This window comes from Bubalus bubalis, chromosome 1, assembly GCF_019923935.1.
Source record: "Bubalus bubalis isolate 160015118507 breed Murrah chromosome 1, NDDB_SH_1, whole genome shotgun sequence".
Lineage (NCBI taxonomy): Eukaryota > Metazoa > Chordata > Mammalia > Artiodactyla > Bovidae > Bubalus > Bubalus bubalis.
The window spans coordinates 94,673,188-94,745,276 of NC_059157.1; positions in this window are offsets into that span (position 1 = coordinate 94,673,188).

Here is a 72,089-nt window from a genome sequence, read left to right on the forward strand (position 1 = left end):
AAGCAGAGACATTACTTTGCCAACAAAGTCCGTCTAGTCAAGGCTGTGGTTTTTTTAGTAGTCATTTATGGATGTGAGAGTTGAACTATAGAAAGCTGAGTGCCGAAGAATGGATGCTTTTGGTGGTGTTGGAGAAGACTCTTGAGAGTCCCTTGGAGGACTCTCAGGGAGATCCAATCTGTCCATCCTAAAGGAGATCAATCCTGAATGTTCATTGGAAGGACTGATGTTAAAGCTGAAACTCCAATACTTTGACCACCTGATGTGAAGAACTGACTGATTTGAAAAGACCCTGATGCTGAGAAAGTTTGAAGTCAGGAGAAGGGGACAATAGAGGATGAGATGGTTGGATGGCATCACCGATGCAATGGACATGAGTTTGAGTAGGCTCCGGGAGTTGGTGATGGGCAGGGAGGCCTGGAGTGTTGCAGTCCATGGGGTCGCAAAGATGAGCGACTGAACTGAATATATCACTCACAGACCCAAAAATGTACTTAGAGTTGAGGCAAATGTTACAGCGGAGAGTAAAGAAGACAGAAATATTCTGGAATGGTACCTTTTGCTATTATTGATAATCTGGTTTAATCATGAATTTTTAAAATGAAAAACATACTTCCTCAAAGTTACAATTTTCATCCATCAAGAACACAGTTCTTTCTGTGTGAAGGTCCATGAAGTTCAGGTATTAGAGCATCTGCAATACAATTTCCAATTTCCATCCTGATCGCAATTGTAAACAATGAAAACCAACAGCTAAATAAATATTTCCCTGCATTAGTTCTATCTGGATTCTGTTTATTAATCTTTTGAAACCCCTGACTTTCTTCTTTCTCCTCTTAGCTTCTGAGAACATTATACTTCAGGGCTTTCTAATGAGGGGAAATACCTGCTTTTAAAGAAGGAAGCATTCGATCAGATGTTTAAAATGCCTTAGGGGCTTTCCTTTGCCTTTGGTCCTTGACTGAAGCCACAGGTTGAAGCTGGAAGAAATGAGTGAAATTATTCATTCTGGATTCAGACGTAGAGACCTATCTGCTATATTCAGTTTTTAATTTTTTTTCTATAAAGTAATTTTATTTTGTTTTACTTATTTACTGGCCACACCCCATGACATGTGGGAGCTCAGTTCCCTGACCAAGGATCGAACTCTCTCTCCCTGCATTGGAAGCATGGAGTTTTACCCACTGAACTGCCAGAGAAGTCCCAGAATCTTGAAGTTAAGTACCAATTTTCGCCACTGGTAAGGTGATCAAGGGCTTCCCTTGTGGCTCAGCTGGTAAAGAATCTGCCTGCAATATGGGAGACCTGGCTTTGATCCCTAGGTTGGGAAGATCCCCTGGAGAAGGGAAAGGCTACCCACTCCAGTATTCTGGCTTAGAGAATTCCATGGACTATACAGTCCATGGGGTCACAAAGAGTCGGACACCACTGAGTGACTTTCGCTTCGCAAGGTGATCAAAGATTATTGAAACCATAAACAAGCCAATATTGTTCTTTTAGCCATAAGTGATGTGCTGACCCTTTTGTTGTTGTTGTTCTAAGTTCATTTCCTTATTACTGATTTGTAGTACTAACTAACAGTCTGGAAAGTCATCTAAAGTCTTACTATTAACCAAAATAGAGCCTGTGTGTGTGTGTATATATATATATATATATATATATATATATATATATATATCTGAAATCTTTCCTATTTATTGCCACCTCCCCTTACCTGAATGCTTGCCCCCACCCCATTGCTTTACATAACAAGACAAGCGTCACATAAATGGCTTCTGTTATCATGAACCCTTCAACACAATGCCACTGTTGATTAAAAGAGTCCCAGGCCAGTGACTCTGGTATCATTCTCACTAATAGGCAGGGATGGGCAAGTAAAGTTTCCATACTGGGATCAGACACTCTACCTAAAAAAGCTTACTTCAATTTTTTTTCATTTTGGTAAATTATGTTTTTCTGTCCATATCTGACCATCTCTCCCAGTCCTTCTAAATCCATTCTTAGTATGACATTCAGTGAAGTTCATTGCAATTATGAGATTTTCAGCATTAATAATATACAAAATGTGACATGCTAGCCCTTACATTTACAGATGGAAAAACTGAGATACAGAAAGTAAATCTAGGTAATGCATAAAATAATCATTAACTCTGAAGACAAAAAAAAATAAAGACAGGAAAGGAAGAAAGAGAGAGATATACCATAGAGAACTGACTCCTGAGACACCTAATTGAAAGCTTAATTAAGTGTGGGAGTTTGCTAGAAAACAGTCTAAAAAATAGTTCATTGATTTTTTGAAAGAATCTCTGACTTATTCCAACATTTTTTCCTCATGTTTGTCTTTGGACCTTGAGTATACTTCATTCCAAAACTGAACGCATTAAAATCCAACAAAGAGAAAGAAAAGATCAGGAAAAAAAAAAAAAAAAGAAGAGTAGGTGATGGAAGTATCTGGGAAGCTTATAAAATGGGACAAACATAGAATTGTGCAGGTATTCAAGTCTCAGTCATCCCAGTTACTGATTGTGTAATAAATAACTACAAAGACATTTGCTTTCCTGAGTCTCAACGTTTATCTGTAAAATTAGTATAAAAATGACATATACCCAGTCTTTCATAAACATTTTTTGAATGTTTACCCTGTGCAAGGCTCAGTGTTTTGCCCCCGGGATACAATGGCAGGCAAAAATGGTCAAATTTTCAGCAGTAAAGAAATTTACAAAAGAGTAAGGGAGTAAATGGTTTCCTTGGTGGCTTGGGATAAAGAATTCACCTGCTAATGCAGGAGATATGGGTTTGATCCCAAGTTGGGGAAGATCCCCTGGAGAAGGAAATGGCAACCCACTCCAGTATTCTTGCCAGGGAAATCCCATGGACAAAGGAGCCCGGTGAGCTCACAAAGGTCCACGGGGTTGCAGAGTCCAATAAAACTGAGCACTCACGCACACACAGACACATTTATCTGTTTTGAGATAAACGTGCATCCCCAACAGAGGGAACATTGATTTTATCATGAGAAGGATTATGTTTTTTTCAAGAAATAGAAAATTATGAGCATAATGTAGGAAAAGATGGAAGAAGATGAGAACCAGATTATCAAAGGCCATTTACTTCATGCATGCATCATTGCTACAAGGCATGAAAGAATGTTTGCTTAATATTTGGAAACTTAGTTCCTATATATACGTTTGATATTTTTCAAGTGTTAATCAAGGAAGTTTAACTTCACTCCAGCAACATTGAGATTGTAGTGTAGAAAGAGAGAACTTATGAGCCTGTAGACTGAGATACCATTCATTGTGATATATGTCTTTGGTAGATCTAAACCAAATTTCATATTCACATTGAAAAATATAGCTTTGGCTAATTACACAACCGATGTCTTGACCTGAGTTGGTACATTATGTTTAATGGAACTGAGAAGGAAAATAGTAAACTCTGAAAAATATATGCAACAATTATGATAGATCTATGATAAATATAGCTTTAATTTATAAAGAATACTTACAAATCATTTTTCAAAGATGAGGTTTCTAACAGAAAAATATAATAAGGACATATATACATTATTATCCCAAGAATAAATCTGAGTGGCAAATAAGTACAGAAAAGATTTCCCTCTCAATCATTTTATAGATAAGATAATTAAAATAATTTATATGAAGTAACTGTAGCATATTTATTTTATTATAAAATATAATTATATATTTTATATTTAATGTTGATTATAGTACAAAGTATATATTTTATTTTATATATAATTTATGTACATAATATTGTATCAATAATAAATATGTTACACATCACTGCACATAACTGATATAGTATTTTTAAATACATATTATTTAATTATCTTATCTGTGAAGATTGGTGAAATGGAAATATTTTCCATATTTATTTGCTATTCAGATTTATTTTAAGGATAATAACCAATACATGTTCTTAGAAAGCATATATAATCAAATCAAATATATAAAATAATATATACTTTTGTTATTATTAATAAAAATCTTTGTTGATTAAATTAACAAATTACATAAAGTAAAAACTCCACAGAAATAGAATAGGAAGTGGTAATGGATGTGTGAATGCCTGCTCACATTCCCCTAGTAGAAGTGTAAATGGCAATGATCTTTCTTGAAGTCAGTTTTGCAATATATATTAAAACAATTCTTACCTTTTGTCCCAGAAATCCCTTTTAGGAATGTATGCTAAGGAAATTACAGAAAGGTAAAGAAAGATACATTCAAACATAAGAACAATCTCATATACATTCACATGAAAATGTCTATATGCATATAGATATGTCAAATATCAAACCTTGGAAATGAAATAAATATTCTGCAGTAAGAGATTAGCTAAATTATTGTACATTTATACATGAGAAATCATTCATTGACCAAAGTTGATGATGTGAGTATTCTTTGCATTGCATACTAATAAATACTTCTTGGATGGTGTGGGAATTCTCTTACCTAACTTTGAAAAATTCTTTACCCCTGTCTCCCTTCTTCAAGATTCACAATGCACATTAGCACATTTATAGCACCAAGTCTCACCTTTTTAACATTGTTTAATATAGACTTTAAAAAATATTTATCACAAAGCTTCAATTTTTACATGGCATCTGGAAGACACTCTTGGAGCTGCACCAGTCATTTGTCATTTGCCTTGCTTTCTTTTTTAACCAAAATATTTTTTTAAAAGTAGAGTCTTCAGCAGTTAAATTTTTAGGGAGACTATAAGAAAGCTATATAGAATAATATATTATTATATGTATGATTTATGGGCATAGAGAAATAAAGTAAATAAGTACTGGAATAGAATATTTATGGGTAATACTACTTTTCTTTATCCTAACAGTAGCCCAAGGAAAAATAATTTCATCTTTTATGCAGTTGTAGAAACAAGTTTCTTGTAGGTATTTCTGAGAATTAGATGGGTAACCTAAGGAAATCACTGAGTACTGGCATGTGGCAGACACTTAAATATTAGTTGCCTCCTCCTTCACTGACCCTATAGTCACAAAAATCTTGCACTCTCTATCTTTGACCCATGAATAGTCCTTTTTTTTTTTTTTTTTGCTTCTTCAAACAAGTCATTAAACATTTTTTTTTTTTTAAGTTCCTTCCTTATTTAAATAAACACTTCCAGGGTCAAACAGTCTAATGGAAAGAAATCAGTCAATGCTTTATGGCCCATGAATGAACGGTTGTTATTTCAAGACTCAGAAGACTAGAAGGAAGGCAACCCTGAACCAGCACAGTGACCATTTTCTCGTCCTATTTTTGGTTTAAAGGGGTTGTTTATTTCTCATTTATCCTCACAGTTTCAGAAAAGGGCAAAGTTTTGGTGGAAAAAATCTTAAAATTGTTGGATGAATGATAATGTGAGTTGAAGATAGTTTCACATTAACATTGTTAGAGAATTATTTAACTGGTTTAAATGTCTGGTTTTATTAAAAACACCTGAACTGCACGATAAAAAAAATTGACCAATTTCAAGTGTCAGAGAGACTCTTGGAAAAAGAAGATTTAAATTTTAAAATATTAATTTTACATGCTCTTTTTCACAGTGCTTCTGTGAGGGCAAAAAATCCCTCAAAGAGAAATGTATTTTCAGTTTAGTAGAAAAGACTTTAAGAAAGATGTTCAAACAAAGGAAAATATTGACTGTGGACTTGAGAGATAAAGGAAAGTGTATAGATGTTATGATAACAGCTGATGAAGAAAAAACAGAGAACTCAAAATAATGTGGCAATACTTCTAAAAGAAAAACCTATTGCTTAGACTCTCAAGTCATGATTCTATCTGATATCTTTTTCCCTGACATGCAGCCAGACACCAAGAACAAATCATTTTAGCACCTAGTTCCAATCAGGTCTATGCTTGTTTTCCATTTTAAAATCTCAGTCAGCCCTCATACCTGACAATTGCAATTGAGTTGGTTGGGCAGCCTCCAGACTCTCGCCATATGTCAATAGGATCACATATATGGCACAGTGTTGCTGCCCCAGTGTCTTCTGTGCTTAGAAGCCCTCAATAGCTGACCTTTGCCTTCAGGATAATCACAAATTATTTAATGACATCTAAAGCCTTTCTCCATTGAGATATTATTTTCCTTTTATATGCTATAAAGAAGAAAATTTAAACTAACTTCAGGAGAAGAGTGAGTATAAGAAAAAATAAAACCACTGGCAAGTTTCAAAGTAATTGCCTCAGTGCCTTGCAAGTAGTATGCATTTGATAAAATGTTTGCTAATTAAATTTAACTGAGCTTTCTTATTTCTTGCTGCATAAATATTCTTTAGCTGCATACATTTCAGGGTACTCTCTTGCTCACAGCCTTTACTGTGAAACAGGCATATTCTTTACTGTTTCCCCTGCCCCCACTCCAGCTGTGGAACCATCTGTGGAAATTATCCCAAGGGGACTCTGGATACTTTTCTCAGAAGCCTAACCACTGATCCTCTATAAAAGAGGACTGAAAGGGATGGGAATAGGGGAGATCAGTGACTTAGTTGACTTCAGGAAGAAAGAAGAGGAAACAGGAGCTACTTCAAGCTGTGGCTGACTCTTCCTGCTGCTAAGTCACTTTAGTCGTGTCCGATTCTGTGCAACCCCATAGATGGCAGCCCATCAGGTTCCCCTGTCCCTGGGATTCTCCAGGCAAGAATACTGGAATGGGTTGCCATTTCCCTCTCCTAGGATCTTTAAAATCATATCAAATACATCTATTATTGAGATAGGTTTTTTTTTTGTTTTTTTTTTCTGGAAAACCATTTGTGTTACTCTGAATATAAGAAACTATATATCCTTCTGGACTTCTCTGGTGGTACAGTAGATAAGAATCTGTCTGCCAATGCAGGGGACCCCAGTTTGATCCCTGGTCCAGGAAGATTCTACATGCTGTGGAACAGCTAAGCCCATATGCTCACAGCAACTGAAGAAAGCCTGCATGCAGCAATAAAGACCTAGAAATTGTATATCCTTTTATTGGGGCTTCCCTGGTGGTTCAGATGGTAAAGAATCTGCCTGAAATGTGGAAGACCCAAGTTTGATCCCTGGGTAGGGAAGATCCCCTGGAGATGGGTATGGCTATTGACTCCTGTATTTTTGCCTGGAGAATTTTTTGAACAAAGGAACATGGCGGGATCAGTTACAGTTTTTTTATTTTTTAAATATTGTTTTTAGAGTAGTTTTAGGTTTATGACAAAATTAAAAGTACAGTTTTTGCATAGACCCCATATCCCCACACATATACATTTTACCCCAATGTCAACATCAATCACAAGAATGATACATTTTTGAAAAGTATTAATCTATAAAATACCTAGTTTACATTAAAATTCTCTCTTGGTGTCGAACCTTCTATGAGTTTGGGCAAATGTACAATGTATATCTGCCATAATAATGTCATATTGCCCTAAAATCCCTTTGTCTTCTGTCCCTACCCCCGCCCCCACCCAAAGGATCCTTCTATTGTATCCACAGTTATGTCTTTCCCAGAAAAGCATATAGTTGGAGTCATACAGTATGCTTTCTTCTCAGACTGACTTTTTTCACTTAGATGTTTCCTCCATGTATTTTCATAGCTTGCTAACTCATTTATTTTTAGCATTGAGTAATATTCCACTGTCTGGATGTATCAAAATTTATTTATCTATCCACCTACTTAAGGACATCTTGGTTGCTTCCAAAATTTGGCAATTATGAATAAAGCGGCTATAAACACCCACATGCAGGTTTTTGTGTGAACATAAGTTTTCCGTTCCTTTGGGTAAATACAAAGGAGCACAATTTCTGAATCATATGGTAAGAGTACACTTGGTTTTATAAGAAACTGTCAAACTGTCTTCTGAATTGGTTGTACCATTTTGCATTCCCTTCAACAATGTATGAAAGTGTCTGTTACTCCACATACCTGCCAGTATTTGGTATTACCAGTGTTCCAGATTTTGGCCATTTTATTAGGTGTGTAGTATAAGCATCTCATTTTCCTTTCAATTTGCATTTCTTTGATGACATATGATGTGGATTATTTTTATATGCTTATTTGCTACCTGTTTATTGTCAACTGGAAACACATAGACTGCTAGATATTCTTCCAGTAAAGATGGGTTTATTTAAAATCAGCAGAGAATTGCAATTTGGGGGTCTGCAACCATGGCAAGCCATATGCAAGTCCTTTAACCATAAGGGAAAGAAAAAACTTTTAGGAGGAAGTAGGAGGAAGTTGAGAGGACTTCAGCAAACAGAATATACAGCTCTTCATTGGCTAAATCCCTGCCAGGAAAGAAGAGAAGTCTTTCTTCTTGCACTTGTGCTCTGCTATCATTGCAGGGCATGAGAGCTTCCCCTGTGGTCATCTGACTCTATTTAATCGAGGTTTCTGTTTATTAATTTTTTTATAAAATCTTCTTTGGTGAGATATCTTTAAGGCTTTAACCTTTTTTGTTTTCTTATTAATTCTCTTATTGTTGAACCTTATTAAGAACAGAATGCTCTGGCTAATTTCAAAAAGATACTTTTTTCCCATACCCATACTGCTGGAATCATGTGGGAATTTTTTTCAAACATTTACTGTGGGAATCTAGTCAAGTTCCTGGGGGTAAATTTACAGTATTCTGGGTGTTCTCCTATGACTGGGTCTCCCTGGGGTTATTAAGTCTTAGAACTGTCTTCACCGAGCCTCCATTTATCAATTATAGTTCAGGTTTTCTACCCAGGCGCTGGTTCCCACAATGGTTTCCTCTCTGCGAACTTCTTCTCGTCCAATAAGTGTCTTCTCTTAGTATTCGTGCCTGTCTCTCCAATCTCAGATGCAGAGGTTTGCCCTATGTACTTCTCTCTTTCTCTCATGGATCCAAGTTGAAATGTCCCATTTGTTCAGTGTGACTTCCTTGCTCCTTACATGCAGAACGGAAGCCTGGAAGTCCTCATGATCCTTAAGAACTTACCACTGCTATTGTCATACTAACAAAATATGTGCCCTAGTTCTTAGTTAAATTACACATCACACACATACCCAGGCACATACACACACATAGAAAGTCTGAGTTTTCTTGTTCATGAAGAATCTGTGATTTCCTTGTTTGTCAAGAATCTGTGGTGTGGATGGGTGCTCCGTTTCACCCCGCAAATATGCATGATGTGCTATGAGATGGAGACTAAGTTGGCCCTCACGGTAGTGACAGAGAGGAGCAGAAAAGAAACAGCAGTTTTAGGAAAGGCCACTGACAGATGAGGTAATCACTTCTGTCTACACGGTCCCTGAGATAGAGAAAGCAAGTATCTTGGGTGCTGAAGACCTGCAAATTTTGTTTTCCTTTTCTATTTTCAATTGATCTTTGCTCCTTATAACCATAGACCTCTAACAATATTGTTCTGTCTTCCCCTCATCCAAATATTCAATATGCATATCCATCTCTACTCCTTCTTTAGTGCCTTTTCTTGGTCGAGGGTTTCATTTTTCTTTCTATTCCATTGCTATTTCAAAGATGAAATGAAATATCACTACTTTTGAGAAGCCTTCTCCAGCATCTGACATCCTAAGAGACCAATCTCTCCCTAAACTCTTGTGACACTTTCGTATATACTATCCACTTTGCACTTTATATTTACTGCTTCATTTTACACAATTTTGTCTGTGAACATCCATCCATTCACACCTAATTGAAACCTTTCAATGGATTTTCCAGGTATTAAACATGTTTCTAGGACTTCCTCAGGGGCTCAGCAGTAAAGAATCCACCTGCAAAGCACGAGACACAGGAGACATGCGTTTGATCCCTGGGTTGGGAAGATCCCCTGGAGGAGGGCATGGCCACTCACTCCAGTATTCTTTCCTGGAGAGTCCATGAACAGAGGAACCTGAAGGGCTACAGGCCATAAGGTCACAGAGTAGGACACGACTAAAGTGACTGAGCACGCATGCATGTACAGGCATGTTTCTATATCCAATGTCAACTTTAGTGCTCTCAAATTTCTTTAAGTTTCATAAGACTTAGTTACTTATGAACATGATAAGGAGCAATGGAAGACTAAGGAAAAGCCATAAGCATCTCAAGTGACTTTGTGGCAGTGAAATTTTCAGAAAACCTGAATTAATAACTCCTGGAAATATATGAAAATGCAGACATCTTGGCTCTTCCTTTGACCTTTTAAAACAATATCTGAAGGAATAGCACAGGATCTACGTTTTAACAAGCATCTTTATTTGATTCATATGTACCCATTGCTTCATTGATTTGACTACTTAGCCATAGAATTCTACAACAAGAAAAAACCATAAGTGTTGTGTAATTGAATCTCTAAAGAAAGCTAGTAGAGGTGATGGAACTCCAGCTGAGCTACTTCAAATCCTAAAAGATGATGTAGTTAAAGTTCTGAACTCAATAGGCCAACAAATTTGGAAAACTCAGCAGTGGCAACAGGACTGGAAAGGTCAGTTTTCATTCCAATCCCAAAGAAAGTCAATGCCAAAGAATGTTCAATCTACTGCATATTGCACTCATTTTACATGCTAGCAAAGTAATGCTCAAAATTCTCCAAGCTAGTCTTCAACAGAGCAGGAACTGAGAACTTCAAGATGTTCAAGTTGGATTTAGATAAGGCAGAGAAGCCAGAGATCAAACTGCCAATATCCACTGGATCATAGAAAAAGCAAGATAATTCCAGAAAAAACATCTACTTCTGCTTCATTGACTATGCTAAAGCCTTTGTGTGGATCACAACAAACTGTGAAAAATTCTTAAAGAGATATGAATACCAGATCATGTTACCTGCTTCCTGTGAAACTTGTATTTAGGTCAAGAAGCAGCAGTTAGAACTGGACATGGAACAACAGACTGTTTCAAAATTGGGAAAGAAATATGTCAACCTGTATATTTTCAACCTGCTTATTTAACTTATATGCAGAGTACATCATGCAAAATGCCAGACTGGATGAAGCACAAGCTGGAATCAAAATTGCTAGGAGAAATATCAATTACCTCAGATATGCAGATAACACCACCTTTATGGCAGAAAATCAATAGGAATTAAAGAGCCTCTTGATGAAGGGGAAAGAAGAGAGTGAAAAAACTGTCTTAAAACTCAACATTCAAAAAATGAAGATCATGGCATTTGGTCCCATCACCATGGCAAATAGATGGGGAAACAATGGAAACAGTGACAGACTTTATTTTCCTGGACTCCAAAATCACTGCAGATGGTGACTGCAGCCATGAAATTAAAAGACACTTGCTCCTTGGAAGAAAAGCTATGACCAACCTAGACATCATATTAAAAAGCAGAGACATTACTTTGCAACAAAGGTCTGTATAGTGGCAGCTATGATGTTTCCAGTAGTCATATGTGGATATGAGAGTTGGACCATAAAGAAGGCTAAGCGTTAAACAATTGACGCTTTTGAACTGTGGTGTTGGAGGAGATTCTTAAGAGTCCCTTGGACAGCAAGGAGATCAAAGCAGTCATTCCTAAAGGAAATCAGTCCTGAATATTCACTGAAAGGGTTGATGCTGAATATTTTGGCCACCTGTTGTGAAGAGCTGACTCATTGGAAAAGACACTGATGCTGGGAAAGATTGAAGGCAGGAGAAGGGGATGACAGAGGAAGATATGATTGGATGGCATCACTGACTCAATGAACATGAGTCTGAGCCAGCTCCGGGAGATGGTAAGGGACAGGAAAATCTGGCATACTACAGTCCATGGGATGGTGAAGAGACAGACACAACTGAGCTACTGAAAAACAATAATTGAACTTCTCCCAAAAAGCAGGATGAAAATGGTAAGCATACATGTATTACAATAGTGAGACAGAGGAGAACAAATATTTGGTCACATTGGCCTTTCAGATACCTCACATCATACTGTGTTAGTATTTCATTCCCCTTCCACTAAAAAGCTGAAACTTCATACCCCATACATATGTGTGAGACTACTAGTTTCAAGCAACTTCCTAGAAGAATTTTGGACAAAGAGAAATGTATTGATTTTCATTAGCACTGTATTTTGCTATATTTCAAGTATTGGAAACACATGAGATTAATACAATTTTCTAGGAAGTGTAAGTCTTCATAGAAACAACAAGAAATTTCCGATGAACATTTCTGATGTCCTGATGCTCTTTAGCAAACACAGCCAACGGAGCCACATTTTCACCTCAGATACCTCATTTCAATTATTTTGCCCATTGTTACATGGTGTTCTCATTCACACGCTACAAATGAATCAATTTCTACAATTAGTGATGGTGCTGTACATCAACCAGCAAGGAACAAAAAAAGGATAAAACAAACCACCAGCCAGAGAAAGTGGCAGGTGATGGGTACACAGAGAAGCCAGTTACACCTGGCTGTTATTTGGACAATTAACTTATTCTGCTTGAATTTTCCATTTTCACTTGAACTCGAGTAAACAGGCACTGATCTCTCTCTCTCTGAATTGTCAAGGCAGATGTTTGTATAAAGCTAGTTTGACAGGTATAAAAATATGCTGAATTACCCATCAACTAATTGCAGGAATTGGCTGGAGCAAAGGTCACCTCTGAGTGGCCAACCAGCCAGCCACACAGTCTATATCATTCTAGAGAAGAAAACAAAGGAGAATATTGTCAACTGATGAAAAAGAAAGTCCACTGTGGTACATTAAAAAACTATACAAATTAAACAATTTGGATAAAAGAGAAATTTAGAGATTTTGTTTCCAGCACCCATTTAATTTATCAATGTCCCTACTGAAACTGTTGGCAGGATTACATTTGCTGCTATTGTCATTTTATTTTTCCCTACATGTGCTTAATTTGCAAGAAGTTTAGCATCTGTGAAGCTGCTCATCTGACAGCCCTAGAGACTAAAGTCTGTTTATTGGCAGAGGAGAGTGGCCAAGGCAGCCCAAAAGTCTAAGCTAATATTATCACCTTTGCCATGCATGTTTTTCCTCAATCTGGAGACTAGTGAGCTGAGAAAAAGAAGTCTGTGAAAACCATTTGACAATGACTATTCCCATCTTTAAAGGTGCTTTTGGGGCTAGGCATTATAAAATAAAATAAATCAAAATCTGTGTTTATTCCAAGACTTTTTCTCTTAGAAAGGTCTTTTTAAAGACACAATAGTCAGAAATCAAGGGTTTGATATCTGTTACTGGAACATGTTGATTTAGACTCCTGGGTCTCAAAAGCTTCATAATTTTCTGGCCAAAGCTTGCTTGTTTTTGCTAGAGAGGCAAAGAAGAGGATACTGTTACCAATTCTCAGGGTCAAACACTGCTTCCAAGGTTGACCATGGTTTTGCCAAGTTTTTTCACCTTTCTGTGCCTTACTTCTTTTTCCTCTAAATCCATATGTAATAACTGGTACCTACATGATAAGATTTTGTGAGGATTAAATGAGTAAATACATGTACAGCCTTAAAACAATGCTTGGCATAAGGCAGAAGACATTGCTATATTAGCTAATATTGTTATTCTCATGCAACAAAGCAAATTGTTATTCTAAGAGTTGCTTTTCCTTAAAGTGATATAAATGTGTAAATTTTCTGTAGTTATTGTTGAATATTTATGGGGAAGTAAGTGCATTCTGGCTCGCTGTCCATTTCTCTTTCTCTCTCTCTTTCTCATTTAAATCTCAACTACATTAATGTGGAATTCTAAAATTCTGAGTCCCTTTGGCTTATTCCTTTCCACTACTTTGTGAACCCATGGAATGAGTTGTCATTTGTGGCTGAGAATGGTCCCACTTGATTCTACTGCAGTTTTAGTCTCGATTTTACATCCACTGGTGCTGAGTAGACTTTATCTCTAGCTGATTATGCAGGCACCTGCCTAGCATTACTTCCTTAATCTTCCACTTGTTCTTGCTTAAAAGATGTCTGAATAATTGATTTTGGACAAGATCAGCTACATAATTTGTGGGGCCAAGTGAAAAGTAAGAATGTGGGTTCTTTCTTTAAAATTATTAAGAATTTTAATACAATAACAGCAGGGCATTAAACCAAGTACAGTTACTTCTCAGTGCAGGCCAGACCACAGGAATATGAGGCCAACCTTGATTTGAGGTGTTTGGCATTTTTATTCAGAATCAAACTAACGATGTGCTTCCTTGGTGGCTCAGATGGTAAATAATCTGCCTGAAATGTGGGAGACCGAGGTTCAATTCCTGGGTGGGAAAGATCTCCTGGAGAAGAAAATGGCAACCCACTCCAGTATTCTTGCCTGGAAAATTCCGTAGAAAGAAGAGCCTGATGGACTACAGTCCACAGAGTTGCGAATAGTCAGACACAACTGAATGACTAACACTTTCACTTTCAAACAAATAAAAGTTACGTGTAGTACTTGCATTAGGGTCTTAACAAAAAAGTTATATTTTTCTGGTATGTGGACATAGGCTCTTATTTATAGATATTTTCGCAAGCTTGAAATTGCAAAGTAAATATCTTATTTTTAATAAGCTGTGAACTTCTCTGACTTTTCAGGACCTTCCCTGAATATTTTAGAAAAAGAAAATACAAAAAAAAAGCACACACTTCCTACTTAAGACACCTTGATCTCAATTCTGAAAGGGAACTCCTGGTTGCCTGGTTGAGGGAAGGAGAATTCAGCAGCAAAAAAAAGGAAAGAAATAAAAAATGATGTCTGAGGAGCTACAAATTCACTTATTTAACACCTGTTTATATCACATTGATATTTTTTATCAGTTAATCCTATGCTTTTATTACCTAACAACATTTACTAATGTATTGCCTTAATTCTTTTGATTCTTGTGACAGAAAGATCAAAATATGTTTTTGTGGCATATCTTTAATTTTTATTTTTTCTCCTCCTTTCTTTTTATTTGGGGAGGAGCTTTTACATAAAAACAGATTTTTAAAAGATAACATCTTTAACTGTTCATCATTTCAATTTATAATGCTCAGCTTGAAACATTGTAATCATTTCCAGGAAAAATCAGTTGTAATACTGCACAGAAGAACATTGTGAATTAAAGTAGGAAAACCAGGAAAAATTATGATAACCAAAAAAAAAAAAATACTAATGGCCTAGGATCTCTAAGTACCAATTCACAGAACATTAGTAACACAGGAGAGCAGCTATGCTTTAATACAAAGACATAAATGCAGCCTTTCAGATATTCTTCTCTTTATATCATATATCATAGTAGTTAACTTATGGATGTATCACCTTAAGCTTGGTAAAGGACATTATATACATTTTAAATACATACATAAGAGTCCTGTGAAGTATCATTATTTTGCCCCACTTTATAGATTAAGATTGAAGAACTTCACTGATACTGCCCAGTGTCACACAGTTAATAGCAAAATGTCCTTTGAACTCTTATGAGAGAGGGTATTTGAATGAACTTGCACTCCTAAGTGACATCATTGCAGTGATTTACAGTAAGTTACTTGGAGAGTTGGAGAAAATACATGATTGATTCATGAAGCATAAAAGAAAACTGCCACAAGCCTATTCTCTGATTAATTCATGTTTGCATTCATTCATACATTTATTCAAACATTCTTTTCTTTAATAAATGCACATTGATGAAAATCGCAACCAGCGCAGATGGTTGTCTTATTCAATAAAAGTCCTGACTTGAATATATTCTTGACTTTTTTTTGACAGTTTCATCATTGTAAGGCTCTGAAGCAATGAGGAAACTGTTGACCTGAATGGAATTCTGCCAAGGAAGAAGAATATTTGCTGAAGTGGTAGCTATGAAGATCTTGTGAAGAAGGGGAGGAGTGGTATCAGGCTTTACAGAAGGCAAATTGAAAATCTTTAAAATATTTTTTCTTCAGCATTGGTAGCAAATAAGAATAATCTGAGAAGGTTGTGTTTTTAAAAATGTATTCAAGGGCCTTTTTTCCAGAAATTCTGATTTAATCAATCGAGAGTGAGGCTAAAGTGAATGTGTGTATGTGTGTGTGTGTGTGTGTGTGTGTGTGTATTTGTGCGCGTGCACACGCATGGGGTCACAAGCACCCTTTGGTTTGCAAAAAGAAGTTCAAGAAGGATAAACCATAAACTGCTAAAAATGGTATCCAGAAGGGAAAAAGGGGGGGAAGGAATAAGTCTGGAAATAAGGGGACTGAGAAAACACTTTGAGTTTTGACTTGTGAAACATGTAAATGTTTTGTATACTTTAAAAATTAAATTAAAAGTAAAAGAAAAGACAAACTTGAAGGGTAAAATGAAACAGAAACTAGTGAGAAGAGAATTCAAACTGCACATTTAGTATCTATAGTCTAAGAACAAAAAATAGTGCAAAGATATCATACCTAATGTGGTATATGACGTACATTACCTCCTGGAGAGGAAAATGTCTTAAAAAGTATAAAGGAAGTTTGTCCAGTAAATAAACTAATTAGATGTTGAGGTCCTTTAATGGACTGGAACCTGGTGGTCTGGAGTCAACTGATAAGAGCATAAAGGAGAGAGAAAGAGGCTGATATTCCTTGGTTTGTGCAAAAAGCCAATAAAGCCCCTGCACGGGGCTTGCTCTGTTCACAGAGGCCTCAGGCGCCCTCTCGATGGGGTGAAGGCACAGAGCGCCTTCTTGAGAGGGTCTTAGAAGCCCAGGCAAGAAAGTGAACTCAAAGAGCCTCTGTGCGCCAGGGGATCAGCCTGTAAAAGAGAGAGAGGGAGAGAGAGAAAGAGAAAGAAAGACACGGGGACCAGAGCTCTGATGGAGCAAAGGTAAAGTTTTAATCAACATGGTGTGGGCATAGATACTGTCTTACAAGGTAGTTCTTCTCAGCAAAGATAAAAATTAAAATTCCAGACTTACAAAATACAGGTGATCCATATTAAAGAGAGACAGAGTTGTAAACAATCACTTTTACCATATGGTTCACAAGAAGGAAGAGGGTACTTATCACTGTATAGAAAAACTAATGAAGGGAATGCCTGGATTCTTCAGCCCCTAGGAGAGGCTTGCCTCTCCTCTTAATTCCTGAGTATTCAGGAATTAAAAAGGAACAGAGAATTCCTGACAGATCCAAAACATCACACAGGAAGCCTCCTGTTAAATGCTTCCTGACAATCAGAATATAAATAAATGTCATTTATATTCTATTCAGTTCAGTTTAGTACACTTCAGTTGTTCAGTCGTGTCTGACTCTGCGACCACATGAACCACAGCATACGAGGCCTCCCTGTCCATCACCAATTCCCAGAGTCCACCCAAACCCGTGTCCATTGAGTCGATGATGCCATCCAGCCATCTCATCCTCTGTCGTCCCCTTCTCCTCCTATCCTCAATCTTTCCCAGCATCAGGATCTTTTCAAATGAGTCAGCTCTTTGTATGAGGTGGCCAAAGTACTGGAGTTTCAGCTTCAACATCAGTCCTTCCAATGAACACCCAGGGCTGATCTCCTTTAGGATGAACTTGTTGGATCTTCTTGCAGTCCAAGGAACTCTCAAAAGTCTTCTCCAACACCACAGTTCAAAAACAACAATTCTTCAGCGCTCAGCTCTCTTTATGGTCCAACACTCACATCCATACATGACCACTGGAAAAACCATAACCTTGACAAGACGGACCCTTGTTGACAAGCTAATGTCTCTGCTTTTTAATATGCTGCCTAGGTAGCTCAACATTCAGAAAACTAAGATCATGGCAACTTGTCCCATCATGTCATGGGAAATAGATGGGAAAACAGTGGAAACAGTGTCAGACTTTATTTTTGGGGGCTCCAAAATCACTACAGATGGTGATCTTAGCCATGAAATTAAAAGATGCTTACTCCTTGGAAGGAAAGTTATGACCAACCAGGATAGCATATTCAAAAGCAGAGACATTACTTTGCCAACAAAAGTTCGTCTAGACAAGGCTATGGTTTTTCCACTGGTCATGTATGGATGTGAGAGTTGGACTGTAAAGAAAGCTGAGCGCTGAAGAATTGATGCTTTTGAACTGTGGTGTTGGAGAAGACTCTTGAGAGTCCCCTGGACTGCAAGGAGATCCAACCAGTCCATTCTGAAGGAGATCAGCCCTGGGATTTCTTTGGAGGGAATGATGCTGAAGCTGAAACTCCAGTACTTTGGCCACCTCATGCAAAGAGTTGATTCATTGGAAAAGACTCTGATGCTGGGAGGGTTTGGGGGCAGGAGGAGAAGGGAACAACAGAGTATGAGATGGCTGGATGGCATCACCGACTCAATGGACATGAGTTTGAGTGAATTCCGGGAGTTGGTGATGGACAGGGAGGCCTGGTGTGCTGCAATTCATGGGGTCGCAAAGAGTCGGACACAACTGAGTGACTGAACTGAACTGAACTGAACTGAGGTAGGTCAAAACTTTCATTCCAAAGAGCAAGCATCTTTTAACTTCATGGCTGCAATCCCCATCCGCAGTGACTTTGGAGCCCAGAAAAATAAAGACAGCCACTGTTTCCTCTGTTTCCCCATCTATTTGCCATGAAGTGATGGGACCGGATGCCATGATCTTAGTTTTTTGAATGTTGAGCTTTAAGCCAACTTTTTCTCTCTCCTCTTTCTCTTTCATCAAGAGGCTCTTTAGTTCCTCTTCACTTTCTGCCATAAGGGTGGTGTCATCTGCATATCTGAGGTTATTGACATTTCTCCCGGCAATCTTGATTCCAGCTTGTGCTTCTTCCAGCCCAGCGTTTCTCATGATGTACACTGCATATATGTTAAATAAGCAGGGTGACAATATACAGCCTTGATGTACTTCTTTTCCTATTTGGAACCAGTCTGTTATTCCATGTCCAGTTCTAACTATTGCTTCCTGACCTGCATACAGGTTTCTCAAGAGGCAGATCAGGTGGTCTGGTATTCCCATCACTTTCAGAATTTCCCACAGTTTATTGTGATCCACACAATCAAAGGCTTTGGCATAGTCAATAAAACAGAAATAGATGTTTTTCTGGAACTCTCTTGCTTTACGATGATGCAGTGGATGTTGGCAATTTGGTCTGTGTTTTCTCTGACTTTTCTAAATCCAGCTTGAACATCTGGAAGTTCACAGTTCACATATTGCTGAAGCCTGTCTTGGAGAATTTTGAGCATTACTTTTCTAGCATGTGAGACGAGTGCAATTGTGTGGTAGTTTGTGCATTCTTTGGCATTGCCTTTCTTTGGGATTGGAATGAAAATGACCTTTTCCAATCCTGTGGCCACTGCTGAGTTTTCCAAATTCACTGACATATTGAGTGCAGCACTTTCACAGCATCATCTTCCAGGATTTGAACTAGCTCAACTGGAATTCCATCACCTCCACTAGCTTTGTTGGTAGTGATGTTCCTGAGGCCCACTTGACTTCACATTTCAGGATGTCTGGCTCTAGGTGAGTGTGAGTGATCACACAATTGTAATTATCTGGGTCATGAAGATCTTTTTTGTATAGTTCTTCTGTGTATTCTTGCCACCTTTTCTTAATATCTTCTGCTTCTGTTAGGCCTATATCATTTCTGTCCTTTATTGTACCCATGTTTGCATGAAATGTTCCCTTGGTATCTCTAATTTTCTCTAAGAGATCTCTCGTCTTTCCCATTCTGTTGTTTTCCTCTATTTCTTTGCACTGATCACTGAGGAAGGCTTTATTTTTCTCCTTGCTATTCTTTGGAACTCTACATTCAAATGGGTATATCTTTCCTTTTCTCCTTTGCTTTTCACTTCTCTTCTTTTCACAGCTATTTGTAAGGCCTCCTCAGACAGCCTTTTGCTTTTTTGCATGTCTTTTTCTTGGGGATGGTCTTGATTTCTGTCTCCTGTACAATGTCATAAACCTCCATCCATAGTTCCTCAGGGACTCTGTCTATCAGATCTAGTTCCTTAAATCTATTTCTATTTCAGTGTTAAATCTTGGATATGATAATGATATTCTGTTATGTAAAAGAATGCCCTTGTTCTTAGACATATGCTGACATATTTAGAGTTGAAAATACTACAGCTTCTTGTGTGTGTGTGTGTGTGTGTGTGTGTGTGTGTGTGTGTAGAGGCAGGTGAAGACAGAAAGAGAAAGAGAGAAAATAAATGCAGCAAATGTTTAAAATTGATGAGTCTAGGTAAAAGGTATTTATGTTTTCATTGTATTGTTAGTTCACTTTTCTGTGGGTATATAAATATTCAAAAATATTTGGAAGAAAATGACTTCTGAAACCAGTAGAAAAAAAGTAAACAGGTAATCAAAAAGAAAAATTAATATATTTAGTCCACTCAAATTTAAATCATCACACACAAAATTTAAAAACAAAAGAAAAACAAAGGGTGTGACAAAAAGCAACCTAAATATATTTAAAGGCCCTTACTAATCAATGTGAAAGATAAGCATCCCCCTAAAAATAGCCTATAGAAATAAATAGAAATTTAATTTGAAAATCAATATAATTTTTCATTTGACATAGGAAGAAATCAACTCCCTACCAGTAATATAAAAAGCAGTAGTTAATGCATTTATCCTATCCACTAGTAAGGAGCTTTCAGTAAAATTACTACCCCTATAAAATCTTTCTGGAAGAAAACTTGGCAAACACTTGTATAAGGCCTTAAAAATGTACAATTATTTTTTTTCAGTTTATACATGAACATGGAAATCCCATTTTAAGAATAATGAATTAAGGATATCTTTAAGAGGTAAGCACAAAGATATTCATGATATCTTTGCTTAAAATTATGACAAATTGGAAATAGCCTAAGTTCAAAAAGTAAAGACTTGGGTAAGTAATTCATGTTATTTCCAGGAAACTAAATATCATGTGGTCATTTAAATACATGTAGTACAATTATGTTTATTAATATGAAAATGTGATATAAAAGAACAAAAGAAGGTTATAAATCAGTATTTTTTAAAAAGTAAATGTGTGTTTTATATATATAAAACACATTATGAATATATATATGCATATAAACAAATGGAAGGAAATTTAATAATGTGTTTGCATAGCTATCTTCAATGAGATTGAGGAGTTTTTGTCATTTCATGTTTTTGAATTTTGTAAATTTTTATCTAAAAGAAGGGGGCTACAGAGGATGAGATAATTGGATAGCATCACTGAATGAATGGACTTGAGTTTGAGCAAACTCCTGGGAAATAGTGAAGGACAGGCAAGTCTGGCCATACTACAGTCCATGCGGTCCCGAAGAGTCAGATACGACCTAGAGACTTAACAACAACAGTGTATATTCTTTGAAAGATATGAAAAAAGAGAAGTTTAGATGGCTGAAAAATGAGCTCTAAAAATAACTTAAATTTTAAAAAACTACTCAAGTGAAATAGAGTGGGTAGCCTTTACCTTATCCAGGGGATCTTCCCAATCCAGGAATCAAACCCAGATCTTGGGCAGCAGGCAGATTCTTGACCATCTGAGCCTCCAGGCAAGCCCAAGAATACTGGAGAGGGTAGCCTATCCCTTCGCTAGTGGATCTTTCAACCCAGGAATCCAACCAGGGTCTCCTGCATTGCAAGAGAATTCTTTACCAGCTGAAAGACCAAAAAAGTCCTTCAAAATTATCACTAGGTCATATTAAGGGCAGCATCAGAGAATCAAGGTCACGATGAGTTTAGAGTAATAGGAAATAAGAACAATGAAAGGGGATCATGCTTTTCTGTTTAGAGCAGAAAGAGAAAGGAGGAGAAGAGCTAGAGAAGGAGAAGAAAAGGAAAAGGGAAAGGTGAAGAGTAAGATACCCTTATGGTATTTTTACTTTCAGGAAAAGTGATCTTTAGATTATTACAGGCAGAAACAAACTGCTAAGAGGGCATCAGCATCCCCAACTGGTTAAAAAAAAAAAAAAAGATAGTAAGAAATCACATAGACTCTCTAATCATGATGGTTACTTGACCCGGGGGGGGAGGGGGGGAGATTATTCCCCAAGGAACTAAAAAGAGAAAAAAGTATATATAACTTTGAGGAAAATTCTGTAAGGTAAGAAAAGACTGATAGTAATTGAAGATTGATAGTAATTGGAGACCTGTGGTGAATAGAAAAGTTGTTGAGAAACTGAGTCAGGTAACTACACACTCTCAATAAAAAGGGAATTATGTGATTCTTTAGTATGAAAATTTTCAAGGTGTCTCTCAATTTGCTAATTTACAAAAGTCAATTTACTGAAAGCTTGATGTGCAGAACAGTCAATTTATGAAAACTGTTTAGCAAACATTTTCCATATTATATAGGACAGTCTGTTGCAGCTGACTACTCACCAGAAACTGAGGCAGAAGGACTCAGGAAGAGTGGGCTAGGAAGGCAGGACCAGGAGTTTAGAAAGAAAGACATGCAATACAAAGGCAGAGGTGGTCCTGGCAGGGACAAGGGAAGGGAAACAGGGATGGGCAGAAATAGCTTGTCAAAAATAAAGACAGGAGATGGATTGTAGGGAAAGCCCACCATTGGTGAGAACTATAATGGGAATTCTGGAATACACAAGACCATTGAGATATTAAATCTAGCTGTTTTACAAAGGAGCTGCCTTAAATAGCTACAAAGAAAGGAACTCAATACATAGATCATATCTTCAAAAAAGTTCTCTATAGTTTAACAAGATAGTGGTGTAATGGATTGATTTTCAAGTAATCTGGCCTTCTCTCTTTCAGGTCTTCACAGGAAGATCATTTATTAAAACAAGAATAATCAGCAAATAAATCATGACTAATTGCTAAAACATTATCAATACATTATGAATTACTAGATATAATAATACAAGGTAATATATAATTATACTGGCGGTGATGATGTTCAGTTTCTCAGTCGTGTCCAATTCTTTGTTACCACATGGACTATATAGCCTGCCAGGCTCTGTAGCCTCTAGTTCTGTCCATGGAATTTTCCAGACAAGAATACTGGAGTGAGTTGTCATTTCCTACTCCAGGGGATGTTCCTCACCCAGGGATTAAACCCACATTTCTTGGATCTCCTGCATTGGCAAGCAGATTCTTTATCACTGTGCAACCTGGGAAGTCCAAACATATACTACCTTGCAATTATTCACAGTATTTATTGAGTACTTATTTTGTAACAGATGCTCAGGAAGTATGCTTTATTTACATCATTGAATTCTTACAGCAACACCATCAGCAATGTTCTCCATTTTACAGATTTTAAAAACCTATAAATTAATTAATCCAGTCAGAACAGATATAGACATACATCAAAATGTCTTTGAAAATTGATACCCAATTTCCATACCATCTTAGAAAGCTGTTTTGTGTTTATTCTGCATTTCTGTCCCACACTCCTGTTGTGGAGGATAAGCCATGTCCAGGAGCAATAAAGAGCTCAGCAACATCGCTGTGAGATTCACCTTCAACTGCCTTGCCAGGAATTCAAGTTGAGATTTGGTTTCTGATGGTGATAATAAGGCATTTGCTTCATCTCTTCAGCGGCACTATTGGTAAAGAGCCCAGCTACCAGTGCAGGAGACACAAGAGACTTGGGTTCGATCCCTGAGTCTGGACTATCCCCTGGAGGAGGGCTTGACAACCCACTCCAGTATTCTTGCCTGGAGAATCCCATGTACAGAGATGCCTGGTGGGCTATAGTCCATAGTGTTGCAGAGTCAGACATGACTGAAGCAACTCAGCATGCACCCACTCCATTTTGTTAACCAGTCTCAAACATTTAGGACTTCCCTCGTGGCTTAGATGGTAAAGCATCTGCCTACAATGTGGGAGACCTGGGTTTGATCCCTGTGTTGGGAAGATGCCCTGGAGAAGGAAATGGCACCCCACTCCAGTACTCTTGCCTGGAAAATCCCAAGGACAGAGGAGCCTGGTAGGCTACAGTCCATGGGGTCACAAAGAGTTGGACATGACTCAGTGACTTCACTTTCACTTTCTTTTTTCAAACATTTAGGACATACATTACTTTGCTCTTATTACCAAACCCATCTCTACTCTAGGCTGGATTCCAGGACCTGAATCTTAACCCAGAAACCAAAATCCAGTAGAAGCCTTGAGACTTCACAGATGCAAATTTCAATTTTTGTCCATATTTTTAAATATTTTCTGCTCCAGATCATTGAGCACTGTTCTCTGCACCTTGGTCTGATATTCCAGAAGCACAGGGAGTGTTTTATTGTTGACTATACTACTGCAAGTAAACAATATCATGTAGATTCCTAGTTACATGCTAGGTACTGTGGTGATTTTAAGATACAGTATAAATATGATATGCTTCTAGCATTCAACTGACTCAATCTACAGTAGCTTGCCCTGGACAGTCTCAAGTTTAGGATCATGTTCTGAGCATTTAGAATATATTTACTTACTTTCCCTACTATATAGAATATTGGCTTTCTATGAACACAAAACATGATATACTAGCTTTAAAAAAAAAAAAGACTCTTACATTTGTAAGTATCGAATAAGAATATTTCCCAGAAGTCATCTAATTTAATAGTTCTCTGGTGGCTCAGTGGATAAAGTGTCTGCCTGCAATGCAGGAGACCTGGGTTCAATCCCTGGGTTGGGAAGATACCCTGGAGAAGAAAATGGCAACCCACTCCAGTATTCTTGCCTGGAGAATCCCATGGACAGAGGAGCCTGGCAGGCTGCAGTCCACGGGGTCGCAAAGAGTCGGACACAACTGAGCGACTTCACACACACACACACACACACACAAAGAAAAACGCAGTAATGTAGGAACTTGACTACTCAGAGATGCAATATTTATAGATAAATGTAAGTCAGTTTCCAGAGAAGGCATTGGCAACCCACTCCAGTACTCTTGCCTGGAAAATCCCATAGACGGAGGAGCCTGATAGGCTGCAGTCCATGGGGTCGCTAAAAGTCGGGTACGACTGAGCGTCTTCACTTTCACTTTTCACTCTCATGCATTGGAGAAGGAAATGGCAACCCACTCCAGTGTTCTTGCCTGGAGAATCCCAGGGACGGGGGAGCCTCGTTGGGCTGCCGTCTATGGGGTCGCACAGAGTCAGACACAACTGAAGCCACTTAGCAGCAGCAGCATCAGTAAGTCAGTTTCAGATGAATTGTCCTTCCTAAACTTTTACATATGGGGAAATATAGATAAAGTAGTTTTAGTGGTAGCTTTTCATGCATTAATAGAGAATTCAGACTTCTCTTTAAACATGATTAGAAAGAGCTCACCACACTCATTCCGTGTGCTGGGCTTCCCTGGTGACGCTAGAGGTGAAGAACCTGCCTGCCTGTGCAGGAGACAGACAGTCCCTGAGTTGGGAAGATCCCCTGGAGAAGGGAGAGGCTACCTACTCCAGTATTCTTGGCTTCCCTAGTGGTTCCCATGGTAAAGAATCCACCTGCAATGCCAGAGACCTGGGTTTGATCCCTGGGTTGGGAAGACCTCTAGAGGAGGGCATGGCAACCCACTCCAGTATTCTAGTCTTCCATAGTGGCTAAGGCAGTAAAGAGCCTGCCCACAGTGCAGGAGACTCCAGTTGGATCCTTGAGTTGGAAAGATTCCTTGGAGAAGGGAATGGCACCCCACTCCAGTATTCTTGCCTGGAAAATCCCATGGATGGAGGAGCCTGGTGGGTTACAGTCCATGGGGTCGAAAAGAGTTGGACACGACTTAGCACCACCACCACCTGGGATCCTTCAGATTCCTGTTTCATGTGGGGAATTATTCATAGGATTTTTAAGATCTTCAACCCATCATATAAACCAAAAACAAAAGCAAGATGAAATCCTATAGTAAAACAAAATCATCCAAATAATAAACAGAAGCAAAAAGGTAATTAAATCCATAGTCTGTGTCACATTAAGTTTTGCCAAAGGTGATTTGAATCGTTTGTGAGATTCAGTACAAGCGCTTCTCTTTCCCATATGCCATCATCTCAGATGATAGGATAATGTATTTAAATTTCCTCATTGAGTACTAAAGCTTCATATCCTCTATCTTCCTCTAGTGATGTGCTGTAGTTCAAGGATAATTATCTTTGGTGCAAAGTGTAAGATGATTTAATTTATCCTAGCAGTTGACAAAAGCTTTATTTCTATTTGCTTAGTTTTCTTCCCCCCTCCCCCCCACCTTTTTTTTTTTTCTTTCTCCCTCTCTCACTTTTGTTTTGGGGGTAGGTCTGTTACTCAAGCTCTACTGTGTAACATAACTTGATGCTCTATTATATTTCTTTTGGCTTACAAAAAGAAAGGTGGGATGAGATTGGGAAATAAAGTATTCCAAATAAAGATTACTAGGGAAAACAGTGAGTTGGAATCAAGGCCCCAAGTATCAGTCTACCCCTCGCTCTGCAAATTACTTTCTTGGTACATTTGGTTCAAACTGACAATATACTTTTGGTGCCCTATGTACATCTGGATCCTCTGTAGAAAAACATTTCATATCATTACCTGGCACTGCTGCAAAATCAAATTGATTATAAACTAGTAAACATGCTGAAATGCAGGCTATGTGATTAATTTTCAACTGTTGTAGATTCTCTCATAAGACAGTGTGTCAGGAAATTTTCAGTCAATAGCAGTAATTAGGTCTGTTCTTTCCAATAAAAATATTCAGTGAACCATTAGCCTTGACTGTGAAGTGTATAGCCAAAGGAGGTGGTATGCATTTCAACAAATTGTTGTGACCTATTAGCTCAGACGTTTGGTGGCTCAGATGGTAAAGAATATGTTTGCATTGCAGGAGACCTGGGTTCAATCCCTGGGTTTGGGAAGACCCCCTGGAGAATGAATGATTACCCACTGCAGTGGATAATCCAGTTCTTGCCTGGAGAATTCCATGGGCAGAGGAACTTGGCAGACCACAGTCCATGGGATTGCAATGAGTCAGAGGCAACTCAGAGACTAGCACATATTAGCTCAAATAACTATAAAATTTATTAGGTATTCAGGAATGCTTCTTAAAATTAGAAAAAAACACATTTAGACATTTTCTATACTACCTTTATTCATAGATCATGTTTATAATCTTGGCAGCTGATTTGAAAGAAGTGAGGTTTGCTTGATTTGTTTTGTTTTTTTGTTTGTTTGTTTTTAAGTGCTCTATTCTCCATACTATTTCAGATCTGTATACTGGAACCTAATGCTTTCCTAATGAGAGCCAGATAAAAGGGAATATTGTCATTCAGCCTGGGCTACAGGAGATAAGTGGGGTGAGGGGCATAAGAAAGAGCTCACAGTACTACAGGAGAAATCTTAACAAAAGGGAAAGTCCTATTTCAGACTTTCTTAGCTTAAAACTCTTGGCGAGGAGCCCGTGGGTGCCCTTGGAGAACTCTCCAAACTCCAGGGAATTCTGCTCTTCTTATTGATTCAAGATGATGTTTCACAGTGAGTTGATTCTAGGAGAAGTTTGCACAGCACTTGGAATAATTACAAGAACATTGATTGGTTTGGACAAAAGGATGCATCACTAAAAAATATTGAATAATGGATGCTGTGAGTAACTTCCCAGTTTAAGCTATCTTCCACTCAGTGTCAGAATGATTGCTTTCTTTGTGGTAGCTAAACTGCATAAGAGCACTGTCCTTTACTTACAGTGGCATTAAATCCTCTTTCCTACACACTGTAAAAGCTTCATTTTCCCAGCTTGCCAACTTTTATCCTATCCACCAACTATGCAATCAGAAACAGTGAAAAATGTGGGGCCAACAAATTGCTGAACTATTCTATCAAATAGCGTGTCAAGGTCTAGGTCTTTACTGCCTTTTAAGAAAAGTTACTACTTTTCTTGTGAGTGCCTGTAATCTGTAGTTCATACAGATGGCAGTTCTAATATTCTTTTGCCCTCCATTCACCACTACCTTAAAAGACACACTAATATTTATGAACACATAAAATCACATGTGATCTATTTATCTAACTTGATAAATTCCATTATAGCATCAACTCAGTGATCAGCCGTGAATCTGAAAAGTTGCCAATACATAAACATTCTCTGCCAAACTTGCCAAGGGTAGGTAAGTAGTCGAAATTACCCAAATATATTCAAGTTTGACAGGGAAGTGATAATATATTGAAATATAAATTAAATAAACCAGAATGTTGGAAATATTTTCCTTTACAGAGAAATGGGAAAAGATGGAAAATTGTAAACTATTTAACTCTTGCAAATTTATAATTTCACCTAATATTTTCTGATAAAGAAAAAATATAATTTGTACTCAAGAATATATGTATTTACATATTTGATTCTATACATAGTCTTTTTATATGTACAGATTATGCCTGTAACAATCAATACTCAAAAAGGTAAAGCCATTAGTAATAATTATTGTACTACTCAAAATACTTGGATTTCGACTTATTTTTACTTTAGGGAAAAAAATCTGATAAAACTGTGATTGAAATAATAATTATAGCTAATATTTACTGAAACAACATTTATTTAGGTACCAGTCATACTTCTAAGTGGTTCTATGTAGTAGCTAGTTAATTATTACAATGTTCCCATGAGGTAGGTTCTGTATTATCCCCATTTTACAGATAAATAATCTGTGATGCAGAGAAGATTTAAAGAAATTGATAGAGTAACTCCTCAAATTGTACTGTTCTGTGAAGTAAACACTTAATTGGCTCTATTAGTACCTCTATCTAAACATTAGGCTGTCTTAGTGAGTTAATGCTTGGGACATTATGTAATATAAAGAATTTCAGCTTATGAACATACTATATTTCTGGAATATGGTTTAAATCAAGCCATTCTAAGATTAAACCCTGAAAATGCATTGTTTCATATATCCGGCTTGTGACTTGGCCCTGAAGTTTATAATTGTTGAATATACAGCTGATAAAAAGTAAACTACATGTTTTCATGAGGTACTTTGCAATAAATGAAGCAGAGAAAATCAAACTCTAGAAAACTGATCTAAAAAAAATGTTTTTCTAAATGATTAAAAATATTCAGGGAGTTAGAAAAGTCCTTACCGTCTGAGTCACCAGGAAGACCTCTATATAATAAAGGAAATAAACCATGACTGGAAGTATTGCTAAGTTATAAACAAAAATAGTAAGCTCTAGAGCTGGCTGCACTGTCCCATGTGGTGGTCACTGTCCACTCACAGCTACTGAGAACTTGAGATACAGCTGGATCAAACAGAGGTGTCTAGTAAGTGTAAAGTTCACACCTGATTTCACAGACTTAGTATTAAAGAAGGCAAAATATCTCAATAATAATCATCTTGATCATTCACTGAAATACTTTTGATATGTTGTATACATTGTATTAAATAAAATATAAAAAGAATTACAATTATTATAATTTACTGCTTTTAATATGATGATCAGAATATTTTAAATTACATATGGGCTTCTCTTACTCTAAAATAGACTGATGACACAAATTATCAATCCTATTTTCTATAAACTATAATATGTTAGAGGGCTATAGATCTATCTATCTATAGATAGAGGGCTTCCCAGGTGGCACTAGCAGAAAAGAACCTGCCTATTGATGCTTACTCCTTGGAAGGAAAGTTATGACCAACCTAGACAGCATATTCAAAAGCAGAGACATTACTTTGTCAACAAAGGTTCGTCTAGTCAAGGCTATGGTTTTTCCTGTGGTCATGTATGGATGTGAGAGTTGGACTGTGAAGAAGGCTGAGCACTGAAGAATTGATGCTTTTGAAGTGTGGTGTTGGAGAAGACTCTTGAGAGTCCCTTAGACCGCAAGGAGATCCAACCAGTCCATTCTGAAGGAGATTATCCCTGGGATTTCTTTGGAAGGAATGATGCTAAAGCTGAAACTCCAGTATTTTGGCCACCTCATGCGAAGAGTTGACTCATTGGAAAAGACTCTGATGCTGAGAGGGATTGGGAGCAGGAGGAGAAGGGGACGACAGAGGATGAGATGGCTGGATGGCATCACTGACTCCATGGACGTGAGTCTGAGTGAACTCTGGGAGTTAGTGATGGACAGGGAGGCCTGGCGTGCTGCAATTCATGGGGTCACAAGGAGTTGGACATGACTGAGCAACTGATCTGATCTGATCTGATTGATGCAACAGATGTAACAGTTGAGAGTTCTATCCCTGGGTTAGGAAGACCCCCTGGAGAAGGACATGGCAAACCACTCCAGTATTCTTGCCTGGAGAATCCCACAGACAGAAAAGCCTGGTGGACTACAGTCCATAGGGTCGCAAAGAGTCAGACACGGCTGAAGTGACTTAGCATGCATGCATTATCAGATCAGATCAGATCAGATCAGATCAGTCGCTCAGTCGTGTCCGACTCTTTGCGACCCCATGAATCGCAGCACACTAGGACTCCCTGTCCATCACCAACTCCCAGAGTTCACTCAGACTCACATCCATTGAGTCAGTGATGCCATCTAGCCATCTCACCCTCTGTCGTCCCCTTCTCCTCTTGCCCCCAATCCCTCCCAGCATCAGAGTCTTTTCCAATGAGTCAACTCTTTGCATGAGGTAGTCAAAGTACTGGAGTTTCAGCTTTAGCATCATTCCTTCCAAAGAAATCCCAGGGCTGATCTCCTTCAGAATGGACTGGTTGGATCTCCTTGCAGTCCAAGGGACTCTCAAGAGTCTTCTCCAACACCACAGTTCAAAAGCATCAATTCTTCGGTGCTCAGCCTTCTTCACAGTCCAACTCTCACATCCACACATGACCACAAGAAAAACCATAGCCTTGATTAGACGGACCTTTGTTGGCAAAGTAGTGTCTCTGCTTTTGAATATGCTATCTAGGTTGGTCATAACTTTCCTTCCAAGGAGTAAGCGTCTTTTAATTTCATGGCTGCAGTCAACATCTGTAGTGATTTTGGAGCCCAGAAAAATAAAGTCTGACACTGTTTCTAATGTTTCTCCATCTATATCCCATGAATTGATGGGACCGGATACCATGATCTTCGTTTTCTGAATGTTGAGCTTTAAGCCAACTTTTTCACTCTCCACTTTCACTTTCATCAAGAGGCTTTTTAGTTCCTCTTCCACTTTCTGCCATAAGGGTGGTGTCATCTGCATATCTGAGGTTATTGATATTTCTCCTGGCAATCTTGATTCCAGCTTGTATTTCTTCCAGTCCAGCGTTTCTCATGATGTACTCTGCATATAAGTTAAATAAACAGGGTGACAATATACAGCCTTAGATAATTATAAACATTTTTGTGTGAAAGTCCCAAGATAGGAAGACTTTAGAAGAGCATATGGGTAATATACTGCTATATAGGTAATATTAAAATGGTAATATAAAGCCTAAATATATACTAAAGTTTGTTTTTTCAAGTCAGAGCATGGAAGACTTTTTGTAAAGAAAAAAAAGTTCTCACTCCAAAAAAAAAAAAAGAAAGAAGCATTTTACATATTAGTAGTACACAGAAAAACTCATCATATGAGAAAACACTGCTAAAGAGAAGCCAACTATTTAATGGACTTGTTGTGGTACCAAAAACTGAAAATTGTAACAACACATACTAAGGCAGTGCCTGAGTCAATTCTGCTCAATATGTTATAAATCCGAATAATATTTATTGTAGAAATATTTATCAGTGGTCCCTAGGGTATATAATTTTCTATTTAGTTTTTTCTTTAATAATGATGTTTTATTTTGGTGAGAAGAAAGACACTTATTATAGGACATTCAGGCAATAGAGAAAATGTAATTGCTTCAGATTCCACCACTCAAAGCAACCACTGTTAACATTAGCTGAACACTTTTCTATTAATATATGTAAAAAGAAGGAAGAAAAAATTATTTTATTAAAATTATTTCATATTTAAAACATTTGAAATAAAAATTTTACCTTTATTGTTACTTTATTTTAAGCTAATGAAAAAAACAGAAGTAATTACTGAATATGAGATAAAAATGTCTTTAACACATACAACAGTGAATGTTAATGTGAACTATGGTCTTTGAGTGATAATGCTGCATTTCTATTGATTCATTAGTTGTTACAAATGTATCCTTCTGGTGGGGTTGTTGATGACTGGGGAGGTTATACAAGGTGGTTATGCACAGTGTGGAAGTAGAGGTAAACAGGAAATTCTTGTTCTTTCTGCTTAATTTTTCTGTAAATCTCAAACTGCTCTAAAAAATTAAGTTTACATATAAAAAAGTAAGCTCCTTTTCAGAGTACCATCATGATGTATAAGGCAGTCAGTAAACTAAAAAAACAAACAAAAAAAAAATACAAAAAAAACAAAAGCAGAGTATGGCAGGTAAAGAAAGACAAACTGCTTAAGTATCTATTCCAGTGAGTTTGGACTACTGCCCCCTACATATTGAAAAAAAAAAAAAAGTCTTTACTAGATGAAATCTTTACCCTTCCTTGATCCTAGACTTACATGGAAGCCTTGTGTTCTGGACTTCCCTGGTGGCTCAGATGGTAAAGCATCTGCCTACAATGTGGCAGACCTCGGTTCAATCCCTGTGTCAGGAAGATCCCCTGGAGAAGGAAATGGCACCCCACTCCAGTACTCTTGCCTGGAAAATCCCATGGATGGAGGAGCCTGGTAGGCTACAGTCCATGGGATCTCAAAGAGTTGGACACGACTGAGCGACTTGACTTTCACTTTCTTTCTTGTGTTCTGGGCTAGTTAGTGTCTTACTCTCGGTTCTGCTTCAAAGTAGAGTCAGACAGAGGCTTCCAGGCCAGTATTTTGCCTCATTACTGATCTGAGGGGAAAGAAATTTAGGACAATGGGAGTAAAAGGAAATGACAAAAAAAAAAAAAAAAAAGTCAGTTCAAAAAATGTCTTATCAAATTAAGCACTGACTTTAAGACCTTTATGAGGAATCCTATGAAATGTCTGTCAGAACTATCTGCAGTTGGAAAAAGGAGACTGAGAGTACACTTCTCATTGTCTCCTGCCCCTGGGGTCAGGTGTTAATACAACTAATTTTCAGTGGTCCACATCCTGGTTATGTGGGTCTGGGTTGTGCTTTCACCAAGCAAAGTTGTGGATGCCGCACACAGTGGAGCAGGAAAAGCCTAGAGTCATGAATAAGAAGTACACTTGGGATTGGTTTCTGTGGCAGTGGCTAGAAGAGGAGATGATGCAAAAGAGTTTTATAAAGATGCAGAAAAGGTGTGAAAACAATACCTACAAGTTCTAGCTTTCTTACTCTGAAATGAGGATGAGAGTAGTACCTTCAATCCACATACCACTGTTATGAAATTAAGACAGTAGTTATAAAGCTTTTGGGGGGCTTCCCAGGTAGCACTAGTGGTAAAGAACACACCGGCCAATGCAGGAGACATAAGCAATGCAGTTTTGATCCCTGGGTTGGGAAGATCCCCTGGAGGAGCAAATGGCAATCCACAGGTTCAATCCCTGGATCAGAAAGATCCCCTGGAGAAAGAAATGGTAACCCACTCCAGTATCTTCGCCTGGAGCCATGGACAGAGGAGCCCAGTGGGCTAGAGTCCATGGGGTCTCAAAGAGTCGGACACAACTGAGGTGAATTAGCATGCATGCATAAAGTATTTAGCACACTGCCTGGTACAATGTGTTTGTCCAATACAAGGGCAAGCTCTTTTGATTGCTCAGGATCAGCTACAATATGCTGTGTAACAAATAATCCCAAACTTTAATGGCTTAAAAAAAAGAAAATTATATATATTTTGTGCATCGTGGGTTGGCAGAAGGGATCTGATCGCTGTAGCAACCCAGAAATTAAGACTGATAAAGGAGTCAACATCGTGAAAATAAGATTGATGATGGAAAGATGAATAAATAGAAAACAAATTTTAGAACAGAAAGTAAACTTTTATTTGATAACTTTATAAATGCAAGCAGCAGTTCAGAGAATGAAATGATAGCTGATTTCCCATTATCTTCTCTATTTTCTCTGTTTGTGTCCAAAGGACCCTGAAGTTCAATCTTTTCAAGGACATTAAAGACTGTGTATCCATATCATATTGCAATAGAATTGTGCTAAAACCAAGATCTACCATGAGGAAAAATAGAGACAAATTATATATTCCAGAGAAATAACTTTGTAGTGGTTTATGAACACTTCAGGGGTCAAACTGATTAAAGGTCAGAAGAAAAAGGAAGGGGTTATGTGAGAAAGAACAGAAGTACAGAGTTAGAAGGAGTACACAGCTGGGTCCTTCCTCTGTTATTCAAAAAAATATCAGCAAGCCCCTCGGCTTCTGCTAGCATCTTGTTTTCCAGAGCCCCCTCCTGCTGTGCTAATGAGGTGAAAAGTGACCTGCCTGCTCATTTTCTGGCTCCTTACTTAGTAATGGTGTGACATGCTGAAAAGCTGACTGCATGTGCTGTGTTAGAGATGAGATCATACAATACCTAACAGATGCTCTTAGGGTCTTTGAAACAGCAAAGCTGAAGTTTCAAAATTGCATGTGTTTTTCATATAAAATGCTGAAGGAGTAACATTGCTCCTGTTACTTCCACATACTTTTACATATGTCTCCTTCATTGCAATGTGTCACAAGTTAGCTGCCTACAAATTACTACATTTGCCATTCCAATCAATAAGTATGAGCTATGAAGAGCCCTCGAGGGCCCAATTTCATTTGATGATGTATCTTGCACTCTGATCCTTCTATAAGAAAGTATATTCATTTTTATGGCATGAATGTCACCTGTTAAGTTTAGGTTTGCAAACTCGGGCCTCAAGAGGCTCTTTCTTTCTTTTTGTCACCAGATAAAGGGTATCTCTATGGTTATAGAACTGAAGTGAGTACAAATGAAACACGTGTATCTCTGAGTCTGTATTTGCACATGCCAGGTAGTGGAGGAGGGAGACGAGGAAGTGAGGACAGTTTTGGAAGTGAGGACAGTATATATTTTTTGATGAATTATACCTTAAAATAATATAGTACAAAAGTTAATGTCTAATCATACAATATAGGGCAACATGACACCCTTAACAAGCTTTCTGTCCTTGGTCAACAGTGAAAGAGGTGACAGGTCACTACATCACAACAGCAATGTCTTAACTAGGAGGTATAAAGGCTGGATGGTTCAGTCTCGAAAAAAAAAAAAAAAAAAAGATTATATTTATTGTAAAAGAAGGAGTAACAAGGGCAAGGCGGTCACTAAGATCCTTTCAAGTAAAAGAACTTCATGAACAGGGCTGAACAGAATATACAAGCTGGAAAACTAATATGTCAATTTCTAGTGAGAGGCCAGAATGGCACTCTAACTTTTAAATAGAAGAAAATTCCCAAAGAGCTAGCATACATTTAAATTCTGAGAGCAAGATACCTGTTCTCTGAGGGTAGAAGGAGGTGAATCCTCAGGTTTCCTGAATGAAGATTTTTCCCTTCCTTCCCATTTTTTTCCTTTCTTCTTTTTTTCTTTTCTCTTCTTTTGTGCTGTGTTACAAGTATTCAAGGAAGCTCTTTTTGTCCTCTAGAGAAGGGAAATAAAACTTCTAAAGGAATAAGATGATTTTGTTGTTTAGAGCCAGAATCTAATGAGCCGTTAAGTATTTTGTGAAGGAAAAAAGTGAAGAGTGTTTTACAGAGGAGGTAAAAGGAAAGAAATATTCAGTCTTAGCTTAATAGCTCAGAAAGATCATATCCTTTGACCAGAAAGATCCAGCAGGAATGTAATGAAAGAAGAAAGAATATAAGATGAGAGTAGAGGGGAGGGGAGGAGAGGAATTAGATGATCTGCCACTTATCTAATGCAACCTTCCTAAACACCATGAATCGTTATAAAAGAAAAGAGAAAGAAGGTGATTATTGGTAAACTATTGTTCTTGCTACAGCAAGGTCTTCAAAATGAATTTCAATCTTAAAATATTTATCAAACCATGGGGCCAATAAGATGGAGTAATTGTCTCAAGAGTTCTTGGTCCTGAGTAGTAGTGCCCTCCTTCCCAACTCTTTGAACACTCACTAGTCTCAGGTATTTTAATCCCTTTAAATAAAGTTTTTCACTATAATAGAATCTTTTGTTGGATGCGCCCGGCTTCCATGATGAAGATATGATGAAAGGAAATGTACTTGAAAATGTTCTGAGTTAGGCATCAAAAGTACATGCAGATCAAAAGGAGAGAAGAGAGGAACCAGAAAGTTCTCCAAAACATCACTCGTTGAAAAAAAAAAAAAGATGCTAATTGTGTCTTGATTCACCCAATCCAAGCTTTGCATCAAAGTTGCAATGGATGGACCTGATGAGGGTCACTGGTGATGTGCTTTGGAATATGGAGTGGGCTGAGCCCATGCCCAAAGGCTAGTTGATCTTTCAAATACTACTCCCTGTTTAGACTGCAGCAGACTATCTTTTACTTGATCAGAAACCAGATTCAGCTCATTGTTTTGCAAAAGGGATGTCCGATTCCTGTCTAACTTATGCCATTTAGATATACTGCTTCACAGTAATTGTTAAGAAACCCCCAAAAAAAGACTTTTAAAAGTCCCACACCTATATTTTAGGAAAGTTAAAAACATGTATCTTGAGGTCTCCTGAACTAGTAATGGTAACAATGAAACTTTTATCTACAAATAATGAAAAACGAGTGTTGTTATGAAAAATAACAATTTACTTACTCACAACATGTTACTATTAAGGACATTTGAGGTGAGGGGGAAGCCTCATGCTAGGTTGTGTCCAACTCTTTGTGACCCTTTGGACTGTAGCCCACCAGGCTCCTCTGTCCCTGGAATTCTCCAAGTAAGAATACTGGAGTGGGTTGCCATTTCCTCCTCCCGGTGATTTTCCTGACCCAGAGACTGAACCTGAGTCTCCTGCATGTCCTGCGCTGGCAAGTAGACTCTTCACCACTGAGCCACATGACCTGAGAGAATCAGGATGTCAAACAGAGGATGGGAGGACAGGCGTTCATTGCGGCATATAGCATGCGCCACCTTGTGAAGGATCTGTTTGCTACAGGTAGGAAAGTATTGGTAGATAGCAGGCAGCTCTGGCCGAGAACACCAAGGTACTCTGACAAAGGAAAGTATAAATGGGTCACATTTTATTTCATGGATATGGGGGGCTTTTAAGGCAGTGAAGTCATGTGAACATTTTCATAATTTTCTGAATTGAAGTTTAGGGTATTATATTTTTCCAAGTCTGAAATTGTGCAAATTACAAAAATTTTGTAATTTGTACAAAGTACAAGTATTGTCAGTACAATACTAAGGATATGGTTGAAAAGACAAATACAATTTTAAAGCAAATAGTGCCAACAAAAGGAATCCAAGATGGCCTTTAAATATATATAATATATATATATATATAAAATAAATACCCAAGTATATATCACCAAGTTTTCTTGATTCTAAAATGTGTCCTCCTTCTGATTTCTTTGATCTCCCACTTGTCTCAGGTAATTTAATCTACCCATTACATTTGGTAATATAATAAACAGCTATTTCATTTTAGCAGAATCTTTTCAATTTTATGGGCTTTAAGACTCACTACCACAAAATATGACATCTTGGCATATTGAGTATCTTAAGCTGAAGGAGTTTGAGAAAATAACAGAACCTCCCCCTACTCCACCCTTCTTCCCTGAAACAGGCTGAAAACTCCCCAGAAGAGATGTCTTCCCTATATCCAGAAAAAAAGGAGCATTAAAACAAAGGGACACTAGGAAGAATCCTAACAAACAGGCTTGGCTAAGTTTCACCTAGTTTATTATGATTACCTCATACCCCCCAACCTACCATGTTTCTCCACAACTGTGTGTGTGTGCTCAGTCCTGTCCAACTCTTTGTGACCCTATGGACTGTAGGCCACCAGGCTCCTCTGCCCATGGAATTTACCAGGCAAGAATACTGGAGTGGTTTGCCATTTCCTCCTCCAGGGGACCTTCTGAACCCAGGCATTGAACCCATGTCTCTTGAGTCTCCTGCATTGGCAGATTCTTTACTACTGCGCCACCTGGGATGCCCAACTGTGCCCTCCTCATCAAACCAGCACAAAAGACTCAAGTATAGCTATTGATTTGGGTCCTCATTACCTTATGAGGGCTCCTGTGTCTCATAAAATTTATATTAAATAAATCTGTATGCTTTTTTCTATTAATGTGTCTTTGTCAGTTTAATTTTCAGATCCATCCAGGGACCTTAAAAGGTTGAGAGAAGTTGTTTTCTCCTCTGAGGATTTTATCTTCCATGCAGAGAATGCAGTAAGGGGAAATACATGGGAAAAATTTGTGGTCTAAGATCAACCAATCTGTAGAAGTCAAAAGGATTAGAAACATAAAGGCCAAGGTGTCATACAGATCTAATACTCTGATTCATTTTCTTAACTTTGTATTTCAACAACTTATTTTTCTTTAACATGGGAATTCCCAACCTTTAGGACAAGATTTTTACCTAAAGGACATGATCTTCAGTTCATAACATCACAACAGCATTACTTTTTTGTTGTCAATTTGTCTCTAGTTTAGTCTTACTTTACAAAAGACAATGGTACAATATATTAATTGAACCATTCATAGATGGAATTCAGGGAGATTATAAAGCCTAAAATTGATAGCATTTATCAGGTTGGGGGGGCGGGGGCTGGCTAACTAGCAAAAGATTTGTCTAAAGTCATCCAACCAGACCTGATATTCATGAAATTTTTCATCCATTGATGCCTAAGTTGAACTCACAAAGTGTGTTTCCTCAAAACATGAATTTGTTTATGTAAATGAATATTCTATATGCAAAACACAGGCAGAATTTTCCATTTAGGCATGAAATTACCTTTTTATGTGCATAGAAATATTTGTGAGTGCAGACATGGGACCTGAAGTTTGAACATCTGAAAGTAGTAAAAAAAGTTCACCAACTAGATAGCTAATAGGAAAACTGTGCTAAAATTTCCAGTTCTTATTCTAAGATAGGTTCAGATTGGTCTCAATTTTAGTTTAAAATTATAAAATCAAAGCCTATATCTATCACTCATGAATTTCCTTAATTCCCCACCTAAATAGACTCATGTGTATACCAGGCCTGGTGCTAGGACAGAACAGCCCTTCCAATCTAATTTCTTTTCATTCTTTTATGTAATGACAGATAATATTCTTATCCTTCCTTTGGTTCACCTGTAAATCACATGGGGCATCATTTTTGGGGGGAATTTAAACCATAATGGAACTTATTAAATTTTTCATTCTTATGAGCCATACTCAATTTGATTTTGGCATCTGAATTCATCTTTTGTCAGTGATTTTTATTATCTCTTTTATTAGCTGCTGCACCGTCAATAACTTCCAGTGTATTAGTCTTTTGCATTAAGTACATTATGTGCTTCTTTAGTCAGAGCATTTCTTCTTATAATAATATCTTTTATTCTAATAAGCATACTATGCTTTGCAAATGTCTCAGATGTTGAAAAGAATGTTTCACTGAAAGGGAAAAAGGTCTGTTTTTCATTGTATCTTATTATACTTATAAATTCATTGTCTACATATTGCCTAACATATGTTAGATGCTCAATAAATATCTGGTATTTTATAGGTTATACTGCCTTTGTGAACAACACATGAAAAATATACCACAAAATTTGGGAAAAAAAGTCATAGGTCTTCCTTTTGTAGAATCTGTGTTCCATTTCTAAGCTAAATCATTACTTATATATTTTATTCTATCTTAAATAAAGCTAAAAATAAAATGGTTACATAAAAGTTATACTGCAATCTGCTATCAAAGAAAAAATAAAAAGTAGAAAAGAGAAAGTATAAAAAATAGGAAAGATGGAAATGGAAAAAAAAAAAAAACAGGTTTTATTTTTAATTTCCACTACCAAGAATTTCCAGACTACATAGCTACTTATGAGGATAGGGAATAAATTTGCCTATAAAATGTGTGGGCATAATACCTTAAACAAGCAAGCTTCTAATTTTTAAAAATGTTTTAAAAACTACATTATGGTTACACTGAAGAGACTGGTGGTTGCCAGAGGAAGGGGGTGGCGGGTGGGCAAAACTGAGCAAAGGGTGTCAAAATGCACAAACTTCCAGTTATAAAATAAATGCCTTGGAGATATAATGAACAGCATAGTGATTATAGTTAATAATTTTATATTGTTTATTTGAAAAGTGATGAGAAAGTAGATCTTAAAAGTTCTTATCTCAAGAAAAAATTGTGTAGCTATGTATGGTGATGCATATTAGTCTCGTGATCATTTCATAATACACACAAATATCAACTCATTACATTGTACATCTGAAACTAATATGAAGTTACATGTCATTTATACCTCAATTTTAAAAAGTTTTCCTATAAACACTTTGTCACATCAAAAGCATCTTTTACTTGAAGTATACCTCTGGGGGAAATCACTAAGAAATATCATTGTTTTTCAATTTGAAATAATTGTGACTAATTTTTAAATAAATATATATTATATAATGTACCACCCTTGAATTAACATATCATTATTATTATTATAGTTAAACTAATAGTATAAAGGATTATGTGATAATAATGCTGGTCTTTTTATATAGTAATAAATCACTGATGATCAAATGCAAAATAGACTAGTAACTGACCCCAGCAAATTATCCATTATATATACACTTTCAAGACATCACAATTTACTTGCTTCAACTCAAAGGAATATATTTTGACAATCTCTTAGTTGTGTTCTCCTAATTAGAGGGTCCCTAACTCAAGACAAGTTAACCCTCCCCTTCTGGATGCTTGTAGATATATCCTGGGATTTGCCACTGGCAGATGACACTGCCAACCTTCTTCATTAGCATGCAGCAGGGTGGAGGAAACTCAAAAAACCTGTGCACGAAGCAGAACGACTGCTAGTTCTGCATATCGATGGCCCAGGAGTAGGCTGTGAGCCCCGGCCAGCCTGGGAGCAGATTAGAAAAGCACGACCTTCTGAGGCTCATTCTTTATCATTAGACTACCTATTTAATTTCCATTGGAAAAAAAAAATGACACAATTTTCCCTAATTTGTGATTTGTCTAATGCTTTGCAATTATATTGTCCACCTGAAGGAATAATTAAAGTAAGGTTAACTTGTGTCCAAAAATTTTGTATGAGAAAAAAGGTAACAGGAAGGTGGAGGAAGTAGACTTTAGCTCTGAGGGATGGATTGGAGGTTTTGTAAAGAAAGAGGACAAATGTTCAGTGGTATGTGTATTAAAATGCAAACAACCTTTCTGCTTTTCCCTTACTTTTAAGCTTTCTGCATACATTTCTCTGTCTGCGTGCATGTGTGATCAATTTCTTTAGTCATGTCTGGCTCTTTGTGACCCCATGGCTCCTCTGTCCATGTGGTCCTCCAGGCAAGAATACTGGAGTGGGTTGCCATGCCCTCCTCCAGGGGATCTTTCCGAGCCAGGGATCGAACCAGTGTCTCCTGCATTGCAGGCTGTTTCTCTACCGCCGAGCCACTTGGGAAGCCTCTGGCTGTAGCTGGGCCTGTAGCTGTGTGAACATCTACAGACCTGTACCTGTAGATGTGTCAACAAGTTGATGAAATCTTAGCCATTTATCTCTCTTCCTGACTTATTAAGCATTCCATTTTATAAAAGGCAAAGTCAGCTAGAAACCTTTAGATGAAACTGCTATTAGAAACTTCAAATTCTCATTAGACAGAAAAATGGAAAACATTAAGAGGTAAAGTTAGTTTTTTTTTTTTTAACAATGGGAAACAATTTTTTTTACAAATAATTCTTTCAAAAGGCTTAGCAAAACAACCAGAACTGCATCCTGTTAGTATGTTTCCTCAACTTTAATTCAGATGAAAGTGGTGACATTTTTCTTGTTCTGCTCAAGTTGGAAGAAACCCCGAAATAGATTAGCACTGAACACAGGGGTGTCTGCCAAATTTCAAGTCTGCAGTCCCAACAACAGTCAAAGGTATTTAAATATTTCACATATAAGAAGTGTGGTTACCTGCTTTTCATGATCATTTTTAAAGCTTATTACAGGATTATCTGGATGAAGTCCTGCCCTAACATGATTGAATGCTTGTACCTCTTAAGTCACGTTCAGAGAAGTGACTCTGGAATTAGGCTTGAGAAGGAACCAGGTTTATGCTTGACTAACGCACTTTACTACATCCTCTGGCATCTACCTCCACTTCAGAGTAAGAAAGGGAGAGAATATATCAATTTTTGCTCTACTTTTTATTCAACACCCAGTTATCCCCAGGTGAGTAGCCCAGAACCTCTTTTTTTTTCACCTTCAATGCATGTCACTGCTCATTAGAATGATGATAATAATTGGAAGACAAACATTTTCATCAACAAATGTTTTCTGAGTGCTACGGGAGTAACGCCATTATATTATACTAAACATTGTTGTACAGACTATATGTTCTGTGAAAATTATTTTGCTCCTGCTGGAAAAGGAGCGAAATGGAGGGAATAAAATGAAGGAGGTAGTAACAGAAGACATCGTGACCACTGTTCTTAACTGTGCTTTAAATCCTCCTTCTAAAGTCTTCCTCCCATTCCCTTCTCTACCTCTCTTTTCTTCTGTCTCCTCCTCTTGCTTCTTCTCCTTTGTCCATCATAAACTAAGAGTTAAGAAAATAATTTCCTGTGCATTAGAAGACTGGTTCAGCTGCATACCATAGAATCCATTCGGGTGAAATTTTCTCTTACTGGTTATATTTTAAATTTTGGCCAAAGGACTAAAAAAAAATGTAAAAATCCCAAAGCTAAAATTTCTGAAATGTATAGGTTGTTTACAATTTTTAATTCCATTACTTTGCTTCTACATCTCTTCTTTGGCAACACTAACTCTTCTAATGCAGACTTATTCTTATTAACTTCCTCCAATGTTACTGTGAGTTAAGGAGGTCACACCTATGTCTGCTCATAATATTGTTTCTAGATGTCTCTCATAATTTATTCATTATAGAACTCCCTTTGAAACTCATACCAATTTTTCTAATGTTTTCTTCTACCTTGCTCTACCATCTATCAATCTTTAAGCTCATTTCTATCCAGGTCAATCATTTAACACCTTTTTCTGTATTTTCCTACCTCTTATTCCATAATATCAATTTCAAGAACTTTATATGCCTGCAAATCTTACAGTTTCTTAACATGCTTTGCTTCAACTAATGCCAGCTCTACTCTTTCCCCTTTTGAATCATCTTATGTCTTTTATCTTGTGTATTGTTCCAGAACTTTTTTCAGACACGATTGACATAAATTCAACTCAGATTGAATATTAATGCATGGAATTGTGACATTTTTATGGTTGGATCCTTGGTCAGCCAAGGACATTAGGAATCTATTTTTGTGTTTTGTTTTTCCCAATTTATTGATTATGCTTTGGTCTGTGCTATTTGCTATTTTTAACATAATAAATATATTATTTATGGAGATAAAATATATCTCCATATAATAGCATAGTGATCTCTTTTTATCCAGTCCTATGGGTCCTTTATAGTTAATATTCAAAATGAGTTCTACCAAGCATCAATCATCTATCAATTATCAATCATCTATCTTCCAGTATTTATATCAATAAATGAAAAAAATCTATTGTCCTTGTTTGAATTACCAAATATGGTTACCAAACAAGAGAAGTAATACATGGTTGGAAAAGAAAACTGGAAAGTGCTGTCCCTATGTAGTGTCCCACTCTTTGAATCTTCATGGACTGTAGCCTGCCAGGCTCCATCTGTACATAGGATTCTCGAGGCAAGAATGCTAGAGTGGGTTGCCTTGCCCTCCTCCAGGGGATCTTTCTGACTCAGGAATCAAACCTGGGTCTCCTGCTTGACAGACCAGCCTGTCTTCCACACTGCTGCTAGGTGCTCTATGTAAACCACAGATATGATCGTGTCTTTCACCAACTTGAAATCCTTCACTAAGTCTTTCTTACCTTGAAGAGAAAGTCTATACTCTCAAGGATGGTCTTCATGGTGTTTGTGATCAGCTGCATGTCTCTTCATGGCCTCAACCTTGGTAGGCACATTCTTCCCAGAGTCTCTTGGAAAACCCACTTAGCAGTTTAAAACAATACAAAATTTTCTCCTATAATTCTGGAGGTCAGAAGTCTGAAACACTATTCCTGGGCTATGATCAATATGTGGACAGGCCAGCATTTCTCTTAGAAGCTGCAAGGGAGAATCTGTTCCTTTCCCTTTTCCACTGTCTAGAGCCTGCTTGCTTTCTTTGGCTCCTGGCTCCTTCTTCTATCTCCAAAGATAACAGCACAGCATCTTCAAATTAATTTCCTTTCTGTCCTTTGTTTGAAACATCTCTTTCTCTGTCTTTCTTTGCTCCACTTATAAGGCCTTGTGACCACAATGGACCCACATTTATGATGCAAGAAACACTGCGCTGGAGGAAGCACAAGCTGGAATCAAGATTGCTGGGAGAAATATCAACAAACTCAGATATGGCAAATAGATGGGGAAGCAGTGACTGACTTTATTTTTCTGGGCTCCAAAATCACTGCAGATGGTGATTGCAGCCATGAAATTAAAAAACGCTTACTCCTTGGAAGGAAAGTTATGACCAACCTAGACAGCATATTGAAAAGCAGAGATGTTACTTTGTTAACAAAGATCTGTCTAGTCAAGGCTATGGTTTTTCCAGTGGTCATGTATATGGATGTGAGTTAGACTATAGAGAAAGCTGAGCTCCGAAGAATTGATGCTTTTGGACTGTGGTGTTGGAGAAGACTCTTGAGAGTCCCTTGGACAGCAAGGAGATCCAACCAGTCCATCCTAAAGGAGATCAGTCCTGAATATTCATTTGAAGGACTGATGTTGAAGCTGAAACTCCAATACTTTGGCTGCCTGATGCAAAGAGCTGACTCATTTGAAAACACCCTGATGCTGGAAGATTGAAGGCAGGAGGAAAAGAGGACGACAGAGGATGAGATCGTTGGTGGACTCCGGGAGTTGGTGATGGACAGGGAGGCCTGGTGTGCTGCGGTTCTTGGGGTCACAAAGACACAAATGAGCGACTGAACTGAACTGAACTATGATGCAGGATAACTTCCCCATCTCAAGGTCCTTAACATAATCACACATGCAAGGAATTTTCCCTTTATTCTGTAAAGCAACAGATTCTTAGGGTCTAGGGATAATAACATGGACATCCTTGAAAAGCCATTTTCTGCCTACTACGATGAGCAATCCAAGAAACACCACTCCCCTCACAGTGATGAGAGTCAATTCCTAAGCAGGTTGATAATGACATTTTCACTTAACAAAAGCATTGCCAATGACTGAATAACAAAGGCATTTGCTATCTGCTTCTACAGAGATTGAACGCCATCTTGCTATAGCTGCTGGCTTTCAACAACCCCTCAGGGAGTTCAGGGTGAAGTGAGGCACTCTGTGCTCCAGGGAATCTGGTGGGACAGGTCTTTACATCAGTTCAGTTCAGTCACTCAGTCATGTTCAACTCATTGTAACCTCATGGACAGCAGCACGCCAGGCCTTCCTGACCATCACCAACTCTCAGAGTTTACTCAAATTCACGTCCATTGAGTTGGTGATGCCATCCAACCATCTCATCCTCTGTCTGCCCTTCTCCTCCTGCCTTCAATCTTTCCCAGAGTCATGGTCTTTTCCAATCAGTCAGCTCTTCGCATCAGGTGGCCAAAGTATTGGAGTTTCAGCTTCAACGTTAGTCCTTCCAAAGAATGGTCAAGACTGATTTCCTTTAGGATGGAGTAGTTTGAGATCCTTGCAGTCCAAGGGTCTCTCAAGAGTCTTATCCAACACCACAATTCAAAAACATCAATTCTTCGGTGTTCAGCTTTCTTTATAGTCCAATTCTCACATCCATACATAACTACTGGAAAAACCATAGCCTTGACTAGATGGACCTTTGTTTGCAAAATAACATCTCTGTTTTTTAATATTCTGTCTATGTTGGTCATAACATTTCTTCCAAGGAGTAAACATCTTTTAATTTCATGGACGTGGTCACCATCTGTAGTGATTTTGGAGCACCCCAAAATAAAGTCTGCCGCTATTTCCACTGTTTCCCCATCCATTTGCCATGAAGTGATGGGACCAGATGCCATGATCTTAGTTTTCTGAATGTGGAGCTTTAAGCCAAATTTTTCACTTTCCACTTTCACTTTCATCAAGAAGCACTTTAGTTCTTCTTCCCTTTCTGCCATAAGGGTGGTGTCATCTGCATATCTGAGGTTATAGATATTTCTCCTAGCAATCTTGATTCCAGCTTTTGCTTCATCCAGCCCAGCATTTCTCATTATGTACTCTGCATATAAGTTAAATAAGCAGGGTGACAATATACAGCCTTGATGTACTCCTTTCCCAATTGGAAGCAGTCTGTTGTTCCATGTCCAGTTCTAACTTTTCCTTCCTGACGTGAATACAGATTTCTCAAGAGGCAGGTCTGGTGGTCTGGTATTCCCATTTCTTTCAGAATTTTCCACAGTTTATTCTAATCCACACAATCAAAGGCTTTGGCATAGTCAATAAAGCAGAAATAGATGTTTTTCTGGAACTCTCTTGCTTTTTTGATGATCCAGTAGATGCTGGCAATTTGATCTCTGGTTTCTCTGCCTTTCTATAACCAGCTTAAACATCTGTAAGTTGAAGGTTCATGTACTGTTGAAGCCTGGCTTACAGAATTTTGAGCATTACTTTTGCTAGCATGTGAGATGAGTGCAATTGAGCAGTAATTTGACCATTCTTTGGCATTGCCTTTCTTTGGGACTGGAATGAAAACTGACCTTTTCCAGTCCTGTGGGCACTGCTGAGTTTTCCAAATTTGCTGGCATATTGAGTGTAGCACTTTCACAGCATCATCTTTCAGGATTTGAAATAGCTCAACAGGAATTCCATCACCTCCACTAACTGTTTGTAGTGATGCTTCCTAAGACCCCTTGACTTCACATTCCAGGATGTCTAGCTCTAGGCAACTGATCACACCATCATGATTATCTGGGTCGTGAAGATCTTTTTTTGTATAGTTCTTCTATGTATTCTTGCCACCGCTTCTTAATATCTTCTGCTTCTGTTAGGTCCATACCATTTTTGTCCTTTATTGAGCCCATCTTTGCATGAAATGTTCCTTTGGTATCTCTAATTTTCTTGAAGAGATCTCTAGTCTTTCCCATTCTATTTTTTCCCTCTATTTCTTTGCACTGGTCACTGAGGAAGGCTTTCTTATCTCGCCTTGCTATTTTTTGAAACTCTGCATTGAAATGGATACATCTTTCCTTTTTTTCCTTTGCTTTTGGCTACTCTTCTTTTCACAGCTATTTGTAAGACCTCCTCAGACAGCCATTTTGCCTTTTTGCATTTCTTTTTCTTGGGGATGGTCTGTCTCCTGTTCAATGTCAGGAACTTCTGTCCATAGTTCATCAGGCACTCTATCAGATCTCCATTTGTTATTTCCACTGTATAATCATAAGGGATTTGATTTAGGTCATACCTGAGTGGTCTAGTGGTTATCCCTACTTTATTCAATTTAAGTGTGAATTTGACAAAAAAAAAAGAGTTCACGATCTGAGCCACAGTCAGCTCCCAGTCTTGTTTTTGCTAACTGTATAGAGCTTCTCCATCTTCGGCTGCAAAAAATATAATCAATCTGATTTCAGTGTTGACCATCTGGTGATGTCCATGTGTAGAGTCTTCTCTTGTGTTGTTGGAAGAGGGTGTTTGCTATGACCAGTGCATTCTCTTGGCAAAACTCTATTAGCTTTTGCCCTGCTTCATTCAGTACTACAAGGCCAAATTTGCCTGTTATTCCAGGTATTTCTTGACTTCCTACTTTTGCATTCCAGTGACCTATAAAGAAAAGGATATCTTTTTTGGGTGCTAGTTCCAAAAGGTCTTGTAGGTCTTCATAGAACCATTCAACTTCAGCTTCTTCAGCATTACTGTTTAGGGCATAGACCTTGATTAGTGTGATATTGAATGGTTTACCTTGGAAACAAGCAGAGATCATTCTGTCTTTTTTTAGATTGCATCCAAGTACTACATTTCAGACTCTTTTGTGACTATGATGGCTACTCCATTTCTTCTAAGGGATTCTTGCCCACAGAAAAAGATATAATGGTCATTTGAGTTAAATTCACCCATTCCAGTCCATTTTAGTTTGCTGGTTCCTAAAATGTCAACGTTCACTCTTGCCATCTCCTGTTTAATCACTTCCAATTCATGCACCTAACATTACAGGTTCCTATGCAATATTGCTCTTTACAGCATTGGACCTTGCTTCCATCACCAGTCACATCCACAACTGGGTGTTGTTTTTTCTTTGGCTCCGTCTCTTCATTCTTTCTGGAGTTATTTCTCCAGTGATCTCCAGTAGCATATTGGGCACCTACCGACATGGGAGTTCATTTTTCAGTGTCCCATCTTTTTGCCTTTTCATACTGTTCATGGGGTTCTCAAGGCAAGAATACTGAAGTGGTTTGCCATTCCCTTTGCCAGTGGACCATGGTTTGTCAGAACTCTCCACTATGACCCACCCATCTTGGGTGGCCCTACATGGCATGGCTCATAATGTCATTGAGCTAGACAAGGCTGTGGTCCATGTGATCAGATTGGTTAGTTGTCTGTGACTGTGGTTTTCAGTCTGTCTGCCCTCTGATGGATTAGGATAAGAGGCTTCCTGATGGGAGAGACTGATTGAGGGGAAAAGTGGGTCTTGTTCAGATGGGCATGCTCAGTAAATCTTTAATCCAATTTTCTGTTGATAGGTGGAGCTGTGTTCCCTCCCTGCTATTTACCTGGGGCCAAACTACAGTGGTATTGAACTCCAAATTCAGACTTAAATTGAAGAAATTAGGGAAAACCACTAGACCATTCAGGTATGACCTAAATCAAATCCCTTATGATTATACAGTAGAAGTGAGAAATAGATTTAAGGGACTAGATCTGATAGATAGAGTGCCTGATGAACTATGGACGGAGGTTCATGACATTGTACAGGAGACAGGGATCAAGACCATCCCCATGGAAAAGAAATGCAAAAAAGCAAAATGGCTGTCTGAGGAGATGTTACAAATAGCTGTGACAAGAAGCTAAGCTAAAAGCAAAGGAGAAAAGGAAAGATATAAGCATCTGAATGCTGAGTTCCAAAGAATAGCAAGAAGAGATAGGACAGCCTTCCTCAGCGATCAATGCAAAGAAATAGAGGAAAACAACAAAATGTGAAAGACTACTGATATCTTCAAGAAAATCAGAGATACCAAGGGAACATTTCATGCAAAGATGGGCTCAATAAAGGACAGAAATTGCATGGACCTAATGGAAGCAGAAGATATTAAGAAGAGGTGGCAAGAATACACAGAAGAACTATACAAAAAAGGTCTTCATGACCCAGATAATTACGATGGTGGGATCACTCACCTAGAGCCAGACATCCTGGAATGTGCAGTCAAGTGAGTCTTAGAAAACATCACTATGTACAAAGCTAGTGGAGGTGATGGAATTCCAGTTGAGCTATTTCAAATCCTGAAAGATGATGCTGTGAAAGTGCTGCACTCAATATGCCAGCAAATTTGGAAAACTCCACAGTGGCCACAGGACTGGAAAAGGTCAGTTTTCATTCCAATCCCAAAGAAAGGCAATGCCAAAGAATGCTCAAACTACCGCACAATTGCACTCATCTCACACGCTAGTAAAGTAATGCTCAAAATTCTCCAAGCCAGGCTTCAGCAATACATGACCTGTGAACTTCCAGATGTTGAAGCTGGTTTTAGAAAAGGCAGAGGAACCAGAGATCAAATTTTCAACATTCACTGGATCATCAGAAAAGCAAGAGAGTTCCAGAAAAACATCTATTTCTGCTTTATTGACTATGCCAAAGTCTTTGACTGTGTGGATCAGAATAAAGTGTGGAAAATTCTGAAAGAGATGGGAATACCAGACCACCTGACCTGCCTCTTGAGAAATCTGTATTCACATCAGGAAGGAAAAGTTAGAATGGAATATGGAACAACAGACTGGTTCCAAATAGGAAAAGTAGTACATCAAGGCTGTAAATTGTCACCCTGCTTATTTAACTTATATTCAGAGTAAATCATGAGAAATGCTGGGCTGGAAGAAGCACAAGCTGGAATCAAGATTGCCAGGAGAAATATCTATAACCTCAGATATGCAGATGATCCACCCTTATAGCAGAAAGTGAAGAGGAACTAAAAAGCCTCTTGATGAAAGTGAAAGAGGAGAATGAAAAAATTGGCTTAAAGCTCAACATTCAGAAAACGAAGATCATGGCATCTGGTCCCATCACTTCATGGCAAATAGATGGAGAAACAGTGGAAATAGTGGCTGACTTTATTTTTTGGGGCTCCAAAGTCACTGCAGATGGTGATTGCAGCCATGAAATTAAAAGACGCTTACTCCTTGGAAGGAAAGTTGTGACCAACCTAGATAGCATATTCAAAAGCAGAGAAGTCACTATGCCAATGAAGGTCCATCTAGTCAAGTCTATGGTTTTTCCAGTAGTCATGTGTGGATGTGAAAGTTGGACTGTGAAGAAAGCTGAGCACCGAAGAATTGATGCTTTTGAACTTTGGTGTTGGAGTAGACTCTTGAGAGTCCCTTGGATGGCAAGGAGATCCAACCAGTCCATCCTAAAGGAAATCAGTCCTGAGCCTCATTGGAAGGTTTGATTTTAAACCTGAAACTCCAATTCTTTTGCCACTTGATGTGAAGAGGTGGCTCATTTGAAAAGACCTTGACGCTGAGAAAGATTGAAGGTAGGTGGAGAAGGGGAGGACAGAGGATAAGATAGTTGGGTGACATCACTGCCTCAATGGACATGAGTTTGGGTAAACTCCAGGAGTTGGTGATGGACAAGGAGGCCTGGCGTGCTGAAGTCTATGGGGTCCTAAGGAGTCAGACAGGACTGAGTGACTGAACTGAACTCAAGTGTACTATCCTGTTACCTTAAAATGTATATTATGGGAGTGGGTCTGGTAAGTTATTTCTACTGTTAGTTCTAATCCTGTCATCTTAAAATGTAAATTGAGGAAGTGGATCTAGTAAGATCTTACAACCTTGAGACATTCTTTTGATTTATTGTAATAACCAATTAAAAAAGTATGTAGCTCCCTTGCTAAGACTAGCAAGGGGGCACTCTCCATCCCCTTTCTGATGTCTATGTCAGAAGCATTCTCTGTCCCTTTTCATACTTTAATAAAACTCTGCCACACAATAGCTCTTGAGTGATCAAGCCTGTTCCCTGGTTCTGAAGCTAAATCTTCTTCTTTGGAGATCACGAATCCGACACCGTTCACTACAAGCTATGAGTGGTAGAAAAATGCTCTTTGAACAGTAACCCTACAAATGGGGATAGGTTTGTGTCCCCTCTCCCCAAATTCATATGTTGAAACTCTGATCCACAATGAGAAGGTATTAGCACGGTGGCCTTTGAGAAGTAATTAGATTTAGGTGAAGTAATGATGGTGGAACCCTAAGATAGAATTAATTTGCTTATAGGAAGAGAGAGACAAGAGCTCCCTCTGCTCTCTGCCACGTGAGGAAGCAGCACAAAGACAGCCACCTGCAAACCAGGAATGAATTTTTACCAGAACCTGACCATGCTGGTACCTTGATCTTGGACTTACCACCTCCAGACCTGTTAGAAATCAATTTCTGTTGTTTAAGTCACTTAGTCTGCGGTATTTGTTACAGCAGCCTGAACTTGCAGGATAGAACACTTTCCTAAAAGAAGAGATGGATTTCCAGAAGAATCTCAGATGGCCTCACACAACTGTTTTCTACTATTCTTATCAGTCTTTGCTTGACTGATATGACTTGGCATTCTCTGTAGATAATCTGCAAGGTCTCAATATTATTTATAAACTCTCACTCTCAATAGAGGTCTTTACTTTCTAATCTCAAAGGTGGATCCTACTAATGAGAGCTTTATCAACATCACCATTGCTTTATTTGTCCAGCCTCATGTTTTTCATCATCATTTATATTCATGTCTATTGTATCTTCTGATATTAACCAGTGATTAATGAATGACTAATAATTGATTCCCAAATCTTTATATATTTCCCAGGTCCCTCAGCTACACTTTGTTTTCAGTCCCTGCTGGGCCTTTTTGCCTATTTATCTCTTTGAAATTCTTAAATCTATACTTTCAAAGTCAAACTCATTTTCTTTCTTCTAAACTCTTTGCTGAATTTTTCTTTCTGTTACTGATATCATCCTCATCAAAGTTGGAACCATGGAGTTATCTTTGTCCCCCTCCCCCTTTTTTTTTTAATTTCTAGCCAGTTGTTAAAATTCAATACAATTTATTTCTTAATTGCATATGGCTGTGTTTTAATTCTCCTTGTCTCTCATTGGAATCACTGTAATAAACTTGTTGCTTTCCATGCTGTCTCTGTAACTTTGCCCAGTAAATATTTCAAAACTGAGATTATGATTATAATTTTAGCATCTCAAAATTCTTCAGTGCTCCCCCAATGCACTGAGAGCTAAGTAATAATCCTTCAGTTGCATAATAATGTTTTACAATTAACTAAGCACTTTGCATCCATTATCATATTTTTTTTTATCACAGAAGTAGACTTATAAAATATTCTAGCTTTTATAATGAATGAGGAAACTGAAATGCACAGATGTAGAATTTTTGGATAGGCTTATACGGTTAGTGATAGAGATTTACACCATATCAAGTGTACTCAAATCCACTCTTCTTTGAGACAGAGGAACTTTTCTCATTTAGCCATTCAATGCCTTCCATTGGGAGGGCCTGTTGTACCTCTCTGACCTTACATGTTATCACCACTGACCCTTAACTTATGACTTAACCTCTCAAATTTGAATCACTGTAATGTTATTTATTTGTGAAATCTACTCCATCTCTACATTTTGTTATCCTATATATTCCTCTAATTCCTCATCAAATTTACTGATATTGATGCTGTGTGATCTTTCCCTTGTGCTTTTTATTCTTGTTTTGCATGTGTGTACTTTTATCATTTGCCCAAAAGCTTTTGAAATTATACATATTCCCAAGTGCTTAGTACAAAGAGGACCTTTAATTTCTGAACCTCATAAGACACAAATATTAATTTAACGTATCTTATTCCTTTCTATACAATGTTTAAAAGATCATGAGAATTCTGATGCTGTGTTTGACCCCAGGATTCTCTCTTTAGTGGAAGAAAGAACAAATATGTATTAAAGCAAATTTATTCTGACACTTGTTAAAACAGTAAGAAAAATTTTATCAGGACTATTGTAGTAGGTGTCAAGATTACTGCAATGGGAGAGAGAAATACAACAGACAGCTGTGGATTTATAGTCAACCAGAAGAATGATGGGGGTCAGTGGATGGAAAATTACTAAGAGAAGACTTCAAGGGTAGAGTCTTGCTACACTGACCTAACAGGATTCTTACTGAAAGTAGACCAGGGTTATCAGAGATCAAGGTTTGTGGATTTTCACTAAACTGATTTAGCAGGATTCCTGTTACAACTATACTAGGGAGACCAAAGGCAGGATGCAAGGATGAAACTGAGTTGAAAAGAAGACTTAGAGGAACGTGTCTAAACTTTGGTCAAAGAGAGTCTTTGTCACATTGTAGAGATAGGATACGAGAGAAACAATGGTTTTCTTTCCCTAGACATGTCCATTTCCCTCAGTTTGCTGAGGGAAAAAATTATGGATAAATGATTTTTTTTTCTGAACTTCTTTCAGTCTATCTGTAGATTTATCTCACCCTCCTCTTGGGAGGCGTTACCTGTCTTGTGAGGCAATGTAAGCATGGGTATGAGTCCTGTGTACCGTGTCTATACTTTTCCTAATAGTAACTGCACACCTTCTCCCAGAGTTTGCCTTTCACAATGGAAAAATCCTCTTGTAACATCTTACCCCTTTTTTTCCCTGCTTTGTTTTTGTAACCTTTCTGAGACTTTGCCTGTTTCAATTTTAGCTATCTCATACTGTGACAATAAAGCTGTAAACATTTTTCCAGATGGCAAAACATAAAAATAGTTTCAAAGTTTGAGATACTATTTTATATGTTCTTTTGAATATGACATATGCCAATGATTGATATTTTAGTTGTATTCTTAATCAAGTCAAATTTTAAGCTTTTATCATTAAGACTGAGGTCTTAAGTGATACTTTAGAGTTGATAATTATAATACAAATTGTTTTCTCATTTTCATTACTTCCTCATGCAAAAAATGATCTGCCACTTATAAATGCATTCAAAATTTTGTCAAGACTATTTTCTAGCCTATGGTAATAGATTAAAATTTTATTTTATTTACCTTTATTTTCAGGTCATATTTCCAATACTTTAGTTATCTGAAAGATTCTTGCCTTCTTAAAATTTCAGGATGATATAATGACGAATTACCTTTGCATTTCTCCATTTAACATATTGCTTATTTTAATTTATATTTTATAAATTCACAAATATCCAGAAGCAAAGAGACCAATGTTCATGATACTTATGCACCATCAAGATTTTTAAAATGTTAAAATTTTGTCAGATTCATTTTTTAGGGAGTAAATAGTATAGAATCAGTTTACATCTCTTGTATTCCTCTGAAACCTATTCCCCTCATTCGTTCCCAGAAATAATCACTTTGTTAAATTTGTTTCCCATGGAATATAGCTAGACACTCTTGGAAAATTAACAGCATGCAGTTTCACTTGGTTAGGTGATCATCTCTCTAGATCAGACTTCTACATACTCATCTCTACGAAACTTCTCCATGGTCTTCCAGAAACATAAATGAGCCTTTTGAAATCATGGACATGTAACAGTGCTTGCTTTTCATGTGTCACACGATTCCACCTCTGGCTTCACATTCTAATTAACCAATCATCTGCAGGGTATGCATATCTTAAGGAAAAGAAATGTTATTTTAGTTCAGCCTATGTGACAGCAGAAAACTTACTTCTCAATTATAATCAAGTGTAGGTCACATGCTGGGAGAATGACAGGAGAACAAAAGCTCTGAGTACATTAGACTGTCAGCAGATTTATCTTTTTCAAGCTAAATTAACTTCAGGAACAATCATTTAAAATTTAAAATATCAGAAATATCTTTTTAGAATGTAATTTCAGCAATCGTTCTGACCCCCATGAAGAGTTATAAAGATAGTAATAATGATTCATGTTAAAAAAAAAAAAAACACACAGATACACATTTTAAATTAAAATAAAAGAAGATAATATATTCTAATTTTTATTGATAGAAAAGATGAAACATGGAAGTAAAAATAATATTTTCAATCTTTAGAAATAAACAAATTAAAGTTACTCATTTATTATTCTTTATTCCCTCTACATTCTTTCCAATAAGAGTGACTGGTGGAAATGAGAAATATCATGGGAAGACAATTATTTCTATCTAGGCACAGATACCTAAACTAGGACAGATAATCTCAGCCACAGCAGCTATTCAGGGAACCATGATAATATGGGAGGTAAAACAAACCAAAAAAAAAAAAAAAAAGAAAAATAAGAGGCCAGAAAAGAGAGTCTGTACATGCTAAGCACTTAATTACTAGTTGATAATGGTTATTAACAAATAGTAATCTTATTTTTTACACTGAGCCTTGAAAAACTTTCCGAAGGAGATCAGCCCTGGGATTTCTTTGGAAGGAATGATGCTAAAGCTGAAACTCCGGTACTTTGGCCACCTCATGCGAAGAGCTGACTCATTGGAAAAGACTCTGATGCTGGGAGGGATTGGGGGCAGGAGGAGAAGGGGACGACAGAGGATGAGATGGCTGGATGGCATCACTGAGTCGATGGACGTGAGTCTGAGTGAACTCCGGGAGTTGGTGATGGACAGGGAGGCCTGGCGTGCTGCGATTCATGGGGTCGCAAAGAGTCGGACATGACTGAGCAACTGATCTGACCTGATCTGAAAGCCCATTCAGAGTTACCCCACTACTTTATCAACAAAAACAAATGTGGACTTCCCCAGCATTCTAGTGTTTGGGGCTCTGTGCTTCCACACAGTGGGCGTGGGTTCAACCCTTGATTGGAGAACTAAGATCCCATATGTTGCCCGGTGTAGCCAAAATCAAAACAAAATAAAAACAAATGTAAAGTGTAAAATGCAAATTTGACACTGAGGAATTTATGTCTAATTCTGGTTTTTATAAGTTATTTAGTTTTACAAGCAAATTTTGTTTTTCTAATACAACTTTTATTTTCATAAAAACATATCTACTGTAGAGGAAAAACTTCAATTTTTAAATTCTCAGAATATTCCTATACCATATTAATGAATTGACAAAGAAAACACATTTCCACTGTGCCTACAAATTTGCATGTCAACTTCTCTATTGGCTTCACCTGGGTGACATGTACAACATCCCACTGAGGTGAAGCCACCAGGTACTACCTAGGTAAGTTTCTGGGGTGACAAAGCAGTAGCTGATCTGGACACTTTTCAACATCCTAATCCCTAAGCTAGCTGCTTAGGACATAAGAATGAATAAGAGAGTTATGCCACTTGAAAGTTAGAAGAGAAGAAATGTATTTTAAATGATCAATGACGTTCATGACCAAGGGATTTAACAGAGGGAAATGCAACGAAAACAGAATCCTGATGATATCAGGGAAGCTTCAGGTACATTTCAGGTATATGTAATAGATTTGTGGACCTTGAGTAAAGAAGGATTTTCAAATGTAAGAGGTTAATAAAGTTGAATAATCTATATATTAAATATATTAAACAATGTTACTTGTTTTAAGAGAAGTATACTTTAGATTACATAATCTTTTGGTAATCTTCTCAACAACTTTATCAGAGTGACAAACCTCAGATCATTGCATTACAACTACCCACCTGAATTCTGAAACTTGGATCCTTCATTTAATCTATCCAAGATTCCACAAATCTGTACCTCTACTTTCTCTGTTCTTAGTAATAACTTTCATCCTATAACTACCAGCCCAAAGTGAACTAATGTTAATAATTGACAAGTCATTTTTGTATGTTTACTTTTCAAAATGGTAAAATACATTCTTACTTCATAAAGTTTTGAAAGTCTTTTTTACATAAATTCCTTGCCAACAGTAGATATGAACATAATAGATACTTAACAGACCATCAAATGTAGGACTGAGTCTAAGTGGTTTTCATAAGGTGATGTGAGAATAAGAAAATGGAGTATTAAAAAAGAGAAATTCTTTATTCTCTTAAATATCTGTGTCTCTTCATAGTTCCTTAGGTCTATATTTTTATTCTAAAGTTACTTGCCAGTCATCATTTATGTAAGTTTGTAGTATTAAGTTGAAATGCAATATTATGTATTTGCATTTATGTAATATTACACAATCATTTATTTTAATTTTTATCTTTGATCTATTGTTTGCCAATTTAATAAGCAGTAAGAAACATAAATTTAAAGGACTAAATAGAGGAAAAAGGAAAACACCAAAAATATTGACATCAGAGAAGCAAGAACATGGGACTACCATAGGGGCAAAGAAGAGGGCAGAGGAGGGTTATTTATCAATAACAAATAGAAAGAAAACCTTAAAAAGATTACAATTTGAAAAATTGTGGCTACTTAAAAATATGTGTAAGCTTTGAATCATTATATTTCTAAGGATGTATTCTGGCAATTCAGCTTCCCTGGTGGCTCAGTGGTAAAGAACCTGCCTCCCAATGCAGGTGACACAAGTTGACCCATGGGTCAGGAAAATCCTCTGCAGAAGGAAGTGGCAACCCACTCCAGTATTCTTGCCTGAGATACCCCATGGACAGAGAAGCTTGATGGTCTATAGTCCACAGGGTTGCAAATGAGTTGGACATGACTTAGAGACTAAACAACAACAAGAATAAAATTCTCATGAATAAGGATGTATATCTGAAATAACGGGGCATATCTATAAATATATATGAAAAGAATCTTCAAAGTAAAATGCTTTTATTACTGAAATAGTAACACAATCTGAATATCCATTTATAAGTTACAGTTTGTAAAGCGTGTAAATTTTATAAAAGGGCAAAGGCAATATTTTAAAAAGAATTTTATCCTATTAACATGGAAGAATATTCACAATACCTTTCTTAGGGAGAAAAGCAGATTATAAAACAGTATGGACAGTAGGCCCAGTTTCATAAAAATAATTTATCTACATTTATATTGCATATCTGGAAAAACAATATTATCTCTTATTTATATATTTATATAAGGTTTTTCATTTTTCTTTTTACTTATATGAATTTTATATTATAATTTTCCCAGTGAACTTGAGTTAATTACATTAAAAAATTCTGAAATCCATTCTTGATATCCATTCAGAAGCTGTGGCTTCTGGAAAGAAAATGTCAGTGTAGCACTGAGTCATCTAGGATTTAAATTGAGTTATGGATATAAAAACATTAACACTTTAACTGAATGTATATCTAGTGGATATGCACAATTAAATTGATTTGAACAGTGTAAATCAAGTGAGGAACAGTGTTGAAATTTTCAATTTCTTCAAATGTGAAATAAAATAATCTACTGTTTATTATTTTGTGAATGTTAGGATCCCACAAATGTTGCCTCTGTGAAACACAGGGAGGCTCCAGAAAGGTTAAGACCTGAGGATCCACTACTAAGCAGGTTCTCTCTGTCACTATCAGCAAATAGCAACTTTCTATACTCTGTAGAGTTATAATATCCATTGCTACATTGGGTGTATTTTTAAAGGGATGCCATCTAGTAAGGTAAAAAATATATTGATCCCAGTAAGCTGTTTATTCAGAGGGAATATCCAACATGTTTTAAAGCTTGTCTCACAGAGTACTGAAGGGGTCCAGGATAGGTCACTGTGGCATAAAAATTATTTTGAGCTGAAGGCATTTGAGAATAGATTTTTTTTCCCCGAACCCTCTTATTTTTCTAAAAGCAGAGCCTTCCAAAAGAGCTCAATTCTTGTAAATCTGCTTCCCTGGAGTTTCCCAACCAGGGAAGATGATTCTTACCCACTGGTAGGGAAAAGTCCACACCACATGTAAACAGACATTGCCACAAAACTCTCAGATTGCTCATCTATTATCTTAGGGAACCATCAATTATCTTTTCTAAAAGTCATTTGTTTTCCCATAAATTAGTTGCTTTCACCCCTTTCCATGTTAAGACATCATTCACTTTCCTGGAAGTGCCCTTCTCCCCATTTCCTTCCCCTATTAAGATGGTATACAAGCCTCAATTTCTAATCACTTCCTGGAATCACATTTGTCTGTGAACTTCCATACCTACGTTAATAAAAATACTTGATTAAATTTGGCTTTTCTTCTGTTAATCTGTCTTTTGTCAGTTTAACTTGCAGGACCCCATACATTACACATAAGAGAGTAGTGGAAAAGCTTTTCCTCCCTGACGGCGCCCTTGCTGACACAGAGATGGCCCCTTGGAGAGGTGCTGATAGATTTTGTCAAACTTTTGTGGAGGGAAAGATCAAAACGCACTGTGTGTTACCTTTTCTAGTGGATATATTTCATGAGGAAGATAAATTGTTGTCCTTGAATTTTAACTACAATTTGTCTCTACTTAGAGTGTAATAAGTAACATTTTTTTTAAAGGAAAGAAGGGTAGTATAACCTGGTCTGGTCTAGTGAATTCTGCCAAGGTGAATAAGACCCTATAGGGCCTTCTCCAGACAGACTCCATATCTTCTCCTTTAACTCCTTTTCCAAGTACCTAGATAATAGCATCTGATGCACATTTTCTGATGTGAAAACCCCCACCAAATGGAAGATATTAACTACTTGATAATGATAAGCACCAAGTCCCCAGGCCTCCGGGAGCCTGAGGGTTGTTGATACATAAACTCCCATGACACTAACCTGTTACCTCATCATGGACTAATCAGGGAAATTCTTGCATGAACTGATCAAATACACTGTAATCCCCTCCTTCACATTGCCTTTAAAATTGCTTCTCTGAAATCCATGGTGGTGTTTAGGCTTTTTGAGCACTAGCTGTCCTGGACTCCTTGTCTGGTGCCTTGCTATAAATACTGCACGTTCCTTCATCACAACCCAGTGTTGACAGATTGGTTTTACTGCATGCAGGTGAGTGACCCAAGTTTAGTTCAGTAACACCAAAATTTATATTTTAAATCAGATGACAAAAACCAATACCTCTTCCATGAACCTATAATAAGCATGATAACAATAATAAATAATGCATAAATAATAAGTAAACAAAATTATGAAATATATAGAAAAATTATAAAGGAGACGTTAACAATCACCCATAATATTGACACTTGAAGATGAAGACAACTGATGACTGATAGTGACAACAAGGGCGGTAATTGTGATCATAATCATAGAAGCAACTAGCGTATATAGTGCCTTACCCCACGTGGGCATTCTGCTTCACCTTTTATGTACATAATCTTATAGAAGATGTAAAGCTATTGTTATCCCACTTTTAGAAGTGAGAAAAATAAAGTGTAGAGAGTTGATTTTTGAGTCAGAAGAGGATAGAGCAGAGAAGCATAGGACTACAGATATGGCCCAACTCTTTGTTTTAGCAGACAAATGTAAAGAATGCCAAATTTTGACTAAGTTTGGTTCACCAGTTAGCTGCAGAATAAGATTATATTCTCACTTCCTGACTCAATTATTGATATTTACTGCCAATTTATATTCGTATATATATTCATATATAAGTTGGCAGTGAATATAAATGAATATATAAAAATTCATATATATACATAAATTCATATATATATAGTTTTATTATAATCTCAAAATTACTTTATTGCTGTAATTTTTAAATCCAGAGCCATACTCAGAGCCTGAATGAAGCTATCTGCACTTTGCAAAGATCTCCCCCTTCACTTTCAAGAGTGCTGTTGTTGTATTTGAAAGCTATTTCACAGCTGCCTCCATCCCCCCAAAAAGAAAATTATTCTAAATATATGAATAATAAAATCTCTAGGTTTTTTTCAATATTTAGCATCTCCCCTTTTCTCAAAATTTTAAACAATTCAAATGGTCTTACACAGCAATAACATCCAAGAAAAAAAAAAATAATCTGTGTTCAGAAGGTTGTGCAGCTTGTGAAGATCTTGTTCTTGAAGTGACAGAGGGGGAGGTACAGCTCCAATCACAGTCAGGGTCAAGTTAATAAATTCCTCTTTATTTTCAGATGGAGTATGCCATGTACTTAAATTGTTCCATGGTGCCCTATCATCCTGACACCCCCATCTATTCTGAACCACTTTGTTTAAATGAAAAGCTCGTGTTTAACTTTGTAATACAAAACACAGCTGAATCATTGACACTTCAATCAGACTTTATTATGCTGAAATCACAGTAGGATATCCCTTCTATCCAGAATGTACTGACACTAAAGTAGAATGGATTTCAGTCTAAAAATGAAAGACAAAACACATCAATATATGCGTGCATCTGCATAATAATCCAGTGTAATTTCATTATAACTGTGTTCACCCAACAGCAGAACTCACCATGAGATAGACCTGAATCTGGCTGTATGTATTTATAATTTTTGAAAGAAAAAGCTTTTAAGCTAGGCTGACAACTTTATTTATAAAGAAGTTTAATCATTCCTCTACTACAAGAGTATACAGTGAGAAGAATGTCTTAAATTTGTCAAGCACTTGTTTTTCTCTAACCTGGAGAGTTATTTATTGTCACAAACATTGGAAAGTTTACTGAAGGTTATTCTGACTTGTCAGACAGGTACAGACTTTGCAGATGGCACTGTGGAACAGTTTATCATGTACAGGTTGATCAGGTTCCTTGAGTTACTTAGGAGTTAGCAGGAGAAACCTAGGTTTCTCCTTTGACCAATAAAATAGAGGTGTGGAAAAATAAATGAGATGTATATTTTATATAAAGACCTGCAACATGCACTCGGACCCAGTTGTGTCCGATTCTTTGTGACCCCATGAACTGTAACCCACCAGGCTCCTCTGTCCATGGGATTTCCCAGGCAAGAACACTGAAGTGGATTGCCATCTACTTCTCCAGGGGATCTTCCCGACCCAGCTATCAAACCTGCTTCTCCTGCTGTGTGTATTGCATTGCAGGATTCTTTACCACTGAACCCAAAAGGGAAGCCAAAAACCCTGGCAGGGTCAAATTTAGATTCATGTTTTAGAGTAGTTAAGCAAAGAAAATATGAAATAAATAAATTATAATAACTAGTTAATTGCCTATTACATGGAATCAATACTATGCTTTTCTGAAATACAGAGGAGGAATTTTGTTTTTTTCTCTACCTTCCTTGGATCTTTGCTCTAATAATCAAAACAACACAGGGCAGATTAATAAGAGAAAATAAAATTTAATTATATCTGTATGGACCCCAAGAAGACTTTGATAACACAAGCAGTAGGACAATTGAGTAGGACATCTTCTCGGTCAGCTGCTTTCCAAATGAAGTCCCTTCCTTGCCTCAACCCCTTGTCTCTCGTATTCATTGGTCTATCATACAGTGAGCAGAGTGAGCTTAGACTCAGTAACAGTTATATGCTATCCTGAACTAAGAAAAAGGGAGGAGGGTTTAGGACTTCAAAGGAGAAAGTTCACAGGCAGATGGGAAGAATAAATGTTTGGTAAATAAATGTTGACTGTGCCATGCAGAAACCATGGAGCTCAGAGAGGAATGTGATCTCTAAGCCCAGCTAAGCTCTCTCCAGCATACCATACCCATGTAAAAGCTTTCCTTGTTATCTCTTCCTAGACCAGCCCCTCTATCCAATTTGTTTCAGGCAGTTAAAGGAGAGGTAAATGTTTTTCTTGAACCTGCCGGGCCTTGATCGCCTTCAATTCAATTTAGTCCACATGCAAAAGTGGCACATTTTGGGGACATGTGTTCTCAACCCCTTCAAAGGGTAGGAAAATGAGCAGCTTCCCAGAGAGTTTAGTCCTGTGGCTTCTAACTGAACCAGCAAGATTTTGATGTTTTTAAAGCATACACTAGGACTGTTTGATTAAACTGAACGCTGCATAAAATGCCAAGCAAGTCTATGAAGTGTGAGAAATGTGTTGGCTTTTGTCCACTAATAAACTTAGAGTTGAAACAAATCGAGTTGTTGCCTAAATTGTTTCCTGGGCCCAAAGAAAACTGGAACTCCTACATAATGCATATGTTTCATTAATTGCAGGAAAAGAAAAAACTCTGTAGTTTAGAGAGAAAACAGTACTCATAGCACAAAAATGCCAGCATGAGCAGAAAAAATAAATAAGAAGAGATTTACAAATGAGTACATTTGCATGCAGGAAAAAGAAGAGAATTTAAATACCCAAAGCAGGTGAGCTGTTTTAACAAAGAGATCAGTGTGTTATTTAACAAAAGGCATTACTCTAATTCTACCATTAAATCCATCTTGCAAAGTGAAGTGAAACCTGAGAGGGAACCTGAAATTGTCAATAATGGAAAGTATTCCCTGTGCAGAGACCTCAGATGGGCTAAAACTTGAATTCATATCTTAGTTAAACACAAGGAGTCTCATTTTGAGGATGTGGATCGTGAAAAATCAATGAAAAATCCATCCAGAGTTTATGAAATTAGCTCAGATTTGCAAGCTGTATATAGTGATGAATGAGAAAGAAGCTTGGGTTGATTTATGATTCTTGCAAAGGCTCATCTTCATCTATAAAACAGCAAAAGATGAACCAACTGTATCTACGTATTTAGCATAATTTAGCATATAAAGAGTTTTGACATTTAACAGTAACTGATCAGAAAATTACATGAAGTAATGTTATTAAAAATGAAAGAATCTGACTAATGAAGATATATAACAAAGATAATTTTTATCAACAACAAACAACTTAATTTTTTGTAGTGAATATATGTTATTCAGAAATAGTAGGCTTTAGTGTGCTAATTAAAAGCCATTGGCTTCCCAGCTATTTACATGGCTTTCAGCTCTCCAAAGCCAGTGACCTAGTCAAATTAATGTTGACCTCAACTTAAAAGTCATCTGTATGAATAAATAATTCACACCCTCTGCATACTTATTGCATTAGCAGTTGCACTACAGGATTTTGCTGGTATTAAAAAAATATTCAGTAGGGTTAAAACTGAGAAGGCTTGAATAAAATATATTTTAGACCACCATTTAGATTAGAGCATGAAATTGTAAAATCAAAGTCATTTCATAATAAAGAGTCACAAGTATATATAAAGACTTCTTTTGGTTATATTGTCAGCCTAAGACTGAAATATTTAAATATATGCACGTGTAAATATATTTTACAATCCAGTGACAGCATTAAAACAGCAAACATGACTTGGATAATGTGAAATTAAGGAAACATTGCAAAATCCTTGGTAGAAAATAGAATCATAGTTTGAAATAGAAATTAATGTCATATTTTGTTTTCATTGTTTTGTATTTCCAGTCCTGTGTTAGAGAACATACTAATCATTCAACATACTAATCATTCTAAAATAAAAAGTCATGTAGATAATTTAAAGATTTGCATATGTGTATTTCATGTAATCTTAATAGATTAATCATTATATCAAGCTGACATTCTTGGAGAAACATTGGCTGACCAAGATTTAGTTTATCCTTTTCATGTTTTGTTTTTCTGACTAATTGTATTTTAATTCTCATGGGATCAGAATTTTAAAGCTAGCTTAGGTCAAGCATGTATTTAACTTGACTCTCATAAAAAAATAAAAATCCACACTAACATCACAGTTTATCTGGTGATCTTAACATCACAGCAGTTAGGACTCTTCATATCAAGTAGTCTAAAAATTACAGTCTCCTCATAAGGAACAAAATAGTATAAACAGTGATGTTAGTGTGGATTTTTATTTTTTTATGAGAGTCAAGTTAAATACATGCTTGACCTAAGCCAGCTTTAAAATTCTGAACCCATGAGAATTAAAATACAATTAGTCAGAAAAACAAAACATGAAAAAGATAAACTAAATCTTGGTCAGCCAATGTTTCTCCAAGAATGTCAGTTTGATATAATGATTAATCTATTAAGATTATATAATATGCACATATGTAAATATTTTGCCATCCAGCCATCTCATCCTCTGTCATCCCCTTTTCCTCCTGCCCCCAATACCTTCCAGCATCAGAGTCTTTCTCAATGAGTCAACTCCTCGCATAAGGTGCCCAAAGTACTAGAGTTTCAGCTATAGCATCAGTCCTTCCAAAGGAATCCCAGGGCTGATCTTCTTCAGAATGGACTGTTTGGATCTCCTTGCAGTCCAAGGGACTCTCAAGAGTCTTCTCCAACACCACAGTTAAGAAGCATCAATTCTTCTGCACTCAGCTTTCTTCACAGTCCAACTCTCGCATCCATACATGACCACTGGGAAAACCATAGCCTTGACTAAACGGACCTTTGTTGACAAAGTAATGTCTCTGCTTTTCAATATGCAATCTACGTTGGTCATAACTTTTCTTCCAAGGAGCAAGCGTCTTTTAATTTCATGGCTGCAGTCACCACCTGCAGTGATTTTGGAGCCCAGAAAAATAAAGTCTGACACTGTTTCCACTGCATCCCCATGAAGTGATGGGACCAGATGCCATGATCTTCGTTTTCTGAATGCTGAGCTTTAAGCCAACTTTTTCACTCTTCATCTTCACTTTCATCAAGAGGCTTTTAGTTCCTCTTTACTTTCTGCCATAAGGGTGGTGGCATCTGCATATCTGAGGTTACTGGTATTTCTCCTACCAATCTTGATTCCAGCATGTGCTTCTTCCAGCCCAGCGTTTCTCACGATGTACTCTGCATATAAGTTAAATAAGCAGGGTAACAATTTACAGCCTTGATGTACTCCTTTTCCTATTTGGAACCAGTCTGTTCCATGTCCAGTTCTAACTGTTGCTTCCTGACCTGCATATAGGTTTCTCAAGAGGCAGGTCAGGTGGTCTGGTATTCCCATCTGTTTCAGAATTTTCCACAACTTATTCTGATCCACACAGTCAAAGGCTTTGGCATAGTCAATAAAGCAGAAATAGATGTTTTTCTGGAACTCTCTTGCTTTTTACATGATCCAGTGGATGTTGGCAATTTGATCTCTGGTTCCTCTGCCTTTTCTAAAACCAGCTTCAACATCTGGAAGTTCATAGGTCACGTATTGCTGAAGCCTGGCTCGGAGAATTTTGAGCATTACTTTACTAGCATGTGAGATGAGTACAATTGTGAGGTAGTTTGAGCATTCTTTGGCATTGCCTTTCTTTGGGATTGGAATGAAAACTGACCTTTTCCAGTCCTGTGGCCACTGCTGAGTTTTCCAAATTTGCTGGCATATTGAGTGCAGCACTTTCACAGCAACATCTTTCAGGATTTGAAATAGCTCCACTGGAATTCCATCACCTCCACTACCTTTGTTCGTAGTGATGCTTTCTAAGGCCCACTTGACTTCACATTCCAGTATGTCTGGCTCTAGGTGAGTGATCATACCATCATGATTATCTTGGTCATGAAGATCTTTTTTGTACAGTTCTTCTGTGTATTCTTGCCACTCTTCTTAATATCTTCTGCTTCTGTTAGGTCCATACCATTTCTGTCCTTTATCGAGCCCATCTTTTCATGAAATGTTCCCTTGGTATCTCTAATTTTCTTGACGAGATCTCTAGTCTTCCCCATTCTGTTGTCTTCCTCTATTTCTTTGCATTGATCAATGAAGAAGGCTTTCTTATCTCTCCTTGCTATTCTTTGGAACTCTGCATTCAGATGCTTATATCTTTCCTTTTCTCCTTTGCTTTTTGCTTCTCTTCTTTTCACAGCTATTTGTAAAGCCTCCTCAGACAGCCATTTTGTTTTTTTGCATTTCTTTTGCATGGGGATGGTCTTGATCGCTGTCTCCTGCACAATGTCACAAACCTCTGTCCATAGTTCATCAGGCACTCTATCTATCAGATCTAGTCCCTTAAATCCATTTCTCACTTTCACTGTATAATCATAAGGGATTTGATTTAGGTCATACCTGAATGTTCTAGTGGTTTTCCCTACTTTCTTTAAGTCTGAATTTGGCAATTAGGAGCTCATGATCTGAGCCACAGTCAGCTCCCGATCTTGTTTTTGCTGCCTGTATAGAGCTTCTCCATCTTTGGCTGCAAAGAATATAATCAATTGATTTCAGTGTTGACCATCTGGTGATGTCCATCTGTAGATTCTTCTCTTGTGTTGTTGGAAGAGGGTGTTTGCTATGACCAGTGTGTTCTCTTGGCAAAATTCTATTAGCCTTTGCCATGCTTCATTCCATATTCCAAGGCCAAATTCGCCTGTTACTCCAGGTGTTTCTTGACTCCTACTTTTGCATTCCAGTCCCCTATAGGACATGAATTTGAGTGAACTCCGGGAGATGGTGATGGACAGGGAAGCCTGTTGTGCTGCGATTCATGGGGTTGCAAAGAGTCGGACACGACTGAGCGACTGAACTGAACTGATATATATGCATATGCTTCAATATTTACAGATTGATACATAATTTGTCATAGATAATAACATATTTCCCTAGGAGATTAATTTTTGTTCAATATTAATAATAATAAAATATGATTGAAAATATAGAGTTTTATATATTTGTGTATGTGTGTGCTTGAGGACGTATCATAATTTGGGAAAACTTCAGCAATTTCCATAAATAAAAACAAATAAATAAATATTTATAATTAAAACAAGCATAAATTCAGGTCTGTAGATTCTTAAAGTAAGAAAAATACACATTTAATTTAGATCTTAATAGGATCAAGTATTATGAAGGGTGCTTATGAAAAGGTGATTACTGTGCTACATATCACAGCAAAAGGCAGACCTTGACACTCATCCAGCATCAGAGAGATCTATACCAACAAGAAACGGCCCAGATGTGCTCTGCAGAGTTCAAAGTTCTTGCTTTGGCTTCTGGTCCTGAGATGGGACAACTGGTGTTCCTTGGCCTGGTGGGAATCATTGATCCTCCTAGAACTGGTGTAGAAGAAGCTGTTACAGCACTCATTGTCTCGGGAGTGTCAATTAAATTGATTATTGCAGTCTCACAGGAGACTGCAGTTGCCATTGCTAGTCATCTGGGATTATATTCCAAAACCTCCCAGTCAGTCTCCAAAGAACTAGATGCAATGGATGCCCAGCAGCTTCCACAGGTAGTGTCAAAGGTGGCACTAGTGGTAAAGAACTTTCCTGCCAATGCAGGAGACAGAAGAAACGTTGGTTGGATCCCTGGGTTGGGACGATCTACTGGAGGAGGAAATCACAACCCACTCCAGTATTCTTGCCTGGAAAATCCCATGGACAGAGGAGCCTGCCGAGCTATAGTCCATGGGGTTGCAAAGAGTTGGACATGACTGATTAAGCATTAGATAAAAGATTATGTATTAGACTGAAGAAACAGATAAAACAAGCAGTTCTCAGATCTCTGAAGTTTTACACTTGCATCTTGTCCACTGGGGGTTGAAGAAAAGGACAAGCAGGGAGCTACTCCATAAAGTCATTCAGGAATTCAGACTTCTGCCTTGAAGTTTATCTACCATCATCTTGAGCAAAAGTTAGAAAACTAGGATCCATGGAAAAATTTTGGCCCAAATCTAATTTTGTATGTCATCTGGGCAAAGAATGATTTTTGCATTTTTAACAGCTATTAAAAAAAAAAGAATATGACAAGCAAATCATTTACTCTCTGGACTTTTCAGGAAAAACAAAATTCCCAATCGCAGCTCTAGATCCTTGGTACCTTCAAATAAAGTCTCTGTATCCAGCTGGCAGATAAGGAAAATGAGACCATAGAGGACTGTAATACAGGTTTAGGGGACAGATCTGGATATGACATTCATCATTTCCACTCACATACTAATGGCCTTACATGTTTAAAGGAGCCCCACCTCAATTTAAAGCATAGTTGTAAGCACAGCCTCTCTTTAGACACGGATGAAAAAGGACTATGACTTAAAGAATTATTAGAGATGCTTCACTGATAGGGAAAGATTTTTTTTAAACTTGTTATAATCCCAACTGAAGTTAAAGATGCTCAAAGTCTTGTCTGACTCTTTGAAACACCATGGACTATACAGTCCATGGAATTCTCCAGGCCAGGATACTGGAGTGGGTAGCTGTTCCCTTCTCCAGGGGATCTTCCCAACCCAGGGATCGAATCCAGGTCTCCCACATTGCAGATGGATTTTTTACCAGCTGAGGCACAAAGGAAGCCCTTTTTTAAATTTTTTATAAGAGAAGGCAGAGGAACGAGAGATCAAATTGCCAACATCTGTTGGATCATCAAAAAAGTTCCAGAAAAACATCTATTTCTGCATTATTGACTACACCAAAGTCTTTGACTGGGTGGATCACAACAGACTGTGGAAAATTCTTAAAGAAATGGGAATACCAGACCACCTGACCTGCCTCCTGAGAAATCTGTTTGCAGGTCAAGGAGCAACAGTTAGAACTGCACATGGAACAAGAGACTGGTTCAAAATCAGGAAAGGAGTATGTTAAGGCTGTATATTGTCACCCTGCTTATTTAACTTATATGCAGAGTACATCATGCGAAATGCTGGGCAGGATGAATCACAAGCTGGAATTTAGATTGCTGGGAGAAATATCAATAACCTCAGAAATGCAGATGACACCACCTTATGGCAGAAAGAGAAGAGGAACTAAAGAGTCTCCTGATGCAAGTGAAAGAGGACAGTGAAAAAGTTGGCTTAAAACCCAACATTCAGAAATCTAAGATCGTGGCATCTGGTCCCATCACTTCATGGCAAGTAGATGGGGAAACAATAAAAACCGTGAGAGACTTTTAATTTTGAGGGTTCCAAAATCACTGCAGATGGTGACTGCAGCCATGAAATTAAAAGACACTTGCTCCTTGGAAGAAAAGTTATGACCAACCTAGACATCATATTAAAAAGCAGAGACATTACTTCATCAACAAAGGTCCGTCTAGTCAAGGCTATGGTTTTTCCAGTGGTCATGTATGGATGTGAGAACTGGACTCTAAAGGAAGCTGAGTGCCAAAGAATTGATGTTTTTGAACTGTGGTATTGGAGAAAACTCTTGAGAGTCCTTTGGATTGCAAAGAGATCCAACTAGTCCATCCTAAAGGAAATCAGTCCTGAATATTCATTTGAAGGACTGATGTTGAAGCTGAAACTCCAATATTTTGGCCACCTGATGTGAAGAACAGACTCATTGGGAAAGACCTTGATGCTGGGAAAGATTGGAGGTGGGAGGAAAAGGGGACAACAGTGATGAGATGGTTTAATGGCATCACCAACTTGACGGACATGAATTTGAGTAAGCTCTAGGAGTTGGTGATGGACAGGGAGGCCTGGTGTTCTGCAGTCCACGGGGTTGCAAAAAGTTGGACATGACTGAGCGACTTAACTGAACTGAACTGATAATAATACCAACTACTGGGTAAAAAAACTTAAAATGGAAACATTTGAAAAATATATAATAGAAAATAATTAAATGTTGATTTGCAAAAAAAAAAGTTAACCAGAAAGCACAAGATTGTCCGGGTTACAAACAGGCAATTGTGGTTAGTGGCATTTTTTTTTTTCCTCAATAAATATTCAATACAATCCAATAGTAAATTATTCTAACCCTTGAACACAAAATCTCTGGAAATATAATGCACATTGGTTGGCTTGTCAAAATGGAAATTATATCTTTCATACTCCATATGAAAAGTGGAACTGAGATTATCTGCCCCAAATATACGTTGAATAAAATTGTTTACTAGATTCTTCATGCTCAGGTATCTACCATCATATTATCTAACAATTTTATAAAAATAATTTTAAAATAAGTTCTAAATTAACACAGAGAGAAATGAGCAGTGTTTTATAAACATTGAATATAAGCCTAAATCTATATAGAAAAAATGAAAAAAATTACACATCACTAGACCATGATTCTTATGTAAACTATAAGTCACTTATCTTTGGGCTTTAGTGGAAATCATTAGTCATGACTATCTGAGAAAAATCTCCCTCCTTACCCTGTCAAGATGTTCTTTTTCCTTACTGTCATGATTGTTTTTTATCTGCTTCTATACACATTGATTCATGGTGGACAACAGCAGGCAGCTTACTCTCTTTATTCAGTGCCAGGATATTAATTAAAGAAAATTATCTTCCTGTCTGAAACTGCTTAACATTCAGTATTTAAAGCAAGAGGAATAGTTGACTACATAGATTTCATCAGTAATATCTCTTCTTCTGGTTATATATGCCACAATTTATATTACCTGCACTTGTGAAATAGAAAATATAGGGATAGGAAATCTGTTAATGTTTTTTTCAGAAGCTCTTTGCAATGCCTTCCACAAAGTGCTCTTTGCAGACTGTCTGCTTCATCTGTGATGGGAATGATTTTATTCATCTCCTTCATTCTTCAATACTATCAAAAACATGATATAGGGAAAATAGTATCTTGGATGTGAAATGTTACTTGCAAAAATTGCCTGTATTTCTCATCCTCCCTTCCTTTGAGAATTGTTTCCTTTTTCAGTTATTAGGAAACTCCAGGTTTGTTCCATCAGAGCAGTTACACTGTATCTGTTTGATATACTCCAGGAGTTTGTTGTTAAACTGTTCTGTACTCATTTGCATGTGGATTAAACACACACCCTTTCTCTCATACCCAAGCTGTATCATCTGATTGTCACCATATAGCCTCCACATCTGGCATCCAGTAAAACCAATGAGGTGAAAAACTCAGGGAATCTATCTTACTAGAATTTTTGGACATAAAATATCCTTAAAGCTGCCAATCTGGTTCTTTCGGCCACTACTCCGCAATGACTGTGGAAACACTCATTACAGAATTTTTTTTTTTTTTTTCCCTGTGAAGGAAAAAAAAAAAAAAGATTCTGCTTCATAAAGCCCTTGACTTTCTCTCCTAAATCTTGCAAAGGAGAGATTCTCCTTTGACTGCCATCATCTCCTGTGGATTGCAATTTGCCACATTGCAAAATTACACTGTGACTCTTTGAAGGGCTTGTGCATTCCCATGCTGTTTTGTGAATCGGTTCTCAGCTATCAGCTTTGTGTGTGTAGTGATGTCACACCATGCACTCCTGAAAAGTTGTTACAAGCCACATCCTTATGGATTCTGTTTATGGATTCTGTACAATTTATCTAGAGAAAGCCTGTGGAAGAATATGATCAGACTTTAAATCAAAGAAAAGAAGCACTATGAAGATTTTCTTCAATACACTGCTAGCTCTGTGTGAAACTAATAGGGACAAGTAGTCTGTGAAATCTGTGCTACTGAGTTGAAAAGCTTTGCTAGAGTTGCTTATACCTATAACATTCATAAACATCTTTTAATAAGATTTTGATTCATGAAAATCTGACTGTCCTTTTTATAAGTATTCTTACAATGACGTCAACACAACCTATTCTGTT